Consider the following 72,089-nt stretch of genomic DNA (forward strand, 5'->3'; position numbering starts at 1 on the left):
TTTGGTTGTACTCTGTTAATTGTATTTGATAACATAGTTTATTTGGAGTTTTATAGTTTTTTAGCATTATCGATAAAATTAAGAATGGTGTGTTGAGATGGTTTGGACATGTAGAACGAATGAGTGAGAAAAGAACGGTAAAACAAATTTATGAGGCGAATGTAAGTGGAAAAAAGAGCAAAGGAAGAATGAGAAAAACATGGCACGATCAGGTATGCCAAATACTTGAAAGTGGTCAGGTTAGGAGTCGTAACAATCGGCGGGTATGTATGAGGAGATGCATGAAGGTGGAAGAGGCGAAGAATGTTTGAAAAGACAGAGTGGTGCGGCGTTCTATTCTCTCTGCTTACCCCTGCGGGGAAGCGGCGTTAGTTGTTAGTTAGTTTTTTTTAGTTAGTTATTTTTAAATCATAGTTATAAAAATATTTTTTTCTCGTATCACTAGTCAAATCTTTTTCACGTTCCACAAAAAAATCTAATAATAATATTTTAAATATTATTCCTGAAACGAAAGTTTATTACACAGTTATTTCACATCTTTTAATGGAGCGACAATATTTTAGGCGAAATAAATCATAGGCTATTAAAATTTATTTTAAGCCTTGTAATTAATTTATTATCTAGGCTAAGTATAAAAAGTAATTACATGTAATCAGTAAGAAGCCAGAAGACGATTATCATAAATTAATATTTCCCTACCAAACTAATCCCACATAATACCGTATTCAGAGTGAATTCACAACGGATCACCTACTAGGTATATTCTTACTTACAAAATTCTGCCTCTGCTTTTAACGTGAAGTACATGGTTGCTTTAATATATAATAAAAAACTAACACTCTTTGCTTTAATTAAACTTTACCGTTAAGATCAGCAAAGAGTTTCTAAAATAATCAGTAAGTTTTAATAAACTTTAAAAAATGAAAATTAATTTATGCACTTGAAATGAAGCATGAAGCTGCAAAGGAAGAATGAATAAACATAGCTTTTATTCAGTCGACGTGCGATTTTCCAGACGAGCTGAAAGAAATGTATCTATAATAATGCAAGGTTAGCATATTTCACGTTCGTATATTTCATGCTTTCTATGTGGGAATAAAATTTCACAAAAGTGATTTCTGAAAAAAATTAACTAACCATCACGCCACTTCCCCGAAGTAGTACGTAGAGATAATAAAGCCATACCAATCTGTCTTTTAAAAAAATCTTCGCCTCTTCTTATAATTTTTTTAACCCTTATATCCGCACTCTATGGTATGTATAAGCGCCCTTAAGGTTGTATTTTACGAAAACGAAGCCATATAAATCATCCAGGATTATTATTATTATAACATAGGTCACTGCATCATATGAACGCAGTTTTATCTTGATCGTTAACACATGAAAGAAAGGTGATCAGCCCTCTGCTTTAGTGACCAGTCCAGGCTAATATTGAATAAATGTTGGACTGAAAAAAATCACTTATAATTATTTGACCCCCTTAGGAATCGAACTAGGGCCACCCAGTACTGTAGCCGAGCGTGCTGACCATTACCCTACGGAGGCGGACACACATACACGCCGAATATCCCTCCTCCTGACATGATCACTTTCAAAAATCTGAAATACTTGATCATACCAAGTTTTTCTCGGTCTTACTCCAATAATACTAATGTTTGCAATTTCTAGAAAGTAAAGGATGGATATACAATTTCACTTAAATTATTTATTAAAAAACAGAAAAAAGTACCTACGTACCTTCTTCTTTTAAACGTATGTATAACTCATATAGTACATATTTGCTAATTTCATTCATTTTCATCTTTTTGATTTTTTGTTTTCTGTTAAAATCAAATATTTGTAGTTTATATTATCACTTTTAATCTAATTTTCTTTCTGATATCTATGAAATTTTTGCCAGTGACCTTTATTATAACCTAAAATAAAATTTATACCCACACACAGTCCATTCCTTTGTGGGATGTTTTTTTATATTAATATTTTACATAATTTATATTCGAAGCACTAACTTTGGGATTTTCTATTTTATAATTAAAATGTAACTTTGTTTTAAAATCACTTTAAATGTATGGTGATTTTAAAACAACGTTACATTTTAACTATATATTTTCATTTTTTTTTGTACTAATAATTACAATATATTGTGAAATGCAAATACCAAATCAAATATCAAAATGAATGGAATGAAATGCAAATAACAAAGTGAATGGTGCACTGAAATCAGTAACAAAGTGAATGGTGTACTGAAATCAGTTAAAGCAAATAAAAACCTATCAGCGGAAGCTAAACTGGCATTGTACAACGGAGTCCTGGTTCCAACTCTAATGTATGGAAGTGAAACATGGAGTTGGCAAAAGAAGAATGAAAGTAGACTGAATGCAGTCGAAATGCGATCTCTCAGAAGAATGTGCTATAAACGATGTATGATGGATGTTCGAATAGTGAAATAAGGAAGGAATGCAAAGCTGAGATAGACATTATCGATAAAATTAAGAAAGGTGTGTTGAGACGGTTTAGATATGTAGAGCGAATGAGTGAGGAAAGAAGGGTAAAACAAGTTTATGAGGCGAATGTAATTGGAAAAAAGAGCAGAGGAAGACCGAGAAAAACATGGCACGATCAGGTATGCCAAATACTTGAAAGTGTTCAGGTTAGGAGTCGTAACAATCGGCGGGTATGTATGAGGAGATGCATGAACGTGGAAGAGGCGAAGAATGTTCGCAAAGACAGAGTAGTTTGGCGTTCTTTACTCTGCCTACCCCTGCGGTGAAGCGGCGTGATGGTTAGTTAGTTAGTTAGTTTAAAATAAAGAAAAATATAAAATAAATCGTGTTTCAACCCTTCGCTTCCATGTTTGTTACTGGGAGCAATTACTAACCTTTTTTATCTCATTGTCCTGAAAATGTCCTTGCATCCGCGCTGTATATTGTGTTGTGACCATAAATTATTCTTCTTCGGTTCACTAGTACTGTTTCTTAATTACTCCTACTCGGCTCCCCGACACTCCTTTCTTAATGTATGTTTTTCCTCGTTACCGGGCGAGTCACGTGTGGTTACTGCGTCCACCCACCCCGTATATTTCAAACTCTTTTATTTCCTTGTGAACCGATCTTCTGCACCACAACCTGAATGAAATTCTGGATAAATCGTTTGTTTCTTGTTAATACACTTATTAACCTTTATTTAAATTCAATGTTGGCCATTATATCGCTCACTCCTTTCAACAACGTCATTTATAAAAAAATCGTAAATTTTCAATTTTCAAAAATGTTTTCGGAATGCTCAGAAAATTTATTAAATCTTAGGAAAAGTGGCATATTTTTAACTTAATATTTACCCGCTACGGGGCAGAAAGTATTGTTTTTGCATTTTGATGAAAATTTATCGTTGAATTATTTTTTTGAATTTACCTAGTTTTACCTAAAAATATCTGTTGCACAGTAAAAAGTTCAGGAAGTGTCTTGATATTTATTTTTAAAACATTTCGTTTTATTCTTAAACATTAAAGAGATCTCCGTGTTTCGATATATGACGTTGTTGAAAGGAGTGAGCGATATGACCGATTTCATTTATTCTATAAATTTCATAAAGTATTTTTCATTATAATATTGTAAACTATATTCAGAGTACCGTTAAACCTCGATATAACGGACCTCTATTGAACAAATTTTGGCTAGTATGGACAAAAAATCCGGTCAAATGTTAATTTTTTTATTTATTGGCAAAGCACCCATAATTGGGTGATACATGCCCTTTTGATATTTAACATGCTTAAATTCAAATGTCACCGCACGTAAACAATTTTTAGCGGCCATGATTATCACAAATGATGTCTCAAAACTTCATTTCACGATGAGTGTCTGAAGATAAATAGAATTTTCTTTCATTTTGTTTTTTTTTTTATCTTAACACAGTACCTATTCATATTTTCAAAAACAAGCTTTTTTATATTTAAAAATTATTTTTATATAACGGTCTTTTGGCTATAACAGACACCCCCCTCACCCTAATTAGTCCGTTATATCGAGGTTTCACTGTATTACTTTGTATCACTTTTTGTGTGTATTTAACCTTTTTATTTTTTATCTCTTTGCTAATTGTGTTTTTCTTCTGGGCCCTTTCCGCAACTAATGATGCATAAGAAAGCGCACTAGATTGATGCAGTGTTTACTCGATCAATAATAAGCTTGTACTATTCCCATTTATTTTACATTATACAACAGGTGCTTTCTTTTTTTCATTGTTTGTAAGCCTAAAAAAATATTTTCATAATATTGAAAAAATACTACACGTAAGATGATATTCATGTATTTTGTAAACATAGAAAAATACATTACCTCAAGAAAAACATATTTTACATACATATACACATACAACATTTTGAGTGTGTCTCAAAATGTTGTAAATAAATTATCTGGTCAAATTATACGCTAAAATAAAAAATGAAAAGGATATTTTGTGGCGTTTCTCATGTATGTGATTTATGTATGTGACCCAGGATTTGGACCTCACATACAAATATAAGAGATTCTTCTAAATAAAAAAGCTACTTCATCTCACTAATAGATCTCTAGTGAAATTCTAGTGATTGAAGTGCTTAAGTAATAACGGAAGTCATGATATAAATAATCCTAGCGAGTGTTTTTGCCTAGAATTTTCACTCATGAATAACATGAAATTAAAGTAACTTTAAACATAAAGAGTAAATCCACTCACGAGTAGGCATAGGCTATGAAACTTATAAAGTTGAAGCCTGAGAAGGGACATGATAAACGGTGTTGCATAAGCCGTAGCTAGATTTCAGAGTCACTTGGACGTTAGGTAATTTTAAAAAAATCCTTAATGATACAATAATTCAGTATAACGAGCTACATATCCACTATTTATTTTCCTTTGTACTTATAATCCTCTATAATGACATTATCAAGGAATATTTTTTCATTGAATATAAAAAATAAGACACTGATTTTAATTAAAGGAAAGTGTCCTTTTATTTGTTTTCGGGAATTCCAGATTTAGATGTAAAAAAAAATTATTAAATAACCTCGCAGCGGTCACGTATGACTGGGTTTGTTTGCTAACGCCTATCCTTTCCCTCTAGGTTCATCCATTTCCCTTGGGCAGGTTCATAAAATTTAATATATTTTAAATCGGGCTAGCGTACGAGGTATAAACAATCTATTCACCCGCTATTCACCGTCCAGCCCCCTGCAACTGACGGTGTGGTCAGAAGCTCGATGTAGAGTTTGGTCCAGCAGTATACTTTATTCTCCATCCCCATACGATAATAACCCGAGTCCCTCCGTTGATTTACATTGTAAAGAGGACATAGTTCATCCTTAATTTAGGACCACTCTCCGTATCAAGCATTTGTACCCAACTTTACGGAATGATACATATTTATGTATTTATATATATATTTATTTATATTTATATAAATATATATATTTATATATATATATATATATATATATATATATATATATATATATATATATATATATATATATATTATATATTTATATATATATATATATATATATATATATATATATTTATATATATATATATATATATATATATATATATATATATATATATAAATATATATATATATATATATATATATATATATATATATATATATATATATATATATATATATATATATATATATATACATATATATATATATATATATAAATATATATATATATATATATATATATATATATATATATATATATATATATATATATATTTATATATATATATATATAAATATGTATATATATATATATATATATATATATATATATATATATATATATTTTTATATATATATATATATATATATATATATATATATATATATATATATATATATATATATAATACCTACAGATTTTTTAGAATAATCTCTTACTGTCGTTTCTTTAATTACAAAGCAACACATTGTTTATTTTATTATTATACACCCACTTATTTACGAAGAAGAATGTAACCACGTATATATTTATATATATATATATATATATATATATATATATATATATATATATATATATATATATATATATATATATATATATAATACCTACAGATTTTTTAGAATAATCTCTTACTGTCGTTTCTTTAATTACAAAGCAACACATTGTTTATTTTATTATTATACACCCACTTATTTACGAAGAAGAATATTACCACGTTATATATATATATATATATATATATATATATATATATATTATATATATATATATATATATATATATATCTGTATATATGTTGTATTCTTACTTTAACCTCTATTAACACCCAAGTGGTGGATACAGAACCAGACGAAATCGCCATCTCGATTGTTGCGCGGTATGATCGATAATCCTGAAATTATCCGGAACATTGGTCCGTATGTTCCCGATAGTTACCTAAGACAGCGTCGATATAGATTGTTTCACATTCCTATACACAGGACCAACCTGCCGATGGTTATGCCTGTAGGAAGATCTACCGCTATGTTGAACAATATCTCATTGGATATTGACTTGTTACATGTGTCTGAAGGAGTTTTCCGATGTTGGATTCTTGTACACCTTTAGCAATAGTATTCCTGCATTTTTTCTATTTTTGTTAATGTAAACGATTTAAATTTAAGTTTGTAATGTGTATATTATCTATAAGTAAAATAAATTGAAATAGAAAAAAATTTAAAATTAAAAAAATCTCTCAAAACAAACCTCAATCAATGTACTGTTGACAATGAGAATGAATTGCACTAGCACCGTTGACTCTTAAGTTTGACGACCACTGGAACATATGTAATTGAGCTTGTGTTACTTGGACAATCCCTTAAGGAAAAAATAATTGTTTGTTTTGTAGCAAAATAATAACTGTGTTTGCCAGAATTTTGTTTAACGATCCCTATAAACGATATTTCAGCTCCAAAATATAATAAATTGGCACCAGATCACATGGTTCTATATGTTTTATTTCCTGGCGTCGATTATTTATGTGAGATCCAGGACTCAATTTCCGGCGCGGTCAAAATAATTTAGAAACAAAATATTTTAATGAGTTAGTTTAATGTAGGGAGAAATTTCTAGAGAACATTTTTGAAGCGACTTGAGCATGCGCAATTAGGAAAAATTTCAAAAAACCTATTACTGTCTATTCATTTCAAAATATTTTATAAATATTTCATAATTATGCTTCTCATAATGAATTAACGTACCATTTTTCTAATTCCATTAAAAAAAAAACAAACTAACCATCAGGCGTTTTCCCATACGTAGAAAGAATCGAACGCCACACAACTCTCTCTTTGCAAACGAACCTCGCCTCTTCCACTTTCATGCATCGCCTCATACATACCCGCCGATTATTCCGACAAGTATTACACATACTTGACCATCCCAAGTGTTTCTCGGTTTTCCTCTGCTTCTATTACCAATTACACACGCGTCATAAATTTGTTTTACTATTGCCACTGACACATGCCCAAACCATCTCAACACACCTTAATTTAATCGCTTATATTTATCTAAGCCTAGCATTCTTTCCTTATATCACCATTCAAAAATGTATCATATAACGTTTTGCCGCACATCCGTCTGAGATAACGCTTTTTGACTATGTTCAGTTTACTTTCATCCTTCTTTTGCTTACTCCATGCTTCACTTCCATACATTAGGGTTTGAACCAAGATTTCATTGTCAGCCAACTGAGCTGAACTTTTGTTTTAACTATCATTCACTAATTTTAATAAAAGCCTGAAAAATGTATCATTTAAACACATTTGAAGTATTGTACGTAAATTTAATTCAATGTTTGTAAGAATAAAACTCTAAGATTAAATCTTCCATGACAATCTGAGACTCTTATAATTACTCACTTCAACTTATCTACCCATTATGTTTTATTTGAAAAGAATCTTTTGTCTTCGTCTTGTAAGGCTTGGGAAATCAAGACCGCCCCAGTATTATTTTAAAATAATAAGAAACTTGATCATTAACTTAATCAAAATATAAAAATAAATGAAGTTAATCCTTAAAATTGAAAGTATTAGTCAGTAAAAGCAGTTACATATATCGCTCACTCCTTTCTAGAACGTCATTTAAAAAAAATTGATTTTTCAGGAGAACGTTTTTTAAGTTTAAAAATATAATACAATGTATTAAAAATAAATATCAAGCCACTTATTCAACTTTTTATTGTGTAGCAGATCTTTTTAGGTAAAACCTGAAGGTATTTTCTCCATTTGAAAAATTTGTTTTCAAATGGAGAAAAAAAAACAATACCTTTTCTTCAAAATGCAAAAACAAAATTTTCTGCCCTGTAGCGGGTAAATATTAAGTTAAAAATATGCCTCTTTTGCTGGGATACAGTACATTTTCTGGGCATATCGAAAACATGCACAACTGAAAATTGACGATTTTTGATTTACGCCGTTCTTGAAAGGAGTGAGCGATATGTCACCTACAAAAATCTCTCAAGTTTAATATTGCGTTATGCGAAAGCTAGACCATTTCAAATATTATTATTATTTAGTACCATCTTAGTTTGCAAGTGAAAAGAAATATACATTACAGTAAGACCCTGTTTAACGCTGTTTTGGTATTGGATTTCTTGAAATTGTACACGGTGTTACTGTTCTCGGAAGTAGCGAAAGATTTTCTTGGTTCGATATTCTTCACCTTTGGTTTGTAGTCTCACGGTGTGTTTGTTATCACTTGAGTACATATCGTGGGTATACTGGCAAAAAACGTTATCTTTCAAATTCCTGATGGAGTAATCCCTTGAATTGCTTTTAAAAACCACATAAATATGACATTTCAAACTACTTAGAGTATTTTGCCAGTTTATAGGATGTTGAAAACTTTATGATACTACAACATTAAGTCAAAATTGCATATTATCGAGTTAAGGATTTTTGCCAGTACACCTATGATACGAGTATAAATATATTGTATTGTTTACTTTTAAAAATGAACTCGTTCGGTGATTGATTATCGGAACGCATTATTCTGAAAGGAAACAAATTATAAAATAATGAATGAATGCAGTGCTGAGACTAGCATTATCGATAAAATTATGAATGGTATTTACAACATTTTGAGTGTGTCCAAATACTTGTTCACAAAATCTGGATTATCTCCAATTGCAGGAGTTATTTTTATATTATTTTTTTTACAATATAAGAGTTTCTGCTTAATAAAAAGCTTCTTTATATCTCACCAATAGATGTCTCTAGTGAAGTTCTAGTGATTCAAGAACAAGGTTTCTAAATTGGTTCATATATATAGAACTTCCAAGAATTTAAGTAGTCTGGTTGTCAATAATGGGTAGAATTGGTGAATGTTACACGTGTGTAAAGTGATCACTTAAACCAACCTAAGACGGTCGTCAGCCCAGTAAATGCCCAGACTTCCATATTCTTCTTCATCTTTGATGAGATGTCAAAAAAAAAAAGAAAGGTATGTTGAGATTGTTTAGGCATGTGGAACGAATGGGTGAGGATAGAACGGTAAAACAAATTTATGAGGAGAATGAAGTTGAACAAAAGGAACAGAGGATGATCGAAAAAAACTTGATCAGGTATGTCAACTACTTGAAAGCGGTCTGGTCAGGAGTCGAAATAATGGGCGGATATGTATAAAGAAGTGCATGAATGTGGGAGAGGGGAAGAATGTTTGTAAAGACAGAATGGTGTGGCGTTCCATTCTCTCTACTTACCTCTGCGGGAAGCAATGGGATGGTCAATTAGTGAGTTAGTTACGTATCTTTCGCGTAAAGCGTGTTTTATTTCGTCATATTCTGTCATATTTCGAAAAATTAATGTGTTTCAAATACAAAATAAATATTTTTAAGTATCTTAACTTATACTTCGTAAAATAATCTTATTCCGATGTTATGACTGCCATTTCAGGGGTCAACTTCGTAGCTTTGTAAACATCGTTCATATTTCTTTTTTTTTTTTTTTTAATTAAATAATTTTGAATTATTTTTCAATACATTTAAAGTATATATCTGAAGCATATATATTTTTTTTAATTCTAAGTATTTTTAAGATTTTATCCAACTTCGTGTTGTAATAGTTGGTGTGTTTAGCTACCGTACTAAAGGTCCCGGGTTCGATTTTCAGAGGGGGGAGGGGTGAAAATAATTATAAATGATTTTACACTCTAATATTTGCATATTTAATGGACTGGTCCGTAAACTACAGGATTGATCACCTTGCCTTCATGTAAGTAACGATCAAGATAACGTTGCGTCAATACGATGCAGTGCCCTTTTCACCATTGGGTGCGGACAAGGATTAGAAGAAAGGAAGGCACTAGCTGCATTGATGTTTATTTTCTTGCCAAGCAAACTTTTACGTTTTGTTAGTTGGTCACTTTCTCCTGTACGACTACGATATAACTCACATATTTTAAAACCTCATTTACAGTCCTTTTACGGGCTTTTCCTTCGGGAATACTGAAGGATGGGATCAGAACGCAATGAATTACTTATGTCCTTTTTTTCCACTGAGCCAAAACCGTTAAAAGAATTTCCCAGGAAGAAATACTCGGTTCTGTCTTCTTGGAAAGTGTTGAGAAATAAACGATCGAGCCATTGTCAAACCCGGAAACTATTGTTAAAGGACCTCCATAAATTGATTCTCCGATAATTCTAAATTTTGTTGAACTTTCAAGTTGCAAAAAGGTTTTTTGGATATGTAAAAAATAACCTTTTTAAAGAATACGAGTAAAATATACTACTACTACTACTACTACCATCACGCCGTTTCCACACAGGGGTAGGCAGAAAGGATGGAACGCCACACTCTTTTATCCTGACATACATTCCTCGCCTCCTTCACCTATATATATATATATATATATATATATATATATATATATATATATATATATATATATATATATATATATATATATATATATATATATATATATATATATATATATATATATATATATATATATATATATATATATATATATATATATATATATATATATATATATATATATATATATATATATATATATATATATATATATATATATATATATATATATATATATATATATATATATATATATATATATATATATATATATATATATATATATATATATATATATATATATATATATATATATATATATATATATATATATATATATATATATATATATATATATATATATATATATATATATATATATATATATATATATATATATATATATATATTATATATATATATATATATATATATATATATATATATATATATATATATATATATATATATATATATATATATATATATATATATATATATATATATATATATATATATATATATATATAACGTGGTAATATTTTCCTTTTGAAAATTAAGTGTAAATAATATGTAAAGTGGGTGTATAATAATAAAATAAACAATGTGTTGCTTTGTAATTAAAGAAACGACAATAAAAGTTTATTCTTAATTAATCTTTACAATAATTTTTATATCTATCTGATTCTGACAGTTATTTTTTCCTATCGGATCTCTTTTGTTTAATTCTGTGCGACGCATGCGACATCTGTGGTAGAACTGTTTTATAATATGTAGGTACTTTTTGTAAGTACTTAATAAAATGTATAGGTAGGTACCTAGTTATTTTATTACATCTCCCCCCTTGGGGAAGAAAATTCATAGTAAAATTTTCACTCGTCCTCCGGATCATCTCCTTGAAGTGAAGGGACTGGTATAAGTTTAGTGATATGATAAAGGTTTGATTTTATTTTTTTGTGACCTGTATCAATTCTGTATATTGAGTTAGAAATTTTTTCAATAATTTTATAAGGTCCAATTTTTAGTTCATCCAATTTTTTTCTGTTTAGCTTGTTTCCATTTTCCACATACACCATGTCTCCTACGTTGAATTCGCAGCCTATTCTATTTTTGTCAAATAATGTTTTATTGTAATTATGTGATTTTATTGTATTTTCAAGCGCTATTTGCCTGTCTCTAATCCAGTCATTATTAGATTTTCCTTGTTTTAATTCGTTGGGTAAAATATTTACATCTGTACCATATAAAAGATAACTTGGGGAAAAGTCAGTGACTGAGTGATTAGTATTATTATATTTACTAACACATTCTTGAGCTATTGTGGTCCATGCTCTTCTTTTCCCTTTTTCATTTATTTTGCATCTGATTTTGTTCACCAATGTTTGATTCAGCCTTTCATTTAGGCCATTTGAGAATGGTGCATTTACTGCAGTGAAGATTATTGGGATCCGCTTGTCATTTAAGAATTCCTTGAATTCTTTCGAGTTTATTCCTGGGTATTGGTCGGTGAGAAGCATACCAATATCCTCGGTTTCTGTTATTTTCATGACTAGTTTTATAAAATCATTTGCATTCTGAGTTTTCGAGGTTAAAATAAATGCGTATCTTGTAAAATGATCCACTAAGAGATGTAGATATTTTTTTGTTGATCTTGAACCTCCTAAACCTCCAATTGTGTCTAAAGATATTATTTCAAAAGGCTTTGTGGCCGGGCCTAGATGAGACATAAATCCAAATTTCTTTTGTCCTCTTGATTTATTTTTAATACAAATTTCACAATTTCTACAAATTGTTTTTATGTTTTTCGTCAAATTTTTGGCTGCGTAATGTGGACTAATAGTCTTTTGCATTTGTCCAATTCCAATATGGCATAGGTTTTCATGTATGTCTTTTATGATTTCGATGCTAAACGGTTCTGAAAGAATTATTTTTTCTTTTTTCTTGACCTTTTTAAAATAGACATTGTTTTTTTCAATCCATTTGTTTTTTTTCTGTTGAATTCTTTCATTTTTATTCTGATCTCTTAAAATATCTTCTAATTTAACCAAATTTACAACTTTTAATTGTTCATCTGCATTTTCACTCGATTCTAATACTGGATTCCTGCTTAGACAATCTGCTTCTAAATTCTTCTTTCCTGGATTATATTTTATTTCAAATTCATATTGCGATAAATAATATGTTAAATCACCTAACTCTTCATCGGTCCTAGATTTCAGATTCATATTTTCCAAAGGTTTGTGATCTGAATAAACCGTAAATGATTTACCTATTAACCAGTATTGCCAGTATCTTACCGCTTCCTTAATTGCTAAACATTCTAAATATATTGCTTTTTTTTTCTTCTGAGCTTCATTTAGTTTTTTTGAAAAGTATGCCACTGGTTTTTCTCTACCATCGGGCTGCTTTTGTTTCAAAATGGCCCCAACACCTTCTAAAGAAGCATCGGTATAAATGTTGATTGGTAAATCCTGATCAAAAATTTCTAGAACGGGCTGTGAGCAAAGCATGCTTTTTGTTATTTCAAATGCTTTTTGGCATTTATCACACCAAATAAATTTTTGATTTTTCCTTAGTAAGTTATGCAATGGATCTAGTATTATTGCACTCTTTGGTATGTATTCATGGTAAAAGTTTATTTTCCCCAGAAATTGTCTTACATTTTTTATCGTTTTTGGAACAGGAAAATTCTTTATTGAAATCAAATTATCCTTTACTGGTTTTATTGAATTATTTTGAATTATATGACCTAGATATTTTACCAAGTCTGACGCAAATGCGCATTTTGTAAATTTTAACCTGAAACCTTCCGTTTCGATCGCTTCCAGCAACTGCGTTAGATGTTTAATGTGCTCAGCAAAAGTTTTAGAAAATATAAGAATATCATCTATGTAATTAACGGTGAAATCAGTAAGTTTATACTTTCTTAATATGTTACCTAGTATCCTTTGAAAAATTGCTGGTGAGGTCTTCAATCCAAATGGTAGGCAAGTCCATTGGAAATGCTTCTTGTGTAACAAATCCCGTCTTTTTTCTGTCTTCGATTCGTAAAGGAATAGACCAAAACGCTGAGTTTATATCTAGTGTTGAAAAAAATTTGCAATTCCTGGTCTTTATCATTAGGTCTTCAATTAAAGGAAATGGTTGGGCTTGAGGCACTACTATTTTATTCAAGTCTCTGAAATCTATACACAGTCTGGATTTTTTGTTTTCCTCTTTTTTAAATGCCAATGTAACAGGTGCAGCAAATGGACTGTAGGATTCTTCTATTAGCTTATTATCCAGTAATTTTGCAATTTGTTTTTCTATCTCCTTTTTATCTTCTACAGTACATCTGTAAGGCCTCTTACTGCAATATCTGTCTACTAGTAAGTCTATCCTCGCTTCGTATCCACTAACAGTGCCGATATCATATTTGTCTTTTGCAAAAACGGATTTATATTTGCAAATCAGTTCATTTATTTTAGATTTTTGAAATTGATTTAAATGATTTATTTTTATTTCAAAATCTTCTTCTTTTACATGTTCATTATAATTTATTTTGCATTCCTCGCTGTTATTATTTTCTGTATTTTTAAATTCACTATTTTTAATTTTATATTTTGTAGAAATTTTTTCTACTTTCTTTTTATTTTCATTTTTCAAGCATTGTCTCTGTGTTATTTTTAAGTCTTCATTTTGGATTAGTTTAAATTTTTTTATCATATCTAATCCTATCAAAAAATCATATTTGAAATTTTCTTCATCAATAATATATACATCAACGTTTTTTTCCAATTCAAATATTTTTATTTTCAAAGTCGTCAAACCGTTTGTCTTTTTAACACCATTAATTGTTACTAAATCTGCTTCATTCATATTGTTTCCTTTTCCTTTTAGTTTTAATAACTTAGAATTTATTAGAGAAACATTTGAACCTGAATCGTAAATTCCAAATATTTCAATTTGATCATTTAGTAATAGTTTGACATTTATTAATGGTGTTACTATTCGTTTTTTTGGTCGGTTTCGTTTAACTTAGCTTCTATAACTGAATTGTTTACATGTCTGATAGTATTTTTATTATTAAACTTATCGTCCTCCTTTGTTCTAAACCAGCACGTTACTTCAGGGTGATATCGAGTTCCCTTATTTAATTTTTCACAAATCTTACATGGACTTTTATCTTTAATTTTACCACTAGTTCTTAGATTTCCATATCTTCTTTGATCCGAAAACCTTTTTTTATTTACAATGTTTTCGTGTTTTTTTACTTCATTGAATAAATCGACTGTATCTTCTAATTTTTCTCTATCAATCTTATTAATTATAAATTCTGGTAAACCAGCCACAATAAGATCTACTAAGGTACCCATGTCGATCGTTCTTCTCATCTCCAACAAAAGTTTTTCCTTCCTTATGGCATAGTCTAACAAGGAACCGTCGTTATATTTAAAAGATAATGCAAACATTACATGGTTCCATCCCTTGTTTGTAAATGTTTTACAAAAGTTGTTTTTCCATACTATCCATTCTGAGTTCATGGAAAATTTTATCATCATCGAACTGTACCAATCTTCACAACTTTTATCCATAAACAATCTTAATATTTCAATTTTTTTCTCATCCGTTGTCACCTCAAAACGTGTACATTCTTTTTCAAAAATATCCACCCACTGGTTTGCATTAGGATTTTTGCTTGTAAATTTTTCAATGATGAACTTCTCTGAAATATCTTTTAAATTTTGATGTTTGCTTACCTGAGCATTTTGTATTAATTTTTCTAGTAAGTTTTCTAATGTTTGAGGAGCAGTATCCATTTTATTTTTATTTTGTTTCTTCATTTTTGATTAACAAAATTGTCGTTTTATAACGTGGTAATATTTTCCTTTTGAAAATTAAGTGTAAATAATATGTAAAGTGGGTGTATAATAATAAAATAAACAATGTGTTGCTTTGTAATTAAAGAAACGACAATAAAAGTTTATTCTTAATTAATCTTTACAATAATTTTTATATCTATCTGATTCTGACAGTTATTTTTTCCTATCGGATCTCTTTTGTTTAATTCTGTGCGACGCATGCGACATCTGTGGTAGAACTGTTTTATAATATGTAGGTACTTTTTGTAAGTACTTAATAAAATGTATAGGTAGGTACCTAGTTATTTTATTACATATATATATATATATATATATATATATATATATATATATATATATATATATACATATATATATATATATATATATATATATATATATATATATATATATATATATATATATATATATATATATATATATATACATATATATATATATAAATATATATATGTATATATATATATATATATATATATATATATATATATATTTATTCATATTTCTTTACTTTCTTTTTCTTCCTGGCTCCATCAAGGTTTACCAAGTAAAACTTTTTAATTTTCCTTAGTTCAACCTTACAATCCCTTCATTCTTCTATCTTCATTTTTAATGTGACTATAACTCTCCTCATAAATTGAACCTTGGGATGACATCTGATTTTTACAAAATTATTTTGGTAAATCATGTATTTTTATTGCTTGCTGTTGCAACTTTGAGTTTTTCAATATCCCAACCTTTTTTTCCGCGTTCTTGCACTACGTCATACCTTCAGTTATCATTAGTGGAAATTCTTTACCTTTCCTTTCGCTTCTTTCTCCTACTATTTCCGCACTTCCATTTACCCCTTTCATTTGATTTCCTCTTCCGATCCGACATTCCAAAGTTCCATTATGTATCTATGTATATTTGAACAGAAGGCAATACCCGGTTCCCGCAACCCTTTACCAAAAAAACGCTTATACCGAATAGAATTTGGTTTCTGAAAACCCAGCGTAGGAATGATTTTTTCAGCAAGATGTTTTTTTTCGCCCTTAGGATAGAGATTTTACGAAATGGTTGTAAGATCCTGATAATGCATATTTTATACACTTACACCAACTTTATTTTATAGTTCAGTAAAAAGCGGAATAAAACTTGGAATTGAATTGTTTTCGCTTGAAAATTGAGTCGCTTGAAAAATCAAGTGTCTACATTTAAAAAATGGAAGAAATATGACAAATTCGCGTTTTTTTATACGCACTTTACAAACTGCCTGAATTTTACCTCTTTATTTAAAATTATTATTTAGTAATCTACGCTAAACATCTCAAAAATAAATCTATTTCAATTAAAATCAAGCATTTATAAAAATGTATGTAATATTTAATGTAATGTTCCAATAACAAACCAGAAGAAAGTTCCGATAACAAAAAGAGTTGGACTACTTTTTTCTGTTAATGCCAACCGCATATAATAAAGCGCTCTAATTTAGCTTTTTTTAATAATTATCTATTAACTTCAACAAAACAAAACCTCCTAATTAGGATCTTTCTTCTCATTCTAACAGTTTTGGGGAAAAAATACTCTACGCTTCTATTTTTGGACTTATTGGATGTCAAAGTGGATTGGACTGCCTAGTTTATAAATAGATACGATGTCTTAAATTTATGATTCAACACGAGATTGTATACATTTGCTTCAACAAGATTTGGTATTGGAAAAGTATTGGATTCTAATATATGTGGTATATATTGGATTCAGCGGACTCTTCTATCTGGAGTGAAAGAGAAGTAAAAGTATTTTCATTCTCCAAATGTATGGATCAAGACTCCGTTAAGCGTGTATGAACTTGAGGTTGAACTCGAAAACAATACAAAAACGGTTAAATGGTCTCTAACGTCTCAAAATAAAATCATGTTAGTGCACAAATCACAAAAGTAAAAAAAATGTTAAAAACACTAATAAAATATTAGAAAATAACAACAGTTTAACAACCGCCGAAAACTCAAAATCTGCGAATAAAAAATGATTTATGGGCTTTCCCCACACGCGTTTATTGCTTTGTAAGTACCAAATGCCGACTTAAGTAAAGGATCTTTGTATTTTATTTCATTTTAGGACAAAGAAAAAAACGCACCGTCTGTATCCAAAGTTGTTTAAAGTTAATTTGTAACATTTCCTTCAAAACAGATTACGACCATTAGCTATGTTTTGAACCCGTAAATATCAGTATTATTTTTTATATTACAACGACATCTATCCACTACACAACAAAAGCAAAAAGGCCAAGAGATTAGAAGTTTATGACGTATTTTTTGTATACTAAATTGAAGGTAGCCGAAATGCACAAAAATGTGCACCCCGCCACCACACAAGGTTTCTGAAACGCACAAATATGTGCACACCGTACACAATGTGTTAATATTACACTAATTCTAGAAAAAACTTTTTTTAAATATTCATATCAATAACTTCCTATTAAAACCTAGGTAATGGCAGCCGGTTTTAAAAAGCCAAAGTTATCAGAAATTGTAGTCAAGTCAAATATACTAACACCAACACTCTCACCGTTTTTTCGTAATAATGTTCTGTAATAAAGGATTAACCCAAAAAGAATATTACGATATATTGAAATAAAAGACGTAAAATAAAATAAATATGAAAAATATAATTCAGTAAATGTTAAGGATACAAAAAATAGTCAGAATATTTTATAGAAATAAAAGATATGCCGGAAATTTAAAGAAATATTTATTTTCTACTTACATAGTTAGTTGACAATGGAAATGTATTAAAACTTACATTAACTTTGGCTGTATTAAATCAAATGATATGCATTTGGAGGACAACTAATCGAAAGTAGTTTAGGTAGAGAATAAAATATCATTTCATTATATATTTACAATTTAAACTAATTTCTTATACTTTAACTTAACTTATAAACAATTTACAATAATTTAACTTAAAGTATTTTAACATTATATATAACATATTATAGAAAATATTTCTTTATTAATAATTTATTTCTTGATTATATTACCTAACCTTACCTCATCTTACCTAAACATTCGCTATTTTCGAGAAAAACAGATATTTAAAAGTTAGTTGAAATCAGAATGTTGAAAACGTTTTTTTGATCACGTCATTCAAATAATATGTATACTTTTCATTGTAAGAAGTAGAATATAAATATTTACATATTTGTAAAAAAACCCTGATGTCAAATTGATCTGATTATCATCGTAACAAACTTTTTTTAGTTGGTAAAAATGTCTGAGGACTTGGGTATAAAACGCCGGGTTATTTATAAAATAACACTAAGTATTTCCAATTTACTTAACGAGTTTTAGAAAACAAAGCAATTTTAATGTTTTCAATGCGGAAATCAAAGATTTGGGAACTTTAAATGGAGTTGTTTTGAAATTTCCGAAGATAAACTTGAAACCGACGAAAATGTCTTTTGATAATTGGCCCTCAAAAATTGAATGGTTTTGTTCCGAAGAGAAAGAAGTAAATAATGATAGGTAAACAATACGCAGCTGTTTATTTTATGAATAGCGGTCATATTTTCTGATAAAATAAAGGAATGGTAATCGTTTGAATTATTTTAAATTTATCTAAACATTTTGAATTATTTAATTTTTCGCCATTGAAGGACGATTCTCTAAACAAATGTTTTTTTCTTTTTAAATTATAAGGGCGATCGTCACGTTTTTCTTTCTATCTACTTGAGTACATATTTCAATACCGAAAACGATATTATTTCAGTATTATTATGAAAAATTAATCCTTGATATCATGGAATGTTTTTCCATAACACAGCTAAATTTCAGGATTTTAATAAATAGTTGTCCATATTCAGATAAAAACAGTTCAAAATCTTATCTTTTGAAACCTAAAATAACAGAAATGGGTTCAAAACCTTCTTTAAAACATATATTATGATGAACAAAAAATACATACATTAGTTTTTCATATTAAAATAAATTTTCTGATGTACTAAAAACTTATACTTTATAACATTTTACATGCTTAATATAAAACATTTATGTAATTTTGGAAATGAAAACATTAACAAAAACTCATTATCGGAGTTGACGTTATAGGGGGTAAATGTTTGAAGTTTTATTTTAATTAAAAATGACTCATTTCCGTCATTTCCGCTGGTTAAAATATAAAAATACAATTTGAAATATTAAACCCCTTTAATTTTCCCTCCGATTACGCAAAACCTATCTCAACCTTATAGAGAGATTAACTATATATATATATATATATATATATATATATATATATATATATATATATATATATATATATATATATATAAATATATATATATATATATATATATATATATATATATATATATATATATATATATATATATATATATATATATATATATATATATATATATATATATATATATATATATATATATATATATATATATATATACATGCAATGAATCTTTCATAACTAAACACGGAAAAAACAAAAAAAAATGTTAACACATATGTAAATATCATACTTTATGATCCTGAAATACGTGTTTTACAACTAAACTGGCTTATACCTACACCAGTTGACATTCACACAGTTATCAATCTAACGGTGGACTTTTATACAAAATCGGTTAAATAATACTTAAAAAAGTAATCAGTACTTGGTTTTAATTTGTATATTCACACGATAAAGAACCTGGCGAGCATAAAGTCAGAACTTGGTTTGTAAAAATACTTAAAAATAAATAAATAAACTTGTAATAGAAACACACTTGTTTTTTTACCATTTGAGCTTATTTTATGACGACTAGTTTCGGAAGCTGTGCTTCCTTCTTTAGGTCTAAGTGTAAACTAAAACAAAATAAATAATTAACTGTTCTATAAATAAGGAGAAGGGTAAGTTAGGGGGAGGGGGGGGTTAGTAAAAAACAAGGGTTTTCTTTTACAATTTCATCATATCACCACGAAGTGAATGCCGAAACAATATATAAAATACAACGTAACAGACGTATCGTAGTCGTAAAGGAGAAAGTGACAAACCAACAAAACGTAAAATATAATTAAAATGTTACTTTGTTTTCAAATCACTAAAAAATATTTTATTATAACTTAATTATAATGTCTACCAGTTTCAAAGCTAACCACTTCTTTATCAAGACTGATTAAAGACTATTAATCAGTCTTGATAAAGAAGCGGTTAGCTTCTAAACCTGTAGATATTATAATTAATTTATAGTAAAAAAATTATAGTAATTTTAAAACAAAGTTACATTTTAATTATAAATGGAAAATCACAAAGTTAATGCTTCAAATATAAATTATAAAACGTAAAATGTTCAGGAAGGCCATGTAAGTCACTTTTGCTTAGCGAGAAAATAAACATCAATGCAGTTAGTCATTTTTAACAAGTCAATATATTATACTTCTAAGTTTAAAATTCTTTGGGATTTTTTCAGGTCCCCCAAAATTAAATAAAAAATCAAGGTAGACAGTTACATTCCAATTGGAAAAATCTTTTGTTCTCTGCTCCGCATACTGTTGTAATAGATTCGAGTGACAAAAATGCAAGCTTGGAATTTGAATAAATAATACTAATGATGAAAAAAATGTCGAATTACACCCGACATAGGACCTAAGAGAGAAAAAACGATTATTTTTATTAAAATTAAACACTTGAATATACCACTTGAATGAGTTTTATTTATATTTACGACTAGTTTCGAAAACGACAGATATTCTGGTACAATTTTGTACCAGAAGATGAAAACATCTGTCGTTTTCGAAACTAGTCGTAAATATAAATAAAACTCATTAAAATGGTATATTCAAGTGTTTCATTTTAATAAAATAATCATGTCATTCCACAAAGTTAATGCCGAATCAATAAATAATATTATGTAAAAAAACGATGTCGAATGAGATTCCACATTGGACCAGTAAGGGTTAAGCTAGTAAGATATCAAATAGTCAATGATTACGTTTTTGTAAAAAAATGCATGACTTTCTCTTGTATGACTACGATATAACAAAATTCGTCTATTCACACAACAAAGAACCTGACGAGCATGAAGTCCACGAGCGCCGACGCCAGGCCGATGAGCGTGTTCTTGGTGAGCACGGGCGCCGCGGCGGCCAGCGCGCTGGCGTGGCAGCGCAGGTCCTCCGGGTAGAGGCGCAGCAGCGCGCGCTCGGCCGGCCCGCGCGAGCAGTGCGCGGCGGGCGGCGCGCGGCCCCGCGCCGGGCCCGCCTCGCGCGCCCAGCGCCGCACCCAGCGCGCGAGCCACGCCACGCCGCAGTCGCACGGCAGGGGGTTGGACGACACCGTGAGACCGCCTGGGGGATGATTCGGACGGATGAGATACCAATTTATTTAACAGAAACTATCTCTTGTTTTATTAAACTTTTACTTGGTGAATAACACTACTTCTTTAAATCTTTATTAATGGCCGTAGCCAATTCGTACATAATATATTACATGTTGTATAACATAACATGTTTTCTCTTTTTAAGTATATTATTGGTTCGAAACAGGGATGAACAAAAATGTATAGCTAAACATTTTTTTGAGGAATAACCCGCAAAGCGTCTAATTTAGATGCTTGTCTGCATCACAAAACCCAGATCAACTGAAAATAAATCTTTTTCGATTTTTTTTTGCAATTGGTGGGAATCGAACCCGCGACGCCAGCTTCGCAGCCTAGCGTCTACCCAACTACGACACTACGAAATCATTAAATTGCACTAAAACGTAACAATTTTACAAGCTAGGATTCCTGATTACTTTAAATCATTTACAATGGAAATGTAACGTTTTGGTGAGAACCTCCACAAATAATCTTTTTTTTATATAAATTTCAGGTACTTGGTAAATACCAATTCAACACACAATACCTGTCAAAAACGGATATATTTCTCCCTTAACGCAAGGTCTATGATTGAGACAATTTTTTCTCATTTATTGATTCGGCAGTTAGTTTATGGTAATATCTATCCATTTTTAATTTTAATTTTACTATATAAATACCACTTTTTCTTTCACAAATCTATTGTGATATGTATATCGATGCATTTTGCATCATTTTCAACCACCGTATGTGAAGCTTTATTTTAGAATTGTATCCTTGGGACGTTGAAGGATGTAGAGGGGAATTAATTTTTTATCAAAACACGTGTCACATTTGATTTTTCGTATTTACTAAGTTATTTTAATTAAAAATATATAGTTATTACAAAAAGTGATTACCAAATCAATGAATTGGAAAAAAATGTCTCAAGTATTGTGCTAAGGGAGAAATATATCCGTTTATAACAGGTATTGATGAAAAATATTTACCCAGTTTCTTATATAAAAAAGCTATGCAAATCCGATCACAGACAACATTTACTTGGTTTTTTTGTGAAAAAACTCCTAGGATATTTTATTTTACATTTCAAATAATGAAAGTAACAATAAATAACAATTAGGTGCAGAAATTTTCTTTACTTAGAAAAAAATCTTACAGTGTAGAACTGGTTAAGTCATCAAAATACAATACTCGTATATTGTTGACTGATAATTTCAATTATTTAAAAATATGCTTCCATGAGTTTATTAAAGCTCGGTAACCAATTGCATATGGAATTCAAATATTCGATTCAAAACTTCCACCAATATGCTCCAAGAAGAAATCATTTGACAAAGTTATTATTTTTACCCGAATGGTACATAATTAAAGGCATGCTCTTATTGTTTTATTAACGCGAAAAAGTTTACGGTGGAAAAAAAACATTAATTACTTACCAGCTATTAGCTTCGTGGCGAACCTCTCCCACGTTGTAGAGTTTGGATACATAGTTGCCGGACTAAGGGAGTTCAATTCATTTCTGGAGAGATCTAATGTCAGCTGCGTCACTTTTCCAAGATCTCTCAAGAATCCGGAAGGCAGTTCCCTTATCGCGGTATCAGAAATTTGTACACTCAACTCGAAAAGTTTTTCAGATCCCTCGAAGCAATCCGCTGTGATTTTTTTCAAGTCTACTCCGGATATTTGTAAATGTCTCAATTTCGGAACGAATATCCCGTTCAATTCATCTTCAATACTTTCTTCTTTGACGTAGAGGTATATTTTTTTTATTCCTGGCACCTCTGCGACAAGGGGTCCTAATCTGAACCCTTTTATGTTGGGATAGGTTTCTGTTCTGAATGTTGCCAAGCTCTTTATGGTTGACAAAGTATCTACGTCAAAATGACTCAGCTTATGCAAATTCTTGATATCCAAATGTACTAAGTTGGGTAATCCGTAGAAACTGTTTTTGTTCAACGATTGTATGGGATTTTTCGATAAATCGAGCCATTTTAAATAAGGTGTATGTGACCATATCTGCGCTGGTACGGTCGTAAAAGAATTTCCTTTCAAATATAAATATCTTAAGGTATTCAAATCTTTTACGTTATTTTCCTTAACGCTGTCGATAAAATTGAAAGTCAGATTTAGCGATGTCAGGTTTCGGAGAGGGATTAATGGAAAAGTTTTTAATCCGACATTCGAAAGGCTCAGATATCTTGTAATTGGAAGATAGTGTAAAAGTTCTTTAAAATTTGCTCTCACACTATTAGAACTGAGATCCAACTCTTGAAGACTTCCCAGACTATTAAACAGGTTGTCTGATAGAATAGTCAATTTGTTACTACTTAGGTCGAGACTTAAGAGAAATGGGGTTTCTTGAAACAGCGTTCTGTCCAAGTTTTCTAAACTATTATGGCTAATATCCAGATGCCTTAGCGTAAATCCCACTTGAGAGAATGCCATCGATGGCAAGACTGTGAATTCGTTAATACTTAAGTCGATGTGTTCCAGCATCGTGTTCTTAAACACGTCTCTTGGCAAGGATCGTATGTGGTTTCGTCTCAAATTAAGAAACCTCAAATTATTTAAATTAGAAAATTGTTCTACAGATAATTGTTCTATTCTATTGTGAGATAAATCTAATATTTGTAGTTTTTTTAGACCGAAAAATGCTCTTCTTCTTATGTAACTTATGTAATTATTATCTAAATTTAATATTTCCAATAATTCTAAGTTTTCGAAAGCATTCGTTTCTAAGCTTCCAATTTCATTAAAAGAAAATATACATCGTTTTAATTTCTTCGATACTTTATATAAAAATTGTGTCGGGACGTCAGCCAGGCGATTATGTGCCGTATCTAGTGTCTCGATGAATATCTCAGGTCCATTATCATCCAACAAAATTAATTCATTCCTACTTATATTTAATAAAAACGGCATTTCAATATCAGACACGTTGTAAAACATGCGAAGAGAAAAGTCTTTAAGATGGTTTCTCTGCAATTCCAATTTCAGAAGACTAGGAAGATTGTAAAATGCTCGATCTCCAATTTCACCTAACAAATTATCAAACAGTGCTATGTGCATCAACTTTGGCACAGATTTAAATGCACCACTCGAGACATTCCTTATTCTGTTGACTGAAAAATCGACGATTTGTAGTTCAGACAGAGAACTTATTGTCTCCGATTCTATTACGTCCAGGAGATTATAAGATAAATTAATTTCTTTAATAACATCCATATGATGCGTATTGAAGAAATCAACAGGAATGCTAGTTATTCTATTGAACTCCATGCTTAAATATTGGAGTTTCTGCATGTACATCACGACGTCTGTCGATATAGATTGAATGTTGTTGTTGTCAATGGTGAGCCATTCTAAACTTGTCAAGTGCTTCAGCACGTCATCTGGGAAGTCGTCCCTGTAAATCGAGAACGACATTTCCAATATTCGCAAAGTCTGCGACATATTGATGAAAACATCCGGGTGCACGTAATGAATGTCATTGAAGCTTAAACTGAGCTCCTTCATCTGAGGCAGAGCGGAGAACACCCCCGCATCTAGCTTCGTTATCTTATTACTTCTCAGATAAAGTGTTTTAACCGATTCTCCCCATATATCAAAGTCTCCTTCCTCGATGTAGCTTATCAGATTATATCCCAAGTCGAGATGAGTCAAGCTACAGTTTTTCAGCGCTTCTCTCGGAATAAATGTCAACAAATTTCCATTCAGTGATAATATTTTAATATGCTGCGGTAGGTAATCGATACTCATTATTTTATTGGACGGTAAGTAGAATTGCTTGAGTCTTTTAAGGTCCATAACAGCTCTAGGGACATCTGTCAACTGATTATTTTCCAAATCTAAATATTCTAGTGTATGCTCCAGACTGCGGAACGCTAAATCGTCTATATATTCTATTTTGTTGTAGGAAATTACTAACTTTACTGTATTCATTCCTTTGAATGCATTGGCTGGTATCACTTTAATATGGTTCAGTTCGAGACTCAAGTGCCTTACGACTAATGTTTCATTAAATATATTACTAGGCCATGTCTCGAGTCCATTGTCACCTAGTTCTAATCTTTCTAAGCTTTTGTGGTGCTTGAAAGTTGTTTGCGATATTCGTTGAATCAAATTACCTTTCAGATTCAAAACCTGCAAGTGGTGAAGGTAGGTAAAAAGTTCCAAAGGGAAATGTGTCAGAAGGTTGTTTGCCATGTTCAAAGATTGCAGGTTGACTGGAAATGCCTTTCTAGCGATGAATTGTATTTTATTGTTATCTATGTCTAATTTATTTAAATGCTTCAACTGCGTGAGTGTTCCTCCGGTGATTTCAGTAATATAATTCCCAGTCAATATGAGACTTGTTAACGAATCCTTCATGTAGGCCCAATCGCCAGATAAACTCGCGATGTTATTGCTGAAATAAGCGTTTATTATTATTTTTTTTATATTTTTATCTGAGTATGAATTATATAGTTGATAGTTCTTACTTTTGAAGGTTAAGCCAATTTAAAATTTTTAACATTTTCAGAATGTTAAATGGAATATCAGGGATCTCGTTGTATCCAAGATCCAGAGATGATAATGTTAGCGACATAGAGCTGAAAAACGTAAGAGACGTTATATTATCTGTAAAAATTATAACATAATATAAAAATAACTTTTTATTATTATGATAAGATAAATAACCTGAAAGCTTTATCGGGTAAACTGTGTAGACGGTTATCAGGTAATGCTAAAGATTGAAGCCTCAAAGCATCCAAAGCTCCACTCTCAACTCCTCGTAATCCAGCGCCTGCTACTTCTACGTGAACTAATCCAGTACTGCTTAGTTCTAAAAAAGTATATCATATTTTGATGAGTACTACATACTTAACGATCTATCTTAAATTATTTAAAAACATATATTATTAGGTCATTTTTTTATTATTTTATCCACTGCCGAGACTTCGTGTTGATAAGCTTAATTATTCGTCAAATACGAGTAGTATGATTTTTTTGTCACTCTGTGGTCTTACGTACGTTATGTTTATTTGTCACCAGTATCAGGTGCCCGCTTACGTATTAAAAAGTGTACTCGTATATATAGTCTCACGCCATGGTGGATTCATTTAGAACTATTACGAGCTATTTCTTCGATTTTACTGTATCTAGAAGCTTTACTCATTGTTTCTATTAATGTGTTATTTTTATTTAGAAGCTTTACTCATTGTTTTTATTAATGTGTAATCATTATTACATAAAATAACCTGCTCCAAGGACTGATAAATTTAAAGGGCAACGGCAAACAAATTGTTTGGTGGCATTAAAAATGAAAACTGACTATTTAGTTTACAATTATTTGGAATTCTACTAACAAGACACGTGAATGACATTAGTACACTAAATACGCATGGCGCAGAGTCCAAAGCAACACAGAAAGAGAGCTATACATTAAGAAATTCATCATTATAATACACCAGGACATAATAAAATACACGCGGAGGCGATAAACACTACTAAGTTTGGAGTGAAGTCCTTACAATATATTGTCTTTACCCAAATTAAACAAATGCCTAACATATATAAAATAGAATCCAGTCAGGTGTCCAAAATGAATGAACTGAAATAATACTTTATTGGAAATACGAGTATATATTTGTGTTAGTGATAAGTAATTTTTTTTTTCTTTTAAACATGTTCCTTACATTATGTTTTTTATATGCCTATTTACTGTACCTTTTATTGCTTTATATTTAAATTCTTATTTGTTACTTTCTTACCTCTTTGTCAGTCTCGTTAACATCAATCCCATATCCGTAAATGAATTATTAAAATCACTTATCGGGAATATTGACTTATGTATGTAGTATGTTTAGTACATAAATTATAATAATAATAATAATGATTTTGGATGATTTATACAGCGCCATTTTCGTAAAAAAAACTACCTCAAGGGCGCTTATACAGGTATGGATAACGATATGAAAATGATAATGAGAGAACATTTAAAAAATATATTCATGAAAAACGTCGTCAATCGGCTGAGTCTGAAGGCAGGAAAGTAGAGCCGCCGTATTGTTGCGCTTTCTTCTCGGTCTTCTTGGACTGGAGCATGGCCAAGATGTTGGACAGGACGCCTCACTCATGATTCCTCTCTAAATAATATCTAAAATGATAATTACTTAAGATGTGTTTGGTTTCTCTTTACCTGGCAGCTTGTGAAGTGGTACAGCCACGCAGGAGATCTGACCAGGGCGGCACCAGCACAGGGAGTTGAAGGGACATGGCCACTGTGCGTCTGCACCGCCCGCCCACAAGACCGCCCATAGCGCCAGCGCCGCCCAGGGACGCATGCCCCCGATGCTGCTGCAATAAAACAATTTTCTCAATTCAACAGCCCTTTTAACTATGTAACCATCTTTTCTTACGATATTGAACGGCAAGGAGTAATTTCAATAACAAAAAAATATAAGCTTTTTCTTTATTTGATTTCACACAAACGGGGTATTCTGTATTGCGCCATAGTTGCATTATTTAAAAAATTAAACGCTTCATTAATAACAAAACAATTTTGTCAATTTAACAGTCCTTTTAACTATGTTACCATCTTTTCTAACGATATTGAAAGGCAATGAGTAATTTCAATGAGGAAAATAAAAACTTTTTCTCCATTTAATTTCACACAAACGGGGTTTTCTGTATTGCGGCAAAGTTGCTTTTAATTGTTTAAAAAAAAAGGTTTTTTTTGTGTTTTATTTCACACAAACGGGATATTCTGTATTGCTACACAATTAATTTTCATAATTGTTTTTATTTTTTTACAAAAATGTTAGTAATATTGGTATATAACCACTCGCCGAGATTTTTATGTCTACCGGTTTCGAGACGTACCCGTCTCTTCGTCAGGACAATCACTAGCACAACATGCAAACAATACTACCCTTCAGTACCATAGCACTATTTACTCACTTACAACTACACAAAATGTTTAACACATGCGATTTTTGATCGACCCGAAGACCAATATGCACTAATGGTTGCAGGACAAACATGCGTTAAGAGCTGAGGTTAAACATGCGCTAGGGTTAAAAATTATTGTTGAACCAGCTTATATACACGTAGGTTGAAGTGGGCGGGGTTTGAATTGGGTATTGACGAATCTTGCTTAACCGATGTTGAATCAAATAATGGAATATAAGTAAAAAAAAATATTTTAATTATTTAAAAAATTAAACACTTCATTAAGAACAAAACAATTTTTTCAATTTAACAGACCTTTTAACTATTTACAATCTTTTTCTTACGATATTGAATGGCAAAGGACATTTCAATAAGGAAAACAAAAATAAATGCCTAGATTTGCTTTCACACAAACGAAGTGTTCTGTATTACGGCATAATTCCTTTTAATAATATTAAAAAATTATTAAAAAAACACTTGTATAATAACACTTCTTGAGTTTTATTTCATTACACATGATTAGTTTTGAAAACTACAGTTGTTTTCATCGACAGGTGATCACTAAGAGTAATGAGCAACAAAAAATATATTCAGGTGTGTAAAGAAGTTCGTAAGGTAATAAATAAAAGGGGGAAGGGGAGTAAAAAGGAACATAGATAATAATTGTAGCGTATTTAAGAAAAGCAAAAGCTATTGTGCTTAGAATTATAGTAAAGGTGAATCAGATTAAAACTCTATCATTTTGTATCAAAGGAAATATCTAATGATATTATTTTTTCCTTTAAAATTTCTTTAGATATTTAACTTTTTTTCCTCCTTATAATTCATCTTAATACACATAGTGCATTGGGCACAGCATCAGATTTATGTGATGTTAAATTTAATCCAAATTCTTGGATTTTTTATTCTTTTTCATATTTTTTTTGTTAACACTAATTGTATATATTTATTTAAATCACAATTTTAAACATTAAAAAAAATTCAGTGACCCACCAAGCCACCCTGTGTCACTGTTTTCAACCATTTTTACCTAATATTGGTATATAACCTAATATTGGTATATATATATATATTGGTATATAAAAGAGAGAAAAATTAAGAATGTAAACATTTTCTTGATCATTCAGCCATTCTTTTATTTTGCCTTGGTTCCATATTTTATTTTGACAACAAATTAATAATGTTCGGAACGATATATTGCAGCGTTCGACTCTTATTTCGTTCGACGTTTATTCTTAATTCTTAGACCTTCGCTGTGTGTAAATCGTGATAAAAATCTTTTTAAACTGTGAACTATATTTAATATAAACATAAAAATAAAACACTTGTATAAGACCACTTTTGAGTTTAGTATTGGAAATGCATTAACATTAATAAACTCAAAAAAATTATACTTACAAGTATCTTATTTTTATATTTAAATCGTTATGTTTTTCCAAAAATTTAATGCCAGTTCAATGAATTTATGAATAATATTTATAACATAGTTATGTCGATGAATAACGATCTACATTTCCACACAGCCATAAATCGAATTAAGAGGTCTGAAGACAATTAGAATTGAAATACAATAGCGACAAAGGAATCCTAATTTAATTACTGACTTAAGTGATTACGGCCACAGTATCAGTGCCTTATTCAACTGCGAGATTTTGCTGAAATCTCATTTCCATACCTAGAGAAATAAAATACACGTACTAACGGAAATAAGTTTGCGTGCGCGGAAAAAATCAATACAACCCTTTCGTATATTTTACAAAATTGAAATATATATTACATCGACTTCAAACGATTGAATTTGAGTGTATTTTTTAAGGTTTCATTATGTATGTTACGTCCACGAATACGCGGAATAAACCAATTTCAGTCGGTTAAATATTCTTTCATGAAATTTAAATTATTTATTCCCTGAAATATTGCTTTTTTGTTACAAAGGTATGATTTTAAATTTGAAAATGAAATGAAATCTAAAATTACTAATGATTATTTTATAACTCTTTTAAATGTGAAATTTCCAATGCGTGTTGATGTTAAAACAGGATTTTATAAAAGTCAATTTACGTACATAAAATGAAATCATATTTTACGTACGTGATTCATGAAAAAATACAGATATTAGGAATCTCTTTATTATATTTTTATTTTCATTCCTCATTCCTACCACTATCCACCTCTAATGGTGCTTTGGACACTGCATCGATCAACGCGGTGTAATCTTGAATTCAAATTATATGAGGACAAGATAATCAATCCTGTTCTTCTGGTATCAGTGGAGTGTAATATTAACCAAACATTTTAGTAAAAATAATTTTTATTCATTTTCCTTCCCTAGGAATCGGACCCAAAAGACTTCCAGTATGGTCGCCAAAATATTTACTTCTACTTTTTTTCATTCATCCCTTTCAATCAATTTTATCATATCAATTTTTTAATCTGATTAGAATGCTCAGGTTGGTTATTTGAAATAACCAACCTGAGCATTCTAATCAGATTAAATCACTTTTTCATTTATTAAATATTTGTTCTTAATTATGCTCAAACATAAGAATTTATTACTTTTTGCCTTGTGTTTGAAAACAGGAATCTAGTGGGGTTTAGCCTTGACTCCAGAACTCGACTCAGAATGTACAGTAATACGGATAAGATTGATTAGATTGTCATCAATCAAACTTCTTAAACATTGATTATTATTTTGATACTTACATAACGTATTATGTACTTTTTATCTAAATACCGGAGAGTACAGGTAAGTAAAGTAAGTAAAGAAAAACATTGAGCAAAGCGGATTAAACAAAAGAAGATAAATGAGATAGATGAAGAAATCGTTTCTCTGACAAAGATCAAAAAATTGAGATAGACATACTTAATTTTTTAGTTTTAATTTGCATTGGAAATTTTCTTATTATAATTCACCTTGGAAATATTCTGAATCCATGAAAATAGATGGCTGAAATGAACCTTTTATTGAATGATTTGATCTATCAACATAACCAATTCGTGATCGAATGTTAGTACTCAATCTTAATTTTCAACCCGAGATAGCATAGCGGAAAATAATAATAATGAATTGAAAATAAGTTAGGGAGTTATCCAATAATTTAGCAGAATATGTCAACCTTTCTCATTTCTACTATTTTATAATCTAGATTGGTGGATATAGATTTTCTTAAATTTTTTTCGTATTCAGTTTTTTCTGTTCTTTCTATTACTCTTCTTATTTCTTACATTTTTTGTATATCTTTTTAGTTTTGGATCCACCAAGATTTCTACGACTACGTTTAGTCTATGTTTCTTTCGCATGTCTAGCTACACATGAATGTAATCCGTTTCTTCTTTAATTTTGGATTGATTGTAATGTCGTCGAAAACTGATATCTATACTTTCTAGTCATTTCGGAACTTGACTCTCCGAATTCCGTGGTCGAGTTCAAATAGCAATGAGATGAAGGAAATAATTTAGACCGTTATTCAGACTCGTGTCGTTTAATACGACCAGGAGCGCAGGAGTCAGAGAATGTCGCAATAAATTTGGATATGCATGCCATAAATCTGGGATATATCACAGATATGTAGGTGCCGGAGATTTGAAATGAAATTGCGCAAATTAATTGAAATCTCTTGCTGAATACGACAGGGGTCGAATCCTTTGTTTTCGAATTTATTAGCTCGAAATAAAAATAAATTCTCAATCCTGTTTGGTTCCTGTTATTTAAATAATAATATTTTTTAAAGGAAAACATATTCATTTTTCTTATTTTGCGGTTGACGATAATTTCAACTCACTTCAGGAAAATGTCAACTCGGTGAATTTTTCAGTTCTCAAACTTTTTCAAACTATTTTTTATACAAAATTGATATCCTTTTTTTTTTCAAAATTAAAAATGATTTTTTGTTACATGCAAAAGTGATAATAATATATGGTTACCAGATAACATAACATGTTAATATAACAACCTCCTTGTTTTTCATCTTTCACTAGGTGTAATATCACTTGAAACCTCTGCTTAACGACTACCGGATTCGGAATTATTATTCCCTGGTATCACTCTAATTATAAAGTGAAAAATCACGTACATTTATTTTGAGCTCCCTAGAAATCGAACCCGTGACCTCTAAACTACGGAGAAGGCTTCTATAATTTGAGAAGACAATGAACTTGTTTGGGTGTTGATATCAAAATATGGGAATAATACCCGACTGAGTCTCCAGATCATATAAAATATAGCAACCTTTGTGCACATAATGTATATGATGGTCCAGATAATTCTTTACCATTTGGAAATTTAATAACTTTTTATTGTTACTTTTTTCGGAAAAACTTAATTATAAATATATTTCTTGGAGTTATTTCATCAAAATTATTACCACAAAACATTGTGACAAACGTATTTATTTTAATTAGCCATTTATTATTCTAACCCGGAGATGACGTATGTGCCATACATCACCACGCAGAGAACGTAAAAGGCTACAAATAATATTAATGGGTGAACCTCGGTTTTTAAAATTTAGTATTCTGCCCTTTAGTACACCGAGGGTTACCCTTCAACATGATTTGCAACCATTCAAGGTCATTTTTGGCACCGAAGAAAAGCTTCAATGACATTACGATCAAAAGTAAACTTTAATTTAATGTAGCACGAAGCTCTTGATTTTTTTTAACCAAGCTTAAACAAAAATGTGATATCAATAAAAATAAAAATGTTTGTTATTACTTTTAATATCCTACATCTCCTTTAGTCATTCATTAACTACTTTGAAATTTTATGCTCTTACACCTGTGTCAGGTATTTTATATATGTGGCAGATAAAAATATATTTTCAGATTTTTTTACATTTGCATCTGTTTAATGTAAGAGAAACTCTCGTTAAACTGTGAAATTTAACGTATTTGAAATGCGTTTTTTTTCTATTTGATTTATTATTTATTAACCAGACTGAGCCATGGCAACGCGTGGCTGGGTACAGCTAGTATTTAATAAAATAATATAAGTTTGCGCATAATTAGTCCCCAATCTTAAATGCATAATGAAAGACAGTCATGAATTTGATTTATAAGTTTTTTTTTTTGCATAACACCTGTATACATAAAAATCAACTTTTTATGTATAGCGGTGTTTTATAAAATCTAAATTCGCTGGTAGACAATTTAAATATTAATGCAACAAAGAAGAACATAATAATTAAATATTTACGTACATATATTATAAAATATGTCATTTAAATTTTTGTATACGATATAAATTTGTGAGTTTTTAATAGTCTCTAATATACAGCTGTTTTCTTCAAGTAAGTACAATATCGACATCAGTAAAAAGGGAGAACATTCTTGTGAAAGGCCCTAAATTTCATGAGAATAACACTCGGGTACTTAAATAGGAGATTTACGTTTCTCAAAATAATTTAAAAGAACCCGGAAGTAAGTCCCCAAATTAATTTTCTGTCGTATATTCATTTCGTTAATTTCATTTTGACGAAGAAATAAAAAACGTTTATTATATTCATACCTTAAAAGTTTTTATCAAACACTTATTTGAGTCTATGTAAATGTTTATGGTATTTTTAAAAACAAAAACAATAATTCAGTGACAATTGTTTCGCCTTGTTATGAAATTCTCAAACTACCGTAAAGTGGGTATACTTTGCACCATGGGTGATACTTTGCACCACCTTCTGTAAAGAAATTGTAGAGCTGGTCATCTCTGATACATGTCATTTTTCATTATACTTTCTATTGTTTCTGATAGATGGCACTTCAATCTACTTTTTAGTTTACAGAAGTAACAGTCGGTCGCTATTGCTTCAATGCGTTTTTCCTGTCCGAACGTAAAGAAAGTTTTCTGTCTGAAAATTGTGTCCGAAAAAATCCAGTGGAATCAGTATACTGAAACTAGTTACAACAAGCGAGTGGTCTCTAAATCGTAGGTAGATAGGCCCTGCTTTTCTCAAATGCTGTATTTTTTAGTTACATTGTCAAGTTTTTGTAAAAATAATATTTTTTTAAGAACTGACTTGTATTGACCACATTTGGGGTAACATTGCACCAAGTGCAAAGTATCCACAAAAGGCCATAGTTAATTAATTTGATGAAAAGTCTTAAAACGGCTAGTACAACTTGACATGTTTGCTAAATATCTATAGGTTTTGTGTACTTACTTAATTCCTGATGGTATATTTTTTTTAAAAATGTCAAGAACACACAAACAGCGGCCTTATGCCAGACGATACTGCGATTTTACACCGAAGAGAGTGGAGCAGTGTTTGGAGGCCATTCGAAATGGAAAATCAGTCAAAGAAAGGCTGAAGAAAATTCCCAGAAGGACGATTAACTATAAACTCAAAGGTCAGCACACAAAACCTGTGGGAAAACCTCCGATATGTGACAAGGGCGAAGAGCAATCCTTCGTAAACTGCATAGTAGACATGAGTGAGTACGGTTTCCCAGTGAGTGTTTTTAACATTCGCTACATTCTAATAGCCTATTTGGATGGATTTGGCAGAAGAGTACGAATATTAAAGAACAACGTACAAGGCTCTGAATGGATAAGACATAAAACCTTGACTGTTGCTAAAACTAGTCAGTTGCTTAATCGGTTGCCATTAAAAGCGTATGACGATGACGTGCGCCAGAGTTTTCAACAGTTTTTGGAAGAAAACAGATTCAACCCAAAGAATTCAGTCTTAAAACGCAGGAAAACGATACCGATAGAACCAGGTAAGAGCATTGCTCACGATCCAAATGTCGAAATGAACGTTGACGAGACACAAATGCCACCTGAACCAACTACATCAATGATCCCACCTTCCGCATCGAAACTTCCAGCATATCTAGCATCAACTGATTATAGTTCACACGGAAGCTTTGAGGAAGAGGGAGAAGAACAAAAACGATGACTGAAACCAGTTATCGTATTTGTTCTTCCGTTTCATTAGGACCAGTAAAAAAGAAGGTGGGAGAATATGTCGTATTTCATTATGAAGGAGAAAAATTTCCGGGACAGATTTTGGAAATAAAGAAAGACAGAGCTGTTAAATCCATGCAGGAGAGTCTCAAATCGTGGAAGTGGCCGATGAAGGATGACTTTCTTCAATATTCTTGGAAGGATGTAGCGGGTTCCATAAAAGAACCGAAAGTGCAATCCAAAAGAGGTTTCTTTACCGTCCCGGAACTTGACCATATTTAGACCTAATTTAATTTTAAGTCCTATTACCTATGTAGTACAATATGTTTTAATATCCACCTTTTATTTTATATAATTTTAAACCTTCAGTATTGAAAAAAAAAACATTTTTGTTAGATTTTTCAATATTTTTTTTTAAAAATTTCTATCAAGTGTCTTATTTTTCCATAATTATACAATATTATAATCTGCATTTAGTGAGCTGTGAGCCAAAACCCTTCATAAGGTGCAACAAAACTTGTAGGATAGCCTTTACTTTGCATCAATTTGGATTCTAGTACGAAAAGTGTAGAGAAAATATCATGGTGCAAAGTTGTACTTTACCCCGGGATACTTTGCACCAAAATATAAATATAAAAAAAAAATACAGGCAAAATAGATAAAAATTTAAAAACATATCAGACATGTTACAGGTATATGTGTTATTACATTGCAATAGTTGAAACCTCAGAAAAAGTAAAAAACCTGATCTGAATAGACAATTTTTTGAAAAAATGCAATATTTTGGTGCAATGTATACCCACTTTACGGTACCATAAATTTAGTAGTTTGAGAATGCTCCAACAAGACAAAACAATTGTCACACGTTTTTTTATTTAAATGTTTTCTTTTTTAAATATCTTACTGGACTCAAATCGGTGTTTGATTTAAATATTTAAAGTATATGAAGTTCTCAAAATAAACACTAAATCAGTAAATAAAAGAAAATTTATAATGACGTTTTTATATTTGCTTTTACATTTATAATTTAATACGCTGATCGTATCTATAAAAATATCTTGTAAATAACGACTAAAATATCCACTTTTTCACAAATAGTATGTACTTAAAATACTCACGAAAGAAAATCGTCGACCATTACAACCAGGTTCTCTTTCGAAAGTAGTTAGATGCGCTTTTCACGGAGCTACACTCGATTCAAAGAGATTTTTAAAAATTTTATCACATATACAAGTACTTCAATTTCTTTCGTGGGCCTAATATACCCATTTTTAAAAGTACAAAGTATTAGTACGTGTCACCATGGGCCAAAGATCCTCATTATTAAAAATAGTTATCAAGTTGTGTTAGAGTTAGAGATGCCTTTTATTAAAAATAGTTATCAAGTTGTGTTAGAGTTAGAGATGCCTTTTATTAAAAATAGTTATCAAGTTGTGTTAGAGTTAGAGATGCCTATTATTAAAAATATTTATCAAGTTGTGTTAGAGTTAGAGATGCCTTTTATTAAAAATATTTATCAAGATGTGTTAGAGTTAGAGATGCCTTTTATTAAAAATATTTATCAAGATGTGTTAGAGTTAGAGATGCCTTTTATTAAAAATATTTATCAAGATGTGTTAGAGTTAGAGATGCCTTTATTAAAAATATTTATCAAGATGTGTTAGAGTTAAAGATGCCTATTATTTAAATAATAATCATGTTCTGTTAGAGTGCCATTACTAAAATAGTTATCAAGTACTGTAAGTGTTAGAGAAGTCTATTATTTAAAATAGTTTTAATTATTTATTTATTTTACAAAAATGTTAATAATATTATTATATAACCACTCACCGAGATTTTTATGTCTACCGGTTTCGAGACGTACCCGTCTCTTCGTCAGGACAATCACTATCACAGCATGCAATACCACCCTTCACCACCTTAGCACCATTTACATTTACACACTTAAAACTACACAAAATGTTTAACACATGTGATTTTTGGTCGATCCCAACATGCACTAAAGGTTTCAGCACAGACATGCGTTACGAGCCGAGGTTTAACATGCACTGGATGTTGAAGGGTGGTATAGTTTGCTTGCTGTGGTTGTGATTGTCCTGACAAAGAGACGGGTACGTCTCGAAATCGGTAGACATAAAAAATTGGGTGAGTGGTTATATACTAATATTATTTAAAATTTTGTAAAAAAAAAAGTAAAAATGACTAACCGCAAAGTAAATGCTTTAAATATTAATAATATTCAGAATAAAAATAGTTTTGTGAGTTATAGTTGGAGATGCCTATTATTGAAAAATATTTTTCGTGTTTTGTTTGAGATGCTTTTCATCAAAAATAGTTATCAAGTTGTGATTAGAGTGGGTTTGAGTCCGCGACACAAACTAAGGGGCAATAACCCGACTCGCTAATTTTACTATGGGTACTTAGACAAAAGTTCAATATATTTGTATACATAAAGTTATTTTACAAATTAATGTACATATTTTGCACACTGCACAACTCGTCGACAATTCGTCCAGAAATTTCATTAAGGTGAGTCGTAAAGCAAAAGTTTCTCAAACTTCTAATTAGTATTCCTCTCCCCGGGACTGTTTAGGTAGATACATTTTATTTCTCTCTAGGTATTGACTTATTTACCTGTTCACAGCAGCGACAAAGGCTCAATTCGTCTGTACAGTAATATTTCGGCTAGCGGATTTGGGATAACATGCATTACGAATTATTCGTTAGCCGAATCAATTTTTTTCAGAACTTTCTCCAGTTATCAGGACGAGAAAGTGTACCGGCTAAGGGCCGAATTAAAATCGTTAAAACGAATATTGAAAATTGAAATACACTTTGTTTTTAACGAGAAGTATTTTTGTTCTTATTATATTCACAAATATTTAAATTCTATACCAATCTTATAGGCATCGAGACATCGATTTGTGACAAAGTGGGCTCGAACCCAGAAAATCTGACCCAGAGTCCGCGATTATATCCACGGAACCACAACCCAATTTAATAAATTGTTTCCCTTCATATCACCGATCAATTCGTTGGATGAATCTGTATTCATTAGCTGAATCGAAAAACATAAGTTGGTTTTTCTTAATCATCAGAAATGTAACTTTTTTAGTCCAATAAATACTAAAATTTTACGTATATAAGTTTATTATTCGTTCAAAGTAATATAACTATTTTGTAATATTAGTTCCCTGAAACTTTAATTAAACTAGTTCCTTGAAGTAGACTTTTAGTAAACTTCAAAGATTTTTTTTAAAACGTCCACCTCGTGTTGCCAATTTCGGGAAAAAATGTTGCTTTACGTTTCTAGAACAAAAACAGTTATTATAAATGCAAAGTTTTTAATGCTAAGAGCATGTCCGTTGAATTATTAATAACTCATTTTTTGACATATCAACATAGATGAAGAAGAATATGGATGTCTGGGCATTTAAAAGGCTTACGACTGTCATAAATTTGGTTAAGTGATCACTTTACACACGTGTAAAATTCAGTAATTCTACTAGAGTAAATTTGTAGTAAATTAAGTAGAGTAGAATTGGTGAATACTACACGTGTGTAAAGTGATCACTTAACCAAGCCTATGACGGTCATTAGCCCTGTAAATGCCCAAACCTCCATATTTTTCATCATTTATGATGAGATATCAAAAAAATTATAATGTTAAAAATAAATCCTTATTTGAGATAATCCAGATTTGTAAACAGTTAAAGTATTTGGACATACTCAAAATGTTGTATATTATAACTCGTTTAAAATACATTAATGAAGGGTTTTATTATATAAAATCATATTTAACAAAAAATAATAGCAAATTTACTATAGTTTTTTTTTCCACTGAAAAATCCATACTACTGATATTTACGTATCCTTTGGGTAGGAAACTAAAGTTTATTTTATTATCAATGAATATACTTACGTCACAAATAGCTCGTGCTGTCATATCCTTTTATGACGAAACTCGTTGACCCCACTGCTGTGCGGAGAACTCATTATGTCATTTCTCTTAAAACATTAACTTGAATTGAAATAATGTTTATTTTACCCAAAAATAATCACTTCGCACTGTGTCAGTACATTGACATACTTGACAAACGTTTCCTCTTGTATATAAAAACACCGTCCGCAAAAATATGAAAACCTTGGAAAGCATAAAATGAAAAATTTAAATAACTGCTAAAGTTAATTTATCAAATGTTAGATAAATACTCAGTTTAATCATTACTGTAACAATACTAATTAAATTTCTAAAATTATTCAAAAAATATTATTTATATTTAACCTTTTAATACTCAGGAGAAAATCTTATCTAAAAACTAATATGAATTGGATAACAAATATGTACTGATTGAACTTTTTTTATTACATTGACTTTTTGTTGTTTTATGATAAAACCTAATTCATTATATTATATTTTACTTCAGGGGATATTCCTCAAAGAAATTTATAAAAACACTCATCTTTTGTGTTTGTCCGTTAGGGAATCGAACCCGGGAGGTACTAAATGCGATATCAATGAAGATACAAAAGCGAACTCATATAAAATATCATTAAATGTTATATTTTTTTGTTGATTTTTTTTAAATTTCAGAAATATACTATTCAATCGAAAAATTCAAAAAATTTTAATTTCTAAACAAGACGTTGATTCCGATTAATTAATGTTTATATTTAATTTAAATGTTTTTACTTTTGTCATAATTTATTGGTTAAAAACAATGTTCATAATAATTTATTTGTAAATACAAAAATATTTATATTTATTCATTTAAAGTGCCATAATTATGTTTGGATTTTGTAAATATTTTTTAATAAAACTCGGATTGCAACATTTTTTATCTCATTGATTAAATGGTTATTTAGTAGAGTTACCTTGTTATTGTTGTTTTTTAAATAATTATTTATAACTCTATCCAAAGATTTTGTGACACCTCTTTCACCATTAATGATATGTACTTTATTCAGGTAAACAATGAATTTCAAACAATCCCTCGTGTAATATAAACAAACTAATTTGTCGCACCTTCCGTATATCAACCCTTAGAATAATCACTTATTCATTGCCTACAGGCTTTGAATGTTTTCGATTACACGTAAATGGCTCCGAGAACTTCGACGGAAAAAGCGTCCAACCCCTGACAGAGCTAAAACCAGACTGATCATTCGATTTCGGCCGTGAGTACCCTTAATTCGAACCTAACGACGCAAGTAATTATCAATGAAGGCTGTTAAATTTCAGGCAATTTACAAAAGAGTTGGCAGCGTTATGGTACTTGAATATTTTCTTAGCCGCGTTATTTTATACATTTCCGCATTAAATTAACTTGTCTGACAGAAAACGTTCCTGATTAAGTGTTTGTACAATTTCATAGATAAACCGGAAGAGAAAAATTATCATGGAAATTTTATTAATGTTTTGTTTCGTGATACTTGTTTTTCATTACGTATCTAATACTTATCAAGAAATGTAAATCAAGTAAATATATTCACATAAAATGCCTTGTTTAATTATTTTTCTCCTTTCACTTTTAACATTATTAATCTGAAAAATATTTTAGTATCCCCCACACAGTATACTTGTATTTTCTTGTACACAGAACCAATTGAACACTTTGTTACGTGAAGAATAAAATATGGTTTATCTTTCCATATATCGGAAAAATTCATTGATAATTTTATCGATATTTCTTCATTAAATTGCGTTTCATTTCAATAAAAAATACCAACATTAAATATATTTTTTGGAAGCATTCCCGAACAGAATATGTTACATGTTATGCTAGTTATATGTATTTTAGTCTTTTTGACTAAAATAATTATTTTATTTCTTACGAAATGTTCCAATTATTCTGCTAAATCAAATTGAGATATCGAATTTAAAATGTTTATTTTTATATGAAAGAAAAGGCAAGCACAAAATTTATTCTCTTAAAATAAAAATTACATAAAAAAAATTGTCCAATACGTATATGTATAAAAATTAGTATAAATAAATAATAGTTCCATTAAATATTTATTACATGTTACTTGCTTTATTGCTTTGCTTATATTTTATTTTAATTCAATTAAATTTTTTATCCAGTTCTTTAAATGAATTGTTTAAAAAAACAAACCTTCTTTGGAAAATAATACGGTATAAAAATCAGATAAAAGTTCGTAAATTTTTATTACGAAGATTCGAGAATTCTCTATGGGAAAGACGAAGGTGGGTGGTACCTTTATTAGTAAAGTAATCGGAATTATTGATGTGCAAACATTAAGTGATTACACGCAGCAGGACAAAAAGTTTTATAAGTGTTCGGATTCTAATTTATTACTGAATTTGAGAGCCTAAAAGCTGCTATCCCGGTAAAAGCTTTTTCGCTGGAATCTTATTTCGAAATCGAATTTAGGGGAGACGTATCACGTGTCTGACTTTTTTTGTGGTATAAGAAAACGGAAAACGATAGCGTCCTTTTAATACCTGTGCAATGAAAATAATTATTTGACATGAGTTTTTGATGGACGCACTGTGATATAATCAAAACCTCTCAACAGCAACAATCAAGATTTTTATTAAAATGATAACCCTAGGAATAAATTACAATGATCTTTATACCGTAGTGTATATTCTTGATAAAAATAGTGAATAATTATATCAGCTAAGGAATAAATCTTCTTATTTTAATCCTTACTCACACTCAATTGTGCACAGGAAACTACGTCGTATTGACGCAGTGTTATCTTAATCGTTACTTACATGAAGGCAAGGTGATCACTCATAGATGTTACACATAGAGTATGCGTCTCTGCTTGCAAATCCGTTAACGCCACTGTGAAAATGAAAGGTTCCAGTGGCGGGGAATAATTGCTACACCGATACCTGCCAGTTGTGACTCTCTTCTTCGCCCACTAGCCCAAATACATAATTTAAGCTCAGCGGCGAACTTTATTAGAGGGTCCGCAAAATTGGGAAAGCTTCTTTTTTAGGTAGCAACCCCCGCTGAGTCCTCACTGTTAATTATGTGGAATGCTTCACTCGCCAACTTTCCACATCCGCATCTGGGTGGACTTGATTAATAAATCATCCACTTCAATATTTAATTTAATTACAACTTGACGATTAGTCCAAAGTATACAGTACACGAAGAGATCTGCCGCAATCAATACAACCAGCTGAGTAAGAGCAGAGATTTTATCGTGAAACAAAAAAATTTAAAGATTTTTTTATATATAATTTATAGTTGAAGTACACACTTACTTTGTCATTTTCTTTTTTATAATTTAAATGTTACATTGTTTTAAAATCACTATAAATTTTATAGTGATATTAAAACAAAGTTACATTTCAATTATATAATATTATAGATTTTTTTAGGTATTGATATTTTTTTTAATCAAGGCCAATATTCGAAAAAAAGCTATTTTGTTTTCTCTAAATCCAGGTAACATTTTACGTTAATGATTTTTTTCTTATAACATCTATTTTACATTAAAAAAAATTTTTTCTTCGAATCAATCATATGGTTTTGAAATGGCAAGAGTTATCGAAAGGTAAGGAGTTAAAAAAAAAATTAAAAAAAATTCCAATATACATTTATTTTGAAAAACAAACGAAAATCCAATTAACATTTTTTTATTGAGCTTCACACACGACTAGCCCCGAGCGTAGCTAAACGCATTCTGATTTGAGCGCTTGAGACGAGCTTGAGATCCGCGAATAAAAACTACAGAAAAATGAAGCTGTCATATCTGTTTGTTATGTAAATACTTAACTGCCAATCGCGTAGTACTTTTTTTGTTACTTATCAAATTTACATAATAAAAAATACTATTTTTAATATTTTAAAGTAGAAATGGTACTATTTTTAATAAAATCTCAAAAAGAGAAATGTTATTTAAGGTTCTGTCTCCTAAAAAATATTTGTGAAATAATTCGGAATGAATCTCACCATTTTATGTATTAATTTTTAAATCAAACAGATTTTTTCAGTCTACTAAGTTGTATTTTATTAACAAAAAATACATACAAATTAATATTGTGAGAATTGTTTCGCCTAGTTATGGCATTTTCAAACGAACATTCGTTTGAAAATGCCATAACTAGGCGAAACAATTGTCATATTATTAATTTTTATGTGTTTTTTGTTACTAAAATACATCTTAGTAGACTCAAAAAATCTGTGTTTGATTTAAAAATTAATACATAAATTAAAATGGAGTTCTACAAATTAAACGCCAAATCAATCAATAATCTCACCTTTGTTTAAACGGAGCAAGTTAAATAAATATTTCTCCAATTTCTGAACTGGTGGCAATACAATTAGCCATTCTTCCAAACATATCGAAAATCACGCCCATATGTGGAAGGTTCCGAGACCATTGCATAAATATAAGTTTCAAGAATTAATGCAATATGGATTTTCAATAATGGACAGAATGGTGAACGTCACACAATTGTACAAAGTAACCGCTTACGCCAGACAAATGCCATGTAGTAAACCCTGGGATGCTCAGTATTGCTCAGGCTTCCATCTTCTTTCATATTTAGAGGAACTATAGGTGTTTATATCAAACTGAGACATCTTTAATAAGATATGATTTTTATTTTATTTATTTATTTATTTATTTATTTTCATAATACATAGATACATTCAATATACATATTCATTTCATATACACATTTATTATACGTATTACGGCTCTTTAGGCATGGCCTGTGTTAAGCCGAATACTAACATGGTAATACAAAATTTATATATATATTTAAAAAAAAAATTTTTAATGATTAGATTATAAACATAACATACAGGAGATACAAAAATAATTTATAGTTTAAGGTTTTTCAATGTGATAATTACACCTGGACTTTAATCAATTCACTTTCTACCTTGTCCCTTCCAATGTTAAGCAACCATCGACGAACACTGTTCTTAAAGACCTGATCACTCCTGGAAATCTTAATGGTTTCGGGCAGCAAATTAAATATTTTTGGAGCAAGGAATGAAAAATTTTTTGGGCAAAACTTGTTTTAACGGCTGGGCCAATGTAGTTTTTATTTAATGCTGCCCGGGTTCGAATAGTTTGTTGCGTTCTAACCTTTTCCATTTTATTCCAGAAGTGAATCAGTACTTCCTTGACGAACAGTTGCCGTACGTCTAGTACCATATAGCTTGTAAATAGCTCATTGGATGGGTGTGTCGAGTTACATTAATTTATTATTCTTAAGATAAGTTTTTGTACTTTGAAAATCAGGTCTAGCATAGTTTTGGGACCTCCGCCCCAGCCAATAATTCCATGTAGAATTATAGATTGGAACAGAGCGTAATAGACCTCTTTGAGGATGGAGGGATCTAGTATGCTTCCATGATTATTAAATAAGAAGTGATTAGCGATTACATTATGAAATTAAGTACCTAAGTAACAACAGCGCATACATATACCTACTTAACTTGAAATAATTATAAATAAATTAGTACATTCTTCATCATATGGTTATAATGTGTAACATAAAGGGAGAGAAGGTAATCAGATTAAGTCACTGATTTCGCATAATAAGATTATATTCATATTTTATAAGAAGGCGCTTAGAAGCCCTTAAACGTTATAGAATTACGTATTAACAAATCTTGTTATAATTTTAAAATACGTCAAAGTAATAGTCATGGCTCGATATTTGTAAGTATTAATTATATCACAATATAATGAGTATGTCGAAATTTTTTATCATAAATTCTGGATTTTACTCCACTTAGGAGTTATTTATATCTTTTTTTTAACTGGTCAAAATATAAGTTTCATAAAAGTTTTAATTGATATATTCAGGCATCTCCCAGTACGTAAATGAATTCGGGAAGAATCTTATATATTATACATTCATGAAGGTTTCTGCTGGTATTTTTTTAACAATTTCAACCATGGATGTCGCCGAGGAAGTAGCACACTGAAGATGTTTTAACAATCACTTGTCGATGAAAACAACTGTGGTTTTCGAAACTAGTCGTGTGTAATAAAACTCAATAAGTGGTTTTATACAAGTGTTTATTTTTTAGATGTTTTCAGTTGAAGCATAAATTTAACTTCCGAAATTCGAGTAGTATGGTTATCAATCATGGGAAGAATAGGAAATATTATACGTGTGTAAAGTGATCACTTAAACCAGCCAATGAAAGGTCGTCTCTGAAAATTCTCATACATATTTTTTTCTTATTTTTCATAACATTTTTAGAAATATCAATAAAAAAGATCGTGAATAATTATATCAGCTCAGCAAAAATTAAGCATTGGGTTTTTTTTATATTTTAGGATGATTAAAACTGTATTAAAAAAAAAAAAATGTTTGCTCAGAATTGAACAAGGTAAATAAGTTTTTGACATCTCATAAAAGATAAAGAAGAATATGGAAGTCTGGGCATTTACGGAGCTGACGACCGTCATTGGCTGGTTTAGTGATCACTTTACATACGTGTAACATTCACCAATTCTTCTCATTATTGACAACCCCACTACTCAAATTCTTGGAAGTTCTATATATAAATATGAACCAATTTTGAAACATTATTCCTGAATCACTATAACTTCACTAGAGACATCTATTGGTGAGATGAAAAGAAGCTTTTTATTGAGCAGAACCTCTTTTATTAGTATGTGAGGTCCGAATCCTGGATTATAATCATACACATACAAATACAGAAACGCCAGAAAAAAACATTTTCATTTTTATTATTTAAGCTTATAATTTGACCAGATAATTTGTTCACAACATTTTGAGTGTGTCCAAATACTTGTTCACAAAATCTGGATTATATCCAATTACAGGAGCTATTTTTATATTATTTTTTGACATCTCATCTTTGATGAGATGTCAAAAAATGTAATTTTACAAGTTATATAAATTCGAAAAAGCTTTTTATTTCACACATTCACATTTTATGTATGTTACAATTTATCGTTATTGCTGGAGCTTCTCGTTTTTCATAATTGATCCTACGTAGGGGTTTATTCAACCTTTGGGAGTTACATAATCCTTAAAAACTGTTTTTCTCCCCCGGACAGACCCTCTATGACCCGCTATGACAGCCATTTCAGCGAGACAGTTTGACATGTTTTCACCAATGCATGTATATTAACGATTTTTCAATCACAGATCAAAAATAGAGAATGGAAACGATTCTCAGTAATTTCACTGAAAAAATAATCGCAGGCATTAAACTGAAAATGTGGTAACGCTTTCTGTACGAGTAATTTGATATTTTTTTCATATATTTTTTTATTTGAGCAAGTTTATTTCATACAAAAGTTTGCTTTGTATGTATATTTTTTTGTATTGTAATGTATGTTTATTCTATACACTTATATAATATTTTACTTTGAAGTCACATCCAGGAGAGCTGCTCTTTTACATAAATATTACTACAAAGTGATACTAAAAATAATTATGATTTTAAGTTAAAATTATTATAAAATTTAATTAAAAATAATTAATCAAACAGACACTTTTAATATATTTAAACGCTGCTTGGTAATTTTATGAAATCCTATACAGTTTTTACACTCCAATGAACATTTACAAATAATTGAAACATTATAATCAAACTATAATGTTTCAATTTAAACATCAAGTGGAAATCTAGAATTTAGTCAACAAATTTCCGAATATGTCCACCAAATCGCTATATCTCCAGCAGAAGTTTACAAATTGAATGTAATAATTACACAGATTCGCCGTTCAGGACGAGTTTCAGCGAGACTTAGCGAGTTTGCTTTAGTCGAATTCATTACTATTTAATTTCGTTTGCAAGCTGCAGTGGATGCAACGTGTAAGCTTTTGCAACCATTTGCATGCCCCCCCTCGCCTACTGCTTGCGGGAATATGTTTCTGGGGAAATGGTTCCTGTTACTAAGATTAACGGTTTATTGTGGCGGTTATCCGACCGCTTGGCAAGCTGCAAAGTGCCGACTTAAAATACTACCGACCGCCTATTGATAAATACAGATTAACTGGGTATATCCGTAATTGCGAAACTTCGAGTAAGCTCATTTGTTCAGATCGTGAGAACAAACCCAAATTAGGTGGAATAAGGTTCTGAAGTAGTCGAGGACTTTTTTCCGAATCTGGGTGAATGTTTCAATTCAAATTCAAATTGATTCATATTTGTATATATATATATATATATATATATATATATATATATATATATATATATATATATATATATATAAATTTATATTTATGTATATATATAAATTTATATTTATGTATATATATAAATATATATATATATATATATATATATATATATATATATATATATATATATATATATATATATATATATATATATATATATATATATATATATATATATATATATATATATACATATACATATATATTATTTACTCTTTTTCATCGAACACATAATTACAAATTACAGATTACGGTAATGTGCCCTCATTGAGTTCTCCCGTGCCAAGAACACATTTATATAACTAACTAACCATCCCGTAATTTCTCGAAAGGGTAGGCAGAGAGAATGCCACACAAATTTGTCTTTGCAAATACTCGCTAATTATTACGACTCCTGACCTAACCACTACCATGTACTTGGAAAATTTGACTATCCTAAGTTTTCCTCGGTCTTCCTTTGGTTCTACCAACTACATTCTCCATTGATGCCATGTCCACCGTTGTGTATTCGTAGAAGTCAGGGCGTTAGGCTACAGTACTGGCGGTCCCGGGTTCGATTCTTAAGGGTCTTAAAATTAAAATAAGTGATTTTTTACTTTAATATATAATATCACCTTGGACCAGTTTTCAAATGGCAGAAATGATTGTCTGGGCTTTTTTATTAATAAAAGATTGATGTTATATTGCGTCAATTAGATGCAGTACCATTTGCTTCATTTAACGATACAACTTTGTCCTTCAACATCATTGTTGAGCATCGTGGTATTCAGGGATGTTCCACATTTAACGCCTTTATTCCTCATCACTCCAAACAATTCATTTATATATTGTAAAACCGTATTCTCAACTCAACCATTCCATTTACAATGAGCTCCCCGATACTCTCCTCATTCGTCTGGCAATGTGCCAAAAGTAGGAAAATAATCGGGATGTTGTGGAGAGAATGAAGACGTTTATCCGTTTCGCAGTCCAATAAATATTATACCTAGCATCCGCCTTCTGCTAGGAATATCTAGTTCCATGCAACGGGTTCCTTTCTTTTGTATTATAAGTGCTCACATTACCACTCCCAAAAATGCAGTACAGAATTCCAAATATTTCAGCAAATGGTTTTTATTTTTCTTGCACAAAACCCTTAATCTTTTAATTGCTTCCTAAAATGGTACTTGAGTTATGAGCAGGTTGGTATTTCTAAGTTGACGAAGACGCATTATTTGTAATCATTTTGTCATTCACAAAGCATTATTGTAAAGTTTTTTTTAAGAATTTTGCCTTTAGTTTGGGGAAAAATATTATGATTTAAATATATGAATAAAACACGTGTTCAAGACCACTTTTTGAGTTTATTAACATTTTCTCTTATCATTCTATCATTCGCAATACATTATTTTAAGAGTTTTTTTTATTGATTCGGTATTAACTTTTTGGAAAAAGTTAATGCCGAAAACATTCTCTTATTTTATCTAAAAAATAATTCTTTCATTTTGTGTGTATATTTTGTTAAAATAAATAGAAACAATTGTTTAAAAAAACGTATGTAAAACGGACTCCACCGACAAGACACAGTGTGGCTTAGTGGGTCTCTGCAAAAAAATAAAAGGTTTGTTGTATTTAAATATTTTTTTATGAATGTATAGAGTTTATTTACGTATATAGTTAACAAATAAATGTTTTTAAAAAATAATAAAAATATTTTTTTTATATCTCAATTGTTTGAAAAGCTTCGCAGATTCTTGCATATTGTATACTTATCATCCAAAAAAATGCTTGTAATGGGAGTTAAAAATTATTCTTAGGACGAAAAAGGAGAGAATTATGAACACCGAGATCTGAGCGAGTCCGAGCTTAACTAGTTGAACCATAGTTTGAGTATCGCCTTAATGACCGAAAAGCAAACAACAACAAAAATTGTAACGTCTCTGTGGCACATTTAATATGCGTGTTTCTCTCTGGGAGGGAGTTGGGAACGGGAAAGTAAAGGCAAGGTAAAGTGTAAGGACGGCAGGAGGCAACTTTTGATTTAAGGATACCGTGACGGGTCGTGTTAAATGAAATGTGCTAAACTTCTGCGTGACCCGGGAACTTGCGTACCTTGCGGGTGCCCTAAACTTTAGGGCCAGTTTTTCAATGCAATTGCGATGAGTATTTTTAAAAAAATTCAAGTGATTCAAGTACTACGTTTCGAATGTGAATAATATATTAATATATACATATATATATATATATGTATATATATATATATATATATATATATATATATATATATATATATATATATATATATATATATATATATATATATATATATATATATATATATATATATATATATATATATATATATACACACATCACTAGTATTTAAGGTGTTTTGTAATGTATTGTATTGCAAAATATATAAAAAATGGTTAATTTATTATCTTTTGAGTAATAACCTTAAAACAACTCGATAGATTCATGTATGAAAATTTGGAAAAAAAGCTAAATTTAATAATAATAACTACTTATAAAAAAGACAATTGTTGGTAGAAGTTTTATTTTTTTGTTGTCTTAGCTACTTGTAAATAAAATTTAATAAAATATAAAATAATATTGAAAAACCGTTTCCTGGAAATATAACCCAAGCCCGTAAACACCCGAGCGTGATGTATTTATGGAAATACATTTTAAATCTTTCGTAAGAACGTTTGTAACTTTTACGCACACACATACGTAATGATCACACGGATATATACATCCGAGCAAACGTACGTATGGTTACACATACGCACTTAATTCCCTTAAGGCCACCAAACTTAGGATTTACTATTCATTCCACTTTGTAACCGTTTCGTTAGCAAACAACTATGATGGAGCTACCATTAGAGTACTGCGTCGTGAAAAGAGCCCACAAACACGCAACCCTGTGTTTAGACCTTTCCATAAACGAAAACATTAGATACGGGGCCAAATGTAAGGACCCTAGTCAATGAATCGTCCCTTTCTTCTTGATTGATGTCATAGATAAATTTCCAATTCGTTAATGATGTGTAGTGGAAATATCTAAATATCTTAACTGGAACGGTAATCTTCGGTATGCATACGAGGAGGCAACCTTGGGTCCGATTTTATTGTCGCAAGAAACAAGCGCCCGTATGTACTTCCGCACCGAGTATTTTTTCAGGTATACGACGTACTAATCATCAGGCTATCTCGTGCTTTAAACCAGCTCCTGACGGATATCTATCTCTTTCTTTTACGAACAATGTTTTATGATATTTGAAAAAAAAATACTAATACATACATACTGTACACAAAAATTCACGTCGATATATAACTAGCAGTCTCTGCACTATTAAACGAACCGATGCAAAAGCTTAAAGACACCTTTCGACCTATTTTGGAATCATCGTATAAGTTGCGCATATTTTTTTTTCTTAATTCGTCCTCTAGAGGGATGAACAACATAAAACAATGTACGAAAAAAGAAATAGATGCCCGTCAGCAGTGGCGCGCACAGAGTTTTTCATAAGAGTAGGGTTGGGTAAGGATTAGGCACAGTAGGCACTGGTCGTGTTTCTATATGGAACGCGAATAATCCAGGGTAGGCACTGCTTTTCTTCCTATATAGAATGCACGCCTCTGCCCGGCAATTACTAGTTTAAAGAAAATAATACAATGATTAGTACGTCGTATACCCGAAACAATACCCGGCGCAGAAACAAATGATGACGCCGCTTAAAATCAAATGTAATCTTTACGCTTCTTCGTTTATGCTAAGGATCTAAATTATTAAATGTCGTTTAGAGAAACTGTAGTAGCAGTGTTGCTATCCAATTATACAAAGTAATTATTAAGTAAAAATTTTAAACGTTTACATTCCTTAAAATGGAGAAAAACAGAATTTCATTTACTTCACTTTTATATTTTTTTTACAAAAATATTAGTAACATTAGTATCTAACCACTCACCGCGAGTGGTAATATACTAATTTTACTAAAAAAATGTAAAAAATACAAAATTTAAAATGACTTACCATCAAGTAAATGATTTAAATAATTAATAATGTGTAGAATATTCATAAACTTCATTTTGATATTTACTTTAATAAGTAAAATATTAAAGCAAATTAAACTAAATATTTATTTTTACCCCCCTTGGGAATTGAACCCGGGACCTCCAGAACGGTAGCCGAGCGTGCTGACCATTACACTGCGGAGGCGGACAACATAAATATAAGTAATTTTTTCACTGTAATATTTATTCAATATTACCATGGACTGGTACCTGAAGCGGAGGGCTGATCACCCTCATGTGTAAAACGATCATGATAACACTGCGTTTATAAGACACAGTGCCCTATGCACCATTGGGGTGCAGATAAGGGTTTTATTATTTTATTATTAAACTAAATAAGTTAACTCGAACAAGTTAGCGGAACTCGTTAAATTTAAGATTACAACATTTTGAGTGTGTCCAAATGCTTGTTCCCAAAATCTGGATTATCTCCAATTACAGGAGTTATTTTCATATTATTTTTATATTATTTTTAATCCAGGATTCGGACCTCACATACTAATATAACAGTTTCTGCTTAGTAAAAAGCTTCTTTACATCTCACCAATAGATGTCTCTAGTGAAGTTCTAGTGATTCAAGAACAAGGTTTCTAAATTGGTTCATATATATATATATATATAGAACTTCCGAGAATTTGAGTAGTGTGGTCGTCAATAATGGGTAGAATTGGTGAATGTTACACGTGTGTAAAGTGATCACTTAAACCAGCCGATGACGGTCGTCAGCCCCGTAAATGCCCAGACTTCCATATTCTTCTTCATCTTTGATGAGATGTCAAAAAATAATATAAATTTAGGATTCATAACAAATAATAAATAAGAGAGTTTTTGGTGTGTTATTCGTTGCATTGTTTATGGCTCAATGAGCACACATGATGTACTGAGAATTTAGTTCACGTATTCAAAGCGCCTCAGGGACGAGCCACGAGTACCTACTCAATGGAAAACCCTTTACTTGTTAGTTACTTTATACAAGTACATACCTTAGAGCATCAATTTGTAATTTTTAGTTAGACTAGATTTTTAATATAACATTTTTCAGGTACTGAAATATTTTCAAAACATCATCAGATACTGAATTATTATCCATAACTAACTAACTAAACATCACGTCGCTTTTCCGTAGGGGTAGACAGAGAGGATAGAACCCTACAGCAATCTATCTTTGAGCACAATCTTCGCCTCTTCCACATGAATGCATCTTATCATACATACACGCATATTATTCTGACTCCTTACCTGACCACTTGATCATGATTCCTGAAAACTTGATAATGTCAAGTTTTCCTCGATCTTCCTCTACTTCTATTAACAACCACATTCGTCTGATAAATTTGTTTTACTATCCTATCTTCACTCATTTGATTCAAATGCCCAAACTATCTCAACAAATCTTTTTTATAAATTTATTATTGATAATAACCTAATTGTAAAATGTGAGTTAAAAATGCATAAGGAGACAAAAAAAAACGTGTAAAAATTTATAAAAGATAAAAATATTTACATTTCAATTATTTGCAATATGCACGTTATTGAACTTACATTTTTTCTTCTTCTTTTAAGCTTTATCCGCACCCAATGGTGCATAGGGCACTGCATCCTATTAACACAGTTTTATCTTGATCGTCACTTACATGAAGGCAAGGTGATCACTCCTACGCTTCAGGGACCAGTGTAGGGTATATTAAATAAGTATTACAGTGTAAAATCACAAATATTTATTCTCACCAAGTGAAAATCAAACCCGAGACCTCCAGTGCGGTAGCTAATCACGCTGACCATGGAGGGGGAAATTTTTACACCGTCCTATTTATGTGTTTTGTAAATCTTGAAATTTTATAAAACATAAATATGCAATTTACGAAATCAAGTTAGAGCAGTTAATTTCCCATTAAAAATAGATTATTAGCAGCGGGAGTCGAGAGGGTCCTCCTACTGATTAATGTAAGGAACATTATTGCGTATGTTAATGGATGTGGGAGGTTTGCTAATTTGAGCCGTAACTTTACATCACATACCCAAACCCTTTGATCCCTCCAGACCATCCCCTATTATCACACAAATTAACACTCTGCAATCAATAATCGAATTCTATCCCCTCATTTGCATATTACAAGTTACATAGTTTGTATATTCTCATGCTAATTAGTCTCACGTGAGTCTCACTAAAGTACCCTCGTACGAGTATTTTTATATTATTGCCTACGAACTTCCGAACGAACGAAATCAATTGTGCTCTATTCACATCCGGTTGTTTCTATTACCAACTATTACTCAAGGAACACAAATCACAAACTATACCTTCATTATTAGCATATATCCCGAAGTGTATCGAAATCCTTATTTATCTCTCTATCGTTTTGGATAAGGATCCTGTTTTGAATAACTATATATAATATTACTATTGTTGTACGATACAATCAAAGTATGAACACTAGGTTGGATTAATCTTTTAATATGTATATTTATAACATACATATGAATAGAGTTCATATTATTTTTTAAATTATTTTTTAACATCTCATCAAAGATGAAGAAGAATATGGAATTCTGGGCATTTACGGGGCTGACGACCGTCATAGGCTAGTTTAAGTGATCACTTTACACACATGTATCATTCACCAATTCTACCCATTATTGACAACCACACTACTCAAATTCTTGAAAGTTCCATATATATGAACCAGTTTAGAAACCTTGTCCTTGAATCACTAGAATTTCACTAGAGACATCTATTGGTGAGATGTAAAGAAGCTTTTTACTAAGCAGAAACTCTAATATTAGTATGTGAGGTCCGAATCCTGGATTATAATCACACACATAAGAAACGCAACACGTAATTGGAGATAATCCAGATTTTGTGAACAAGTATTTGGACACACTCAAAATGTTGTAAATAGAGTTTTCTATTAAAAGTTATTTAAATTAACAAAAAATTATAAAACGTACATTAATTATTAAGTGAGGCATAATTTGTTTTATTTGAAAGGTTACAATATGCGTTTATACGAGTATATGGAAAATAACAGGGTTCATGTGAGTACTTCGACTTCTCTGGAAATACCGTATGTATTCCATCGACCCAATTATCAACAAATTTTTCATTTAAATTTGTTTGTATTTCAGCAAAAGCACGTTCAATGTTGTCTTTCAACTGCTCAATTGTTGCTGGATCAATAGTATACGCTTATGACTTAATATAACCTCAGAAAAAGAAAGACTATTTCAGTAGTGAGTCGATTAACTGAATAATATCGTCTGTGAAAACTTCTTGAATTTCTCACAGTATTGGCAAATTAGCACTTATTTTGATTTAAAAAATCCTAACGTTGTCCAAGCGTGTATTTTTCCATGATTAAATGGCAAAACCTACTGAACAAAAATGACATAAGAATCTTCAAAAACTAATGAACAGTGTTCCCAATAAAGCTATGTAGTATTTTATTCTATAATATACATATATTTATATTTGTATATATATATATATATATATATATATATATATATATATATATATATATATATATATATATATATATATATGTAATAAAATAACTAGGTACCTACCTATACATTTTATTAAGTACCTACTTACAAATAGTACCTACATAAAATACCACCAGATGTCGCATGCGTCGCTCAGAATAAAACAAAAGACTTCCGATAATATTATTAACTGTCAGAATCAGATAGATAGATAGATAGATATATTATAAAGATAAATTAAGAATAAACTTTAATTATAAACTTTAATAACAAAGCAACACATTGTTTATTTTATTATTATACACCCACTTTACATATAATTTACACCCAATTTATAAAGAAAAGTATTACCACGTTATATATATATATATATATATATATATATATATATATATATATATATATATATTATATATATATATATTTATATATATATATATATATATATATATATATATATATATATATATATATATATATATATATATATATACATATATATGAAAAAATGTTCGCGAATTCGTGTATTTGATAAGATCTTTGCGTTTTACATGATTTCGCATCGAGCCAATTAATTAAATAACCACATTAAAATTCCGAGGGTAAAATGATAATGCAAAACATCCTATGTAGTATCCGGTTGACCAGGAGGGTATAATATAATAAGGGTAAGGAAAGCTTTATAAGGAAGGGGGTTACTTCCTGAACAGTGATTTATTACAGGCCCCAAGCCAGACAGCAGTCAGATTTCAAGCCTTTGATTTTATCAAACTGTCTGACAGTAGCTTCGCTCTCGGATTCAATTTCTCCTTAGCGATACTAGAACACGTTGAAATATTGGGGGCTGTGTTCGAGAACGACATCCGCTCAAAAAACATAAAAATTCGTCACTTATTACACTAGCTGAAACAAAGTCGTGAAGTCTTACCAAATTAAAACAGATTGGTCACACCGTGTTGCTTTCATATTATAAAAAAATGCATATATATGTATATATAGATATATATATATATATAAATATATACATATATATATATATATATATATATATATATATATATATATATATATATATATATATATATATATATATATATATATATATATATATATAAATATATATATATATATATAATATATATATATATATATATATATATATATATATATATATATATATATATATATATATATATATATATATATATATATATATATATATATATAAAAATATATATATATATATATATATATATATATTTATATATATATATATATATATATATATATATATTTATATATATATATATTTATATATATATATATATATATATATATATATATATATATATATATATATATATATATATATATATATATATATATATATATATATATATATATATATATTTATATAGATATACTAAGAGAACATTTTTATTTTGGGTTACGTATTCATAATAAATTTCTATTGTATCTGGAGATCAGAGTCAGAATTTTTATAAATATTTGAATGTGTTTTTTATGTTTTTTGTTTTATTAAATCTTAATGATACTGATAATGATACTTAATGATACAAAGTAATAATCTAATTAAGACATCAAAAACTCAGGTTATAAATAAACGTAAGCGTCCTAAATCCACGTTTTCAAAAGTAACTTAATCGAGTCTCATCACTACATTGAGTGAAAGGTGCATTGTGCTTTTTTGGGCCAAAAACCACAATAATTTTAAAAGACTTGAAACATTTTAAATAAAGACCTGGTCGAGGGTAATAGTAGCGCGATTGTATCACTAAATGTCACCAGACATCTAGTGATACATTGACGATGGTGGTATCGAAGCTTTATTACTGGAAAACAATAAGTAAAAGAAAAACTTTTTACCCTAAATTATTGTTATTACGGACAATCGTCACCAAATTGCGTTTTTAGAATATTTTGTGAATCATTTTTAATATCCCTTTTAATCGATAACACTAAAGTAACACTCTAATATTATAATCGGAACGCAGCCCTGAAATTTACAAAGCTGCAGTAATACCAGTGCACTTTGCGAGTAGAACAGAACCCTTTGAAAACAGTTCTAGCTGAATATGTGGTCATGAAAAGGCAGCTTCCCGAAAATGAGCTAAAAATATAGCCAAGACTTATGTTCTACTAACCGCTGCAGGGATACGTTATTTTACGAAAATGCATTTTCTAAATTAATTGTGTAACATCTACTTTATACAATCCACATTTGTCCACAGAATCCACAGGATTCAAATCTAATGCAAGTTATGTTGTGTTATGCTTATTGCACTTTTTTCTCGTATAAATATCGTAGAAAATCATTTGAAAATTAAAACTTTTAATGATCGTGGTACTTATAATAAAATTAGGTAAAATTCGATACTATAAACCTGTCAAGGATACTATTTTCGGGGTAACTTTATAATTATGTACAGTAACTCTTTATAATTAGTTGATGGTTGTTTCAAAAATTACACTTTGTGTTTCCGAAAATAATTAATTAAAATAACTTTAATTAAGTTTACGTCATACATTTAGATTCCAATACATGAAATCATTCATTCGTTAAACATAATTTAATAATTTAAATATAATTTTTACTTGAAGCAATAACTTTGTGATTTTCCATTTTATAATTTAATTATAACTTTGTTTTAAAATAACTTTAATTATTAATTAGTAAAGTTATCGTCATTTTAAAACAAAGTTTTATTTTAATTATAAAACAATTAAAAATTTCAAATGACATGAAATTCCACTGACTAAACACCATCTCAATCAATCGATTTCTTAAATCAGAATTGTAAATCCTTTGTTCGAAATACGCCCTCATATATGTACTTGTGTTTTTGCCACTGTATTGAATCATATTCTCGTTTGTGATTTCCTGAGAATAATTTTCCGGATCAAGAGATATCCATTCGTCGAATTAAGCACAAACGCTTCGTGGAAACAGTGCGAGGAATGGAATAATGTAATACCTACTTTGTGCGCTACTATAATATTGACGTCATCCGGAAATAACATCCGATTCACGGCGTCCGAACGTCAATGCATGTGCTTACTTCCGCCTTGACAAATAGAGAGTGGGGATTCGCTTTAACACGTTATTTGATAGAGTTCAGCTAAGCAGATGCAAAATGTGCCTCGAGATTTTTGTTTGTCACGGATTTGTGCATCTTTTCACTCCTCTTTATTACGTTTTACCCCACACGGCTGCATGGCGCATAGTCTACTCGCGATGCATGGGAGAACGAACTCACTTTGTGCAAGAACTCATATATTTAATTCCGGAAATATTTGATCGCGAGAATATTACATTTTTACCACACTCAGGGTAAGATTGCAAGGGTATATCGGAGTTCACTAGAAACAAATGATTATTAACTTGAGATTCGAAGAAGAAAAAACTAATTAATTACGTTGTTTATCCTCGTATGAAATTCTAGTATTGTACTCCTATATAAGCAAATAAATTTCCAAATACTTGTACACAAACCTGAATTATCTCCGCTTAGAAGTTATTTAATACATGTTTGACATCTCAACATAGATGAAGAAAAATATGGAATTTACGAGTTCAAAAATTGAATAATGTGATTTTCAATCATAGGTAGAATTGGTGAATGTTACGCGTGTGTAAAGTGATCACTTAACCAAGCCTACGATGGTCGACGGTGCTTTGTAAATGCCCTGACTACTATATTCTATTTCATCCGTGTTAATATGTTAAAAATGCATAAAATATATTTCATTTGATCTCTGTGTAAGAACTGAGTACCTTGACGAACTTAATGATGAATTGAAATTTATTCTTACCAAAAAACCGTTTTGTGTAATTATCGATGTGCACCTTTTGAAAAATTACTATAAAAATATATTCAAATTGTAAATTATGACAAAAAAGAATATTTCATGAGTTGAGTAACAAAAATTAAAGAAAACTTGCATATAAATATAGCAGAAGTGAATTGATGTTCATATTTGTACAAAGGATCTAATAACATCGTTTACTCTGCCCTGTTATATTATTATATATCTGCACAATATTTAATAACGCTAATCCTTGTACTGCGGCAATATTCTCTATGAATAACAAATATAACACGTTATATTCATTTACTAATTAACTATATATTATGCGTTATGTCCTTATCTAAGTTAGAAAACTTGCAACTTCTTTTTTTAAATGACTTCCAGCTGTGTAGACGATTCTTGTCAGCTACACAACTGTTCATCAATGAAGCATTGATTCACTTATGTAATAAAATGGATAAGGTAAGAACTCAACAAAATATTCGAACCCGGGCATCATTAAATATAAACTATGTTGGCCCATCTGTTAAAACAAGTTTTTCGCAAAAAACTTTTCAAAAAAGATATTTAATTTGCTGCCCGTAACCATTAAGAATTCCAGTAGTGATCATGTCTTTAAGAACAGTGTCCGTCGATGGTTACTTCTCGTTGGAAGGGACAAGGTGGAAAGTGAATTAATTAAAGTCCAGGTGTAATTATTTTATTCTAAAACCTTAATAGTGTTAATTGTTCTTGTATCTATTGTTTGTAATGTATAAAATCTAATAATTAAAAAAAATATATAAAAATAAATAATTGTATTAATATGTAAGTATTTCGGCTCAACACAGGCCATGCCTAAAGAGCCGTAATACATTTAGAAAAATGTATAAATCTATGAAATAAATTAATAAATAAATAAAAAATGAATTTAAGAGATATTAATTTTCAATTAATCTGAGTGTTTGTGCGATAATATTTTTTGTTTACTTATATTTCCTCACTATCCCACCCGCAGACTCAAAACCAGCAATATCCAATCCGCAAAGCCTCTAATTTATAAGCATTGGGGCATGTTTATATCATTTTTTGTGAGTGTGTTCTTATTACATACACAAACATTTCAATTTCATACTATTTTTGAAAGTATGGGTGGTCCATTATTTAAAATAAGAATTAGGATGTGTTAGATTATCTCGAACCTAGAAATCACGGAATCCTTAAAACTTGCAGCACTTAACATTTGTACTTCACACTTGATTGGCAGAAAAAGTTACATTGTATTGTTTTATGTTATTTTTTGACATCTCAACAAAGATGAAGAAGAATATGGAAGTCTGGGCATTTACGGGGCTTTTGTTTTATTTTTTTATTTGTGAAGCAAAAATAATGATATAATAATCACGCCTTTAATATTTCTCTGCTCTTTATATTACAAAAGGAGTGTGATTCCATTTTAAGAGTAAATAAAATGCATTCCTAAAAAAATCCTCTTTTCAAGTGATTTTCTCAAGTGGAAAGCAAACTGTCTCCTCGGCGTAAACATATGTATTATTTGACCTTAGAGATTGGATGCAGTATAGTGACTCGGTGAAGAGGAAAATCTTCGGGCTATTGCAGTGAGAAAAATGCACACGGATGCATTTTCCGTCGGACAATGGGAAGTCTTTCATTGAACAGACTAGACTAACGTTATGTTGCGTTTACTGAGAAATTTATTATTGCGATTGGGACTCTCATCTTCAATAAATACTTTAATATAAAGTTTAGTCGTATATATGTCGAAACAAATAAACTAATTATTTTATTTTATTATTAGATTAAAACCAATATTTTTAGCTTTTCCACTTTTTTATTTGACCAGCGACCGGGTTTCGTCGTTACCGACATCATCAGACTAATAATAAATCTAATAATAAATTAAAAATACAATTCCATCACGAAGTGTCAGTGGATAATATAAATCTATAATTATTTTATTATATAAAATGCTGTTCCACCAAAAAATGTCAGTACAAAACATAAATCTAGTAAAGTTTACTAAATTAATAAACAGTGTAGGACCTATTTCATTTAAGTTATTATTTGATGATAGTATTTGAATCTCAAACAAAACTAAATCGTTATACTGTTTATAATTGGCTCTGTGGACTAATGAGTGACCACTGGCTTTGATAATTCGTTTAAAAATTAATTTCATACTCCGTGAATTTGGTTCCTTCTTTCGATGTACGATATGTATAATATGTAGTTGGATTCGCTGAACAAAATTGTAGTGTTCGGCTGCGTATTATTTTAAACCTAGATTACTAAACTATCTAACGAGTGACGTTGTTAATAAACATTTTAAAAAAATACGACAGAAATAAAACGGAAATAAATAAGATTTAGTATTTTTAAAAAGCTTTTATTATTTAAAAAGTTATAGTAAAATAAATTGGGTTTAAGAGATTACGCACACTTCATTTTTCATTCAAACAATCATCCACACTCGATGGTGCATAGGGCACTGCATCATATAAACGCAGTGTTATCTTGATCGTTAATACATGAAGAAAAGGTGATCAGCCTACCGCTTTATGTACCAGTCCAGGGTAATATTGAATAAATGTTCTCCCTATCATTCATCGCCTACTTTGTGTAATACCACTTTAAAAATGAAGTTTAATACCACTGTAAAGTTATATTACACAAAGTGAATGATGAATGATATGGAGTGTTATTTTACCAAACTTCAAAGTTAACAACGCTTTTAATATACAAAAAAAATTATTAAATTTGACCCCTCCCCCCATGGGAATCGAACTCGGAACTTCCATAAGATAACCAAGTGTGATGACCGTTCGTAATGTACCAAAGCTACATTAGGAAGATACTATGAAGCAAGGCGGGAAGAAACGACGCAAACATTGTTTTTTTTCAGAAATCATCACTTTCCTGTCGTAATTTTTACGATAGTTTAGTATTCTAGGCTTAAGATACGGTAAAATGATAAAGTTTAACGCGAATATGATACTAAGTAGTAAGCAGTAAGCCTCGGCTGCAAACTAAGCCGCTCGTTAAGAGCCAGGGATCTACTTTCTTAGTTAAGCTAGGTCTCGCTAAGTCCCTCACCTTCCCCGGCCGGGCAACCTTGCTTAGATACCGATATAATCACTTACGCTGGCACGGTAAGGTCACGTGGTAATTGATTACCCTAACGGAACAGGAAGCGACCCCCCCCCACGCACCTGGGAAAACCGGAAGCGGTTGGCGGGTGAATCGAATTCATACTTTCTTCGCGTGTCTCGAGAAATTAAACCTCAAGCGTGTAACATATCATAGTTCTTCTCCCACCGTTTGATTAAATTTATCAATCTTTGTCGTAAAAATAGGATTTCCGTATATTTTATTATTTAATCCATCAGACAGGGGTAAATTCACGCTACGGATGATATATTCATATTAATACCCTACAACATATGTGGAGGTCCTTACCAAAAAGTAACGTTTCCAATATTGCACCAAAAATCCTTTAAATGCAAATCTGTTCTGTTTACTGTATTCTATCGAAATCTTAATTAAAGTTGCACAAAACGTGACCAATCCTGTGTTAAACCAATACGAAATCATTAAATCGCACCAAAGCGTAACAATTTTACAAGCTAGAATTCCTGATTACTTAAAATCATTTATAATGGAAATGTAACGTTTTGGTGAGGACCTCCACATATATGTATATCTTATAGGGTATTTTATTTATTGTTTCGGCATTTACTTTGTGGTATGACGTTATTATTTATATGTAGTTTTTTTTACTTTATGCTTTCCAAAAATATGACGCAAGTCAGCTGAAAGCAGTAATATTTTGCAACCAGTGGATATCTAACTCCACAGTAAAAATAGCCCGTTGCATTGTAGCATCTGAATATAAATCCATTGATATATCGCTCACTCCTTTCAACAACGTCATAATATATCAAAAAACTTAATTTTTCAGGAGATCGTTTTTAATGTTTACAAATATAATCAAATGTATTAAAAATAAATATCAAGCCACTTATTGAACTTTTTACTGTGCAGAGATTTTCAGATAAAACCTGAATGTTTTTTCTCCATTTGAAAAATATTCAGTATATTTTAAAAAAAATAATTAAACAATACCTTTTCCTCAAAATGCAAAAACAACACTTTCTGCCCTGTAGGGGGTAAATATTATGTTGAAAATATGCCGCTTTTGCTGGGTATAGTACATTTTCTGGGTATTCCTAAACATGCACATCTGAAAAATGACGATTTTTGATATATGACGTTGTTGAAAGGAGTGAGCGATATAGTGCCACCTTTAAAGAAATCGACTGGATGCTTATGGGTGTTATTTTCTCTTATTTTTATCTATCCATTTTCTTATCCCTTCTCATTTCTCATATCCACATTTCTCTCACGATCATTACACTTCCGCACTCTTGTTAATGACCGCATTTCCTTGCCATTTAACGTGCTTCATCCTTCCTTTTCCATTAAATATTAAAAGTTGGCCTCAGAATAAAATGTTTTTATGCGTCGGCCTCTCGGTAAAAATGAACGCGAAGATACATTTTTTCGAATAAAGTTTCTTGTTAAAACGTGTCTGGGAATGCGGTGACAAATCTCTCCGGACGTTTTGGGATTTAAGATATTTTGTTCAATATTTCATTGTGTATTCCAGATTACGATCAAGATTTTCATACAGGGCTGTATCTTTAATTTTACCCATTTCAACAAATATGAAGTATGGAACATATGGACGTCTGGGTTTATGACCTGTTATAGGTTGGTAAAGTGATCACTTTACACATGTGTAACATTCACCCATGATTGACAACCACACTACAAAAATTTTTTGGAACTCCTATATATATCATTAATCTCATGGCACAGGTCATGTGAGTTCACAAAAGCCATCTATGTTGGATTGAGAAACAAGATTTAGATGCATTAGATTTTTTTGTAGTATTTAGACATACTAAAAATGTTCTCAATAATAATTAGAGAGTTTAATTAAGACATCTATAATTTTGATGTATCATCCGTATGGTGATAAAATTTGACATGTCATCCGTCATCAAGCGTCTGACATCGAAACTTTCTGAATAAACAGATCGACGTCCGGGTTCAAAATGCCAAAGTCGTTATAAATAAGTCATCAAAAGTTATGTCAAAGGTATGTTCAGTGCGCAGTTAACTCTTAGTAATACCACCCCTGCTTTCAATAAGATAGTTTTAGCAAAATAGTACCGTTAGAGAAATTGCATCGCTTTACTAAGATAGAGTTCGATGAGAAATGCGTTTGCAAATCGTGCAGTAAATCTGGAGCGTACCTAAGTCTGAAATCCGTCTCTGGAGTGGTACATTTGTCCATGTGACTTGACTCCTGACACGGGTAAGGCCACTGTTTGCCGTTCGCCGTGTCTTGTTGTGTGCACTGACAAATCTGAATTTTACACTATCGTCCTAACAAATCCTCGCCACTTTGTTAATGTCGGCCTCCTTATCCTACGACATTTGTCACGGGATTTGGCCATATGGTATTTACCGACCGCGTCTGCTCTACGAATTCAATTTGTTAAACGCGAAAGATCGTATCGTTTCTATGGGCCATTCTTTCGCTTTCGGGTAAATGATAAGACTTTTCGATCCCGTGCCTTCAAGATTCGGCTGAATACATCGAGGCCTTCATACCAAAACATGGCATGTGGCACTTTAAGGAAAATAGTTTTAAAACAAGTATTATAAGCAACCCCGTCTTTAACGAAGAAATTTAGCTAGCCCGATGACAAAAAAGTCCGAAGCCTTATTATCGCTCACAATTCTTCGAAGTTTTATTGTGTGAATGCAACTGTCTTCTTCACAAACGATGTTCTTGATATTTAACTTCTCGTGATACATTTTTTGCTATGTTGCCTTTTCAGAAACCTATTTCGATGCCATTATTCAATAATATATATTTGAAACAAACAATTATACAAAAATATTTGGCGAAACACATTTTTTGCTTTATGAGATGGCTACACGGAATGTTTGGGTTTAAAAAAAGACATATTATTGTAAAGGTTTATTTTGATACATTTATTACTTTTTACGTTATAGCAACTCGGTTCCTATAACGTAAACAATTACATATTTGTGGTCGGTTGAAATAATATTTTAAAGTAATAATAATAATAAGTAATAATAAGAAATTAAACTTTTGCCATTTTTGCGTTGCATTACAAAAATGAAAGTTTGTATTATCAAATATGTTTTTATCCTTACGATATTCTACCGGAAAAATCTAAATATCATTGAAATCTTTAGAAGTACATTGGAAGTTTAAAAAAAAATACAATTATGGTTACAACAATAATTTCTTAAATGTTTTCCGCAGATACTTTGTGGCACATTTTATAAACTTTATAAAATTAAAGAACATTGTTTTCACCACTTTTTTTTATTTGTATAATTTAACCAACCAGTTTCGACAATACCTTGTCATCATCAGGGTTTATTTTAAATCAAAAACATTAAAATACTCTCACCAAAAACTTCCACACACTCTATAAAAAAAACATTTAGTATTTTTATGGAGTGTGTGGTAGTTTTTGGTGAGAGTATCTTAATGTTTTAAATATTTTTTATTTAAAATAAACCCTGATGATGACAAGGTATTGTAGAAGCCGGTAGATTAAATTGTAGTTATAAAAAAGTGGTAAAAACAAAGTTAATTAATTTTATTTTTAAAAACAACCTTAATTTAATCAATTCTAGAAATTAAACTATTTTAAGAATGTGTCTTTTCACTCAATTACAAACCCAGCAGTTCATGATGTGTACATAGATCGAAATTCTACTTGAACTCATAAAATATTTATGTTTTGATCCGGGTTTATTTCAGCTGCAATAACCTACGATTTTAATTGACAGTATAAAATTTTCAGATAAATGAAAATCAATTAATGGCCGGGTCGCCCGTGATGTGGCCATACTCAATCGAAACCGTAGAGGATCTAACGTGTAAACAAATTTATATTCGCTTTTCTTTCTTCAATGCCCCAGATGGACTTTCACCCAATCTACTTTCGTTATTTTACACATTTAAAAAAGATGTTTGTAAAAATGTTGTGATAATTTTTTTTTTTTTTAAAGAGAAATATTTGTGTTTTTTTTATCTACACAAATATTTCAATTTCGTACTTTTTCTGTGAGCCTAAACGGCTCATTCTTAGAAAAGGGTATCAAATAGTGGTAGAGTGGGTTTGAACCGAGAAACTCTGACTTAAGAGTCGGCGACATTAATCATGGGACCACAACCCGACACATTATTTTTTTTATATTTCACTCATATGAATTAATAAATATAAATATAAACTGGGAAACTGCAATGTTAATTTGAATAAAAATAAATTAAGTACCCATTAACTTGTTCTTATGACATAAACAGGAAAAAGATATGTAAAATATTTTTGATGTTGTTTTTTTTTTCTAGTAGCAATCTCGTAAAAAAATCACCGGGAGTGCGGTTCAACCCAGAAACTTACTTCACATCCGCAATTTAAAAATATTTCATTTATAGTGAATTTTTGTAGAATCGTTTTTTTTTAATAATTTTAATAATATTTTTGAATTGTCATATTCATAATATTTTTTTTTATAAATGATAACCCGCCTCTACAGACTTATCTGCAGGTAATTTAGTAAGGATAGGGAAGGTTAATACGAAAAATACATCACAAACACCCAGACCAATTGAAAATAAAATTTTCTTTAATTTTTTTTGCACTTACAACATTTTGAGTGCTTCCAAATACTCGTTCACAAAATCTGGATTATCTCCAATTACAGGAGTTATTTTCATATTATTTTTTGACATCTCATCAAAGATGAAGAAGAATATGGATGTCTGGGCATTTACGGGGCTGACGACCGTCATAGGCTACACGTCATGTTACACGTGTGTAAAGTGATCACTTAAATCAGCCTATGACGGTCGTCAGCCCCGTAAATGCCCAGACTTCCATATTCTTTTTCATCTTTGATGAGATGTCAAAAAATAATTTAAATTCTTAAGTTTGTCGCTTCTGTTTTTGTCTACACACTATGGTTCCAGTTCAGTTTTCAGTTCATTATGTTTTCAGGCCCAAACCGAGTCGAGCGGCGGTGAAGCGTGCCGAAATGTAAATAACCTGAATTCCAGAAGTAGGCACTCAGGATAGGCGGCCATATTACTAAATATTTCAGTCAAAAAGCTTGAGAGTCAATCACAGCGGATTAAACAGATTAGCAAAAATATGGTACATGACAACATTTTGAGTATGTCCAAATACTCGTTCACAAATCTGGATTATCTCCAATTATAGGATTCAAATCACCAATAGATGTCTCTAGTGAAGTTCTGTTGATTCGAGAACAATGTTTCGAAATTGGATCATATATATAGAACTTTCAAGAATTTGAGTAGTGTGGTTGTCAATAATGGGTGGAATTGGTGAATGTTACACGTGAGTAAAGTAATCACTTAAACCAGCCTATGATGGTCGTCAGCCCAGTAAATGCTCAAACTTCCATATTCTTCTTCATCTTTGATGAGATATCTAAAAATAATATGGTACATGACAATCGTTCACTTTGTGTAATACCACTTGAAAACACTACTTCATGACTACCGGTTTCGGAAAATCATTACATCATCAAGTCAAATATAGACTGATTGTGATTCTTTTTTAATAACGGACCGCTTAAGGTATTTTTTACTAACGTCTCTCGTTTAAAAAAAAATATACATTTAGAAATTAAAAACGATAAAATATAAATATAAATTAAAGGTGAAAAAAAAGTTTGGACATTTACGGGGCTGACGACCGTCATACGCTAAATAATATTAATAAATTGGTGATAATCCAGATTTTGTGAAAAGTGTTTGGATATATTATATTTTTGTTCGCCTCCGTAGTGTAATAATGGTCAGCACGCTTGGCTACCGTTCTGGAGGTCCCGGGTTCGATTCCCAGGGGGGGTCAAATAAATATAAGTGATTTTTACACTGTAATATTTATTCAATATTACCCTGGACTGGTACCTGAAGCGGAGGGCTGATCACCTTTCCTTCATGTGTAAACGATTGAGATAACACTGCGTTTATATGACGCAGTGCCCTATGCACCATTGGGGTGCCGAAAAGGGTTTTATTATTATTTATAATTTGGACACACTCAAAATGTTGCAACTTTTATTTTTCGCTTAACGCGTTCAAAAACTCTCGAATATCAATAATAATCATATTACTCTTAAGATTGTTATATAAGCTAATTCTAGTACTAAGTCTTTTAAAACTATTAAAAGTAATTTACGTATTTTTCCTTTTTTCATTAAAATGTATGTTTCTATTTATTGGTAACGTATATACCTGTTGATGGAAGGTTATAGTTCTCGTGAAACTACGGGGTAATAACAATAAATTACGTCTCTCAAGCTTCTCAGTCAAGTACACTCAAGAACACTCTCAGAATTCTGACTCTAACCCAGCACTAAGTTTAAGGGCCGGTCCTGTAGTCACATGACTTGCCGCCTAGCATTTGGGAATAATCCAGAATCCCCACCATTTATAGTCACAGGTCTTCGTCCTTATGAAATTCCATATGTTTTAAAAAAAAATTAAGTTCATTTATAAAAAAAATAATAAGTTTTGCTTATAAAATATTAATGAAGTGGTAAATCAAAATATTTAACACGACGCCGTCTTCTTTCAATCTATGTTTCGCTATAGAAAGGAAAAAATATATTACGTCATGTATATCTGCGACTGTATTATGTAATTAAGAGAGGTATTAAGTTATTTTGTCCGCTTCCTTAGTATATTGGTGAGCACCGTATACTGTACTGGAGGTTTCGGGTTCTTCCCAGGAGGGGTCAAATAAATACTGATAAGTGATTTTTTCACCCTAATATTTATTCAATTATATTACCTTTTACTAGTACCTGAAGCGGAGGACTGATCATCTTTCCTTCGTGTATTAAAGATCAAGATAACACTGCTTTTATACGATGCATTGCCCTGTGCACCATCGAGTGCGGATAAGGGTTTGAAGGCAATGGGGTTGGCGGAATCTGTAATTTTTTGACAGGTTTTTAAATATATTTTAATTAATAATTTATTATTTAAGACTTCAATTTAAATATCTCGACTTACGAGCCATCACTCTTTTCATAGATTTTACTCAAAAGTGTTAACGAAGTAGTCTATCGAGTTTTTGTGGAGTTTCACGTATTCGATATCAATTTGTAATTACATATGTTTAAAAAAATACGAAGTTATATTAACTTCTTCCTTCGTGCCGAGTCTGTTCTTCACATGCACAGTTTGCGAGTGAGTAATCTCCACCAGTTTCCTGTGTCTTGTCTGGCTGTTACTTACTCTTCCTACAGTGACGTATTTATCCCCCATCCGTTTATCGTGTATTTGAGTCGAGATAAGCGCCGAGAAGTGTCAAAGGTTGTACTCAATTTTTCATCTTACTCGAGTACTTACTGGAGACTGGGATACCAGGTATAAGAGTTTTATATTTATACGTATAGGTACCTACTTACAATGGATATTATCACTTGTTTGTTGGAAAAGGATATTGTTCAACAAAATCATTGACATTTTTCTAAAAGTGTTTTTTTTTTACTTTATAAAATAAAACAACTTTCTTTTATTTTATAAAGTTATTTAAAAAAGTTTATAAAGTTTTTAAATGTGCCTCTTGAATGTTTGCGAAAAACATTCAAGAGAAGTATTTTTTTAATCAGTATAATAGATATAAAGGTATCAAACTTTATTTGTTTTTCATGAATTTATTCGGGAGTCACTTTGTGGTAATATTTATCAATTTTGAATTAAATTTTTAACCGTAAAATACCACAATTTACAAAAATACATTTGTCATGTTTCAATGCATTCAACATTATAATGTTCAAACACAGTATGTAAAGCCTGTTCCAAATTTGAGTTGTGCCCTTGGGACGTTGAAGGATGAGGAAAGCGTAGGAGCTGTTTTTTTTCAGTAGATATAGTAACAATTGGAGGTGGCCATAGTTGTTATTATATTGTTTACTATGCATTAATGGGTATTCTCAGATTAACATCAAATACAAATATTTTTTTGCATTATTTCACCTACTAGGAAACGCCTGAATGTGTCACAAATGACATTACTGAAAAAATCTCTGATGTTTAAAGTAAAGGTTACAGCTATAATTACTTGAGTAAAGATTTACAACCATAAAATTTGTATCGAAAAATGTGAAACGTTCCTGGGACTTGAAATATAACTTTCGAAATTTCATTGATATTGCCGTCAATCACTTTAATCAGCCAATCAGCAGGTTGTAAACCCTGTAAAACACAGATTTTCATATTCCTGTATCGAAATCTCTTTCAGCTTTGTTGTGATATCAACAATAAATTATTTTAATGTTACTTTCAACACTTTATCTCTTTAAGTACCTTAATTAAAAAATATACGTTTTTAACAAAACTTACATGGAGATTACCTAGATCAAGTGTCCAAATGATGATTACCTTAAAAACTGTTATGTCACAAACTTGAATGTTTAAAAATAAAGGTATTAACTAGTGCATTGCTAATGTTTTATTGGCTGTGTCGGTATTATTTCTCGCATTGAGCACATACTCAACTTCGTAGAAGTCCACAAACACGCCTTTTAGTTTCGGTTCAAGAATATCCAGGATTCGGACGTATTGTGGAACTCAAGGAGCTTAGCAAACATTCCGTGGGACTTGGAGAAGTACGTGTATAACAGCGAATCAAGGACTTGCGTACAGATTTCTCCAAACAGCGCGAGGTATGTTTCCATGTGTGGAAACTTTGGAGAAACTGCTGCTATGTACTCGTATATGCGATTAGGCCTGTGAATCGGGCTTTGTACAATATAACACACACCTACTTATCTTTTTTTCTCTCTTATCATAGCATTCATTGTTTTTAAATATCTTATTAATCGTATACTTTTATTGCCGTGATTTTAATTTGAAATATCTTTACCTTCGTAAATTAAGAACTTGTCATTTATCAATTTTTTAAATTTTAATATTAAAATAAAATACTTGTTAAATACCAATTCTTAGTTTATCAAAGTAACTACAACTTTAAGTTTTGTACTGATATTTTTTGTTGGAACTGCATTTTATATAATAAAATAACAACTATGTATTTTTTTCCACATGAATTTTATTTGACCAGCAATCAGATTTCGTCGTAACTGACATCTGACCAATCTGACGATGTCGGTTACGACGAAACCTGGTTTGCTGGTCAAATAAAATTCATGTGAAAAAAATTACATACTTAGTTGTTATTTTATTATGTAACCACAACTATTAGATTTATGTTTTGTAATTACTTGTTTTGATATTTCTTCGTTGATCTGCATTTTATATTACAATGAAACTATATATTACATAGGTTTTCTAACTTTTTTTTAAATTTGACCAGTGACCGGATTTCGTCGTTGCTGATATAACAGACCAGTCTGGTCGGAAAATTATTATAAAGTTTTTGTTATATTCTCATTACCAGGTGAAAATACAAACTCTTGATCTCAACATAGATGATGAAGAATATGAAAGTCTGGGTATCACTCGCCATGATTGACAATCATAGTAGCCAAATTTAGGAAGTTATATTTAT

The 72,089-nt window shown here is 30.5% G+C and overlaps 1 protein-coding gene across 1 annotated transcript; it reads right to left on the minus strand.

The window, feature by feature from the left end:
- Window positions 1-21,741: 21,741 nt before the first annotated feature.
- On the minus strand, window positions 21,742-41,015 carry LOC148304870 (uncharacterized). Its single transcript, XM_088267566.1, has 7 exons — window positions 40,906-41,015; window positions 39,802-40,023; window positions 28,227-28,381; window positions 26,726-26,870; window positions 26,527-26,637; window positions 23,482-26,453; window positions 21,742-22,034 (listed from the first exon to the last, which is right to left on the minus strand). Exons 3-7 carry the CDS (start codon window positions 28,369-28,371, stop codon window positions 21,742-21,744), a joined length of 3,666 nt encoding a protein of 1,221 aa, XP_088123692.1. The 5' UTR covers window positions 28,372-28,381; window positions 39,802-40,023; window positions 40,906-41,015.
- Between the last annotated feature and the right edge of the window lie 31,074 nt (window positions 41,016-72,089).

This window comes from Brachycentrus maculatus, unplaced genomic scaffold (genome assembly GCF_059751285.1).
Source record: "Brachycentrus maculatus isolate JH-2025_06_01 unplaced genomic scaffold, ASM5975128v1 h1tg000299l, whole genome shotgun sequence".
NCBI classification, from domain to species: Eukaryota; Metazoa; Arthropoda; class Insecta; order Trichoptera; family Brachycentridae; genus Brachycentrus; species Brachycentrus maculatus.

What these genes read in the sequence shown, in the direction of transcription:
- LOC148304870 (XM_088267566.1), bottom strand. Translation starts at nt 28,371, where the DNA reads ATGCGTCCCTGGGCGGCGCTGGCGCTATGGGCGGTCTTGTGGGCGGGC. An exon ending in TTACCCGATAAAGCTTTCAG is followed by an intron (nt 26,638 to 26,725) that starts GTTATTTATCTT and finishes TACGTTTTTCAG; the next exon opens with CTCTATGTCGCTAACATTAT. An exon ending in CGCCACGAAGCTAATAGCTG is followed by an intron (nt 22,035 to 23,481) that starts GTAAGTAATTAA and finishes ATCATCCCCCAG; the next exon opens with GCGGTCTCACGGTGTCGTCC.